The sequence below is a fragment of the Lynx rufus genome, unplaced genomic scaffold, assembly GCF_022079265.1.
Source record: "Lynx rufus isolate CCGP_SWC_20201006 ecotype Redwood Valley unplaced genomic scaffold, mLynRuf1.p SCAF_24, whole genome shotgun sequence".
Taxonomy (NCBI): Eukaryota; Metazoa; Chordata; class Mammalia; order Carnivora; family Felidae; genus Lynx; species Lynx rufus.
Genome location: NW_025814839.1, coordinates 6,207,629 through 6,277,758, shown reverse-complemented (window position 1 = coordinate 6,277,758; position 70,130 = coordinate 6,207,629). Strand labels below are relative to the sequence as shown.

General features: G+C 53.6%; 1 protein-coding gene across 1 annotated transcript; it reads left to right on the top strand.

Moving 5' to 3' along the window:
• Window positions 1–20,848: 20,848 nt before the first annotated feature.
• TBX5 (T-box transcription factor 5) lies at window positions 20,849–63,118 on the top strand. The gene is made up of 8 exons (XM_047087907.1): window positions 20,849–20,995; window positions 22,674–22,768; window positions 24,935–25,054; window positions 25,838–25,985; window positions 29,482–29,634; window positions 37,341–37,432; window positions 53,549–53,775; window positions 62,544–63,118. Exons 1-8 carry the CDS (start codon window positions 20,849–20,851, stop codon window positions 63,116–63,118), a joined length of 1,557 nt encoding a protein of 518 aa, XP_046943863.1.
• Window positions 63,119–70,130: the final 7,012 nt, after the last annotated feature.

The window sequence follows — 70,130 nt, the reverse complement described above, 5'->3', positions numbered from 1 at the left end:
TTGTGACTGTCACCTGTCCGTTTTATTAGACCATCGTGAGACCATTAATGGGGGCTGGGTCTTACCCCCTGCTGTATACCTGTTGCCCAGCATGGAGCCTGCAACAGAGTGGCCATACGATATAACGTGGCAATAATTGTCAGGACCCGTGTGATTCTCCACTCACTTCGCTTAATGGCTGGCATAAGCAAACACATTTAAAAGGGGCGTATTTCATTGGCCCATTAAACTGGGAAGTTCCAGGGCATGTCGGTTTCAGGCAGATGTGGATCAAGGACGTCAGTAATGCGTCCGTGCTCAAATAGGTTTTGGTATCTCCAACGATGGATTCGTATGTACCTCTATTTACCTCTCCATGTGGGTAGATTCCACCCTTTCCTTTGAAAAGAAGGACCTGCAGCTTCCTTTCCAGACCGGCATTTGAGAGAGAGCTAGCGATGATGTGGTTGACACTGAGTTGTGCAAGCCCCCCAGTCGTTTGTGGCAGATCGGCATGACAATGAGCTTCTTGAGGACAGAGATGCTTAGGGATTTGGGTCACTGCTGTAACATCAGCTCCAAGAATAGTGCTGGGCACACAGTAGACACTCAGCCAATATTTATTTAAATCACAAGCCCCTGGGGGGCCCTGGGGGGCTCAGTTGGTTAAGCGTCCCACTCTGGTTTTCGGTCCAGGTCATGATCTCACAGTTCGTGAGATCGAGTCCCACGTCGGGCTCCGAGCTGGCAGCGCAGAGCCTGCTTGGGATTCTCTCTCCCTCTCTCTGCCCCTGCCCCCCCCCCAAATAAATAAATAAACATTAAAAAAAATTTTACAAGCCCCTGTTGGGTGGCCTTGGAGGTTGAGTTTAGAATAATGCGGGGTTAGAACTTTAAATGAGTTCCAAGTGCAGCTCAGATGTACATCTATGAAATGTCTTTTGGTGGGTCTAGAGAAATGGATGGAAAAGAAAACTCTCAGCCTTACACCTGTGGGACAACAACTGAGTGCCAACCTTTGAGCTAAAGGTGGGGAGGTGTTATGGAAAATAAATTAACTAATTAAAAATGGGGGGGCGGGTGTTAAAGAATAGCCATGAAGTAAGGCTTGGCAAATTCAGTCCCATAGACTCCTTGGTCTCATTCGCCACTTGGGATTTCGATTGTACCCAATTTTGTAGCGATCGTGCTCATCCGAGATGCCAGGCACTCACAGCCTTACGTGTAACCCCTGCATCAGCCCTACAAGCGGGATATTCCCTGCCTCATCTCAGATAAAGCCGTGGAGGCTGAGGAACAACCTATTCAGTATCGGTTTTCTTTTCCTCTTCGAGGCCAGACCACGTTGTTGCGGGTTAAGGGAAGCAGGTTTGCTCAGTTCTACACATGGACCACAGAGAGGAAGGACGGTAATTTTGTTACATCTGGTAGCCCTCTGTCAATGGTGTGTTAAGTGTTATACATGAATATCTTATTTAATCCACTTGGCAGTCCTGGAAGGGAGGTATTGGCGTGTCTATTTTGCAGAAGAGGAAACTGAGGCACAGAGAAGTTTAGTAACTTACCCGTGGTCACTCAAGTCGGCCTGTCTATGCTTTGGACCATGGCACACGAATGCCTTTCACAGGGGATCTGACTACTGAGCCCTCTTGCAAACATGCTTTGGCATTAAGAGTCTCTTTCCCGCCCCTGCCGTCCCTCAACAAGCCCTTGGCCAGGAGGTCCTTGGGTTGTTTTCACATCAACCTCTTGCTATCCCTCTTCCTATCCCTCTTCCTTAATGTCCATGAAAGGAGACATTAGGTAGCGCGTGGAAGCGTTGCCATATTGGAGTCTAAAGCAATGTCCACTGAATCCATGAGTGGTCACGTGAATGCGCCTTCCAGGCAACTGTCCAGGGCTACTGAGATGTGGAAATCGGGCTGTGGCTGGTGTGAGCGACTGACTCCCAGCTCGACCCTCTGGCCACCCAGCCCCATTTCAGATCTCCCCACCGTGAAGCGAGCCGCTTTGGCTTTCGGGCCACACTTTGATCTGCCTTCATAATCCGGCGGGAGAAGAACCGTGAAGTCAGCTCCGAGCAAGGCTGCCCCCTTCCTGCTCCTTAACCTCCTGGGGGCCTCTTGGTCTACTGGACCCCTCTACTGTTTGCTTTCTTTTTAGGGGTGTGGAAGAGGATAGAGCGCTTTGATAGAAATAAACAGAGACATTTAATATCTGGGGAAAAGAGGATGTTGTCCTTGTGACCTATGCAGGCTGCACAAACATCTTCTTTCGTTAAAATGTAAGTTGCTCCCAGCGCATTACGGATGTCTCACGGGAGATGGGTCAGCACAGATTCACTCACTGTCTCCTCATATAAATCGAGGCACGGGAGTGGGGGGTGGGTGGGTGATGGAACAGCTCAACCGGGGCAGCATATAGCTGTGGTGTCATTAAACAGCACCTAGGTACCTCCGGGTGTTTGTTGAACCCACACCCTCGCTTTTGGGCTTTGACATTTTACACTCTCAGCTTGGGTCACCGCCCCTTTACAGACACTTCCTTTGGGAATGCTGCACGAGCTGATGTCTCGTCTGGAAGTCGCCTCCTTCCAAAGAAATGTGTCCAACTGTTCCCTCGAGACTGGAGTCGAGTGGCCTGCAACAAATTTTGGGTAATTTGCCCGGCGCAACGGGGCTCTGAGGATGAATGCCATAGTGGACGCATACATAAGCTGTTGTGCAAAACTGAGATTGGAGGAAGCCTTAAGGGGGAAAAATGGGGCGACAGGAATCACTAACGATTATTGAGCATTCAGTGGGTTGAGGGAATGTAGGTGATATGTATTACTTAGCTGTGTGCAGGTGACACATATTTTTTAAATTTTATTGTTGGGGGAGGGGCAGGAAAAGAGAGAGAGAGAGAGAGAGAATCCCAAGATGGCTCCATGCTGTCAGTGCAGAGCCCTAGGTGGGGCTTGATCTCACAAACTGTGAGATCATGACCTGAGCTGAAATCAAGAGTCAGATGCTTAACTGACCGAGGCACCCTGGTGCCCCTGTAGGTGACACATATTATTTAGATAGTCATTTAACTATCTCCTTAATATGATAAGGTGAATCCTGAAATTACTTTTTTTCTAAAACTTTTTAAATGTTTATTTATTTTTGAGAGAGAGAGAGAGAGAAAGAGAGAGCGAGCGTGAGCGGGGGAGGGGCAGAGAGAGAGGGAGACACAGAATCCGAAGCAGGCTCCGGGTTCTGAGCTTGTCAGCACAGAGCCCGACGCGGGAGGGCGGGGGGGGGGGGGGGCCCAAACCCACAAACCCTGAGATTGTGACCTTGGTTCCCCAACCCCCATTCGGATGCTTAACTGACAGCCACCCAGGAGGCCCTGGAGGGAAGTCTTTATGGTGGTAATTAAGTTAAAAGAGGTCGTTAGGGCGGGCCCTAATGCAATATGACTGATATCCATACAAAAAGGGGAAATTTGGACACAGAAACACCACAGAAGGCAAACACCATTGCTGGCACCTTGATTTCGGAGGAGCCTCCAGAACTGGGAAATGATAAATTTCGGTTGTTTGAGCCACTCAGTCCGTGGTGCTTCGTTACAGGAGCCGTAGGAAACTAATCCAGCCTTGGAGAAGGGTCGAGGGCAGTGACTCCTTCAGGGACCACATGTGTGCCTTTGGTGGCCAGGGAGAGTTCAGGGTGACTCATTTCAAACTCCCGTCCCGAGAGCCAGCCAAAGAACACGCCTGATGAGGGTCGGGGTTCTCTTGGCTTGGAAAGACCGCCTTGCGTTTTTACTGGCGCTTCTGGGAGGAAATGCTGTACAAGACGGTTACCGGCATCCACGTGCGCATGGAAAGCATCACAGAGACACGTCTAGGTATCTGCTCATTTTTCGTTACTGGTTAAATATCAGACACTGATCGGGCCCAGTGACTGCACCAAAGTAATCACAACAGCTAACGTTTCCAGATCCCTCGCCTGGTGCTTTTCATCGAGGATCTCCCTAACCCCTCGCAACAATTCCATGAGGGGACGCAATAATTACCGCTTTTCACACGCGAGAAAACGGAGTCCCGGAGATGTCAGGGCAGTTGCCCCTCTGGGCAGGCTCTTGTCTGGTGGCGATCGCGGGGAGTAGGGTTCCACCCTCGCACCTGCCGGTGGGTAGAAATAGGCCTCTTCCCTGCCTTTCCGGCAAAAGCCCTCTGATTGGATAGAATTTGGACACGTGCCTGTTGCTGAACCAATCATTGTGGTTGACGGCTGGACGATGCTGATTGGCCGCCTCTGGGGTAAGAGGCGTGAAGAAGGGGGTTATTTCCCAGAGAAAACCAGGGGCCTGGAGCCAGAGGAGGGGGTTGCCGCTCTCTGTGGCCCAGCAAGCTGTGCTAGGGAGCACCTGCCGTTGTTTTCCTCCGACGCAGCTCACGGCTGCTGCCTCACTCAGCCCAGGTCTGTGTGTTTATTTATTTATTTTAAACGTTTATTTATTTTTGAGACAGAGAGAGACAGAGCAAGAACGGGGGAGGGGCAGAGAGAGAGGAGACACAGACTCCGAAACAGGCTCCAGGCTCTGAGCTGTCGGCACAGAGCCCGACGCGGGGCTCGAACTCACGGACTGTGAGATCATGACCTGAGCCGAAGTCGGACGCTTAACCGACCAAGCCACCCAGGCGCCCCCAGGTCTGTGTATTTTTGATGAACCAGGAAGTTGGTTCAATCTCCACCTGGCCTTAAGCAATTCTCCCTCACTCTTTGGCCACACCAGTCTCCCTGGTTTGAAGCCAGAAGCGCCAACCTATTTCTGATGCTTTAAATAACCACCCCTGGGCGTTGAACCCGGGACCTGAAACCGTGCAGCCGGAACCTTAAAACTCCTTTCCTGGGCAAAAACGGGAAGGTGGGGATAGTCGGGGCTGGATTCAGATCGGGGCTGTGTATCAGGTACCTACTGCCACGATAATGCCACGTAACAAGGGAGCACCACGCCGGAGGCTTCTGTGACTCTGGGTTAGCTAGATGGGTGGTCTGCCGGGTGGGGCTCGTGCAGGTGTTTGTGGTCAGTGGCCGCCGACGAGGTGGCTTTCCTGGTCTGGGCTGGGTTGTCTTACTCATGTAGGGCCCCGGCTGGGACAGCTGGCTAACTTAGCGGTGCGTCTCATCCTCCATCAGGCGATCCCTGCCTTTGCACGGAGATGGCAGGGGGACAAGAGAGCAGAAACCCACAAGGTGTCCGTTGTGTTGCTGTGCCATTGGCCTCAGCAGGTTGCAGAGGCCACGTCCGGAGCCGGTGCGGGAGGCAGCCATGCAAAGGTGTGAATACAGGACGGTGCGCTAAATTGGGTCATTAGGGGTGCCTGGGTGGCTCAGTGGGTTGGGCGTCTGACTGCAGCTCGGGTCATGATCTCATGGGTTCGCGGGTTCGAGCCCCACGTCGGGCTCTGGGCTGACAGCTCGGAGCCTGGAGCCTGCTTTGGATTCTGTGTCTCCCTCTCTCTCTGCCCCTCCCTCCCTCGTGCTCTCTGCAAAATAAACATTAAAAAAAAATAAAATTACGTTGGGTCATTAAATGCAATCAAGCTTCCATAAGCTCCCAATCTCTTCTAGTTTCCTGATGAGGGGGCCCCCAGGAAGCAAGCATTGTACCCCAGCTATCTGAGAAATGGGACACCCTCAATCCCAGCCCCAGGGCCCTGGTCTTCATCGACACCCAAACTAGGACCACAAAGCCAGAGGGTCCGGCTGCATCCAGTCTCTCGGCCGTTCACAGCGGACGTTTCTTCCTGTTCTGGGAGCTGGGGGATGAACAGAAGGGCTCTCTCCCAGGGGAACCGGGCCTGGAAGTCAATGGTTACGACGGGGGTCCTTAGCGGAGTTACAGGGGGTGCTGGAGTAGCACAGGGAGGGCCCCCGCCTCACTAATACTCAAGTCACCAAAGAACGACCGCTGTCTTTCCCCTCCCCTCCCCCGGGGACCGAGGCCAGGGCTCTCTGGGCCCTTCAGACCAGGCCCTGAGCCGTCCTTACCTCGTTCCCCTGCCCTGGCCCTGCGTCCTGTGCCCCAGAAACCTCGGTGTCCTCCAGACGTTTCTCTATATCATTTCTTTTTCCCTCATAACAACCACCGAGGCTGGTATTCTTATGAGACCCATTGCACAGTCGGAGACACTGAGGCTGGGGGAGGCGAAGAGGCTTGCTCAGTTCACACGACTCCAAAGAGGCAGGTTCGGGACCTCTGGAGGCCTTTTCCACCCCAGATCTTTGCTGTCTCCTCAACTCCAGTCCCTGTTCCTCCTTGTTCTATAACACGAGAAAGTCCTTCTCCAGGAGCCCAAGAGAGAAGTGGAGAGATGGGTCTGGAAACACGGGTCTGAGAGAAGCCCGGCATATGTTTATTTTAAGTGGACATTTCCCTCGGCTTCCTCACTCTGTCCCACGAGGACCCCACCTCTCCTCCTCCCTGCCCCTGGGAGCCTCCCCACCCCCGTCACCGCCCTGCCCTGAAAAACAGGAGGTCAGAGGGTGGGCGACCGGCCAGCAAGGTCAGCTAGAAACGGTTCTTTCTTTTCTGTCGGTGACGGCCCCGCACCCTGGCTACATAAATCCTTTCTTTTATTTTTATTATTATTATAGCCCAGGGTCTAGCATGGGCCGTAAACGGATTTAAGAGGCTGCTAGAGTATAGGATTTAATATATTTGGCATCATTAAATAGTGGCATAGCAAACCCACTTGGAGAAGTCCGGACCCCTCCCCCGACAGCATCCCTGGTCCCCATCTCCTCTCGCCCACCCCCTGATCCCACAAAAGTCCTCCTGACAGAGGTCTCCTGTGAGGCATCGCTCACTGAAGGGAAGGGCAGTGGGGAGCGGGGCAGAGGCCAGAAGGCAGGGAGGGTGTCTGCAGCCCCAGTGGGGAGGGCATTGGGGACCAATTAGGGACACTTGGGGAGACAGGACAAAGCTTTCTAGAAAAGACCACTTTCACTCTACTGGATCCTTCTCCAGGCTCCTGGGAACAGATAGAAGGGTGGACAAAAGGAAGGCCCAGAGGACAAGGGAGGGATGGGTCGGTGTGGGGGGCACTTGGAGCAGGGGGGAGAAGAAGCATTTCGGGGCTTCAAGCCTCAGAAAAAGCCAAGAATATGTTGCAGGCTTTATTCCACCTGTAAACTTACCACCCTTCAGACATCTATCCTTATTTGAAAATTTTTTTTAACATTTATTCATTTTTTTGATAGAGACAGAGCGCGAGTGGGGGAGGGGCAGAGAGAGCGGGAGACACAGAATCCCAAGCAGGTTCCAGGCTCCCGAGCCGTCAGCCCAGAGCCCGACGCGGGGCTCGAACTCACAGATCGCGAGATCGTGACCTGAGCCGAAGTCGGACGCTCAACCGACTGAGCCCCCCAGGCGCCCCATCCTTATTTTATGGCACGGAGCAGACAGTCCTGTGCCCTTCACTGATACCTTGTATATTTTCCGTCTATGCCTCCACATCTTTGACTCTGGGTCTGCTTAATACCTTCATATACTTTACTCAGCAAGTATTTATGTAGCATCGACTATGTGAATGGGATGGGCACCGTGATCTCTGTCCTCAGCAGCTTAGAGTCTAAGGCGAAGACAGATAATGAACAGGCACATAACAAAAATGATAGGAGGCATAACCTTGAGCCAGCTGGGGGCAGAGGGAATAGTATGTGCAAAGGCCCTGAGGGAACAGTATGTGCAAAGGCCCTGCGGTGGAAACAAAGGTTGGTACAAATGAAGAACAAAGAAGAAGGGGGATGGAATGTGGAGGAAGAAAGGGGGCCAGGAGGTGAGGTGAGAGGGGCAGGCAGGGGTAGGCTCGTGCAAGGCCTTAAATATATGAGGAGTTGGTGTTTTATCCTCAGACTTTCTTTTAATGTTTATTTGTTTTTGAGAGAGAGAGCGAGAGTGTGCGTGTGCAAGTGGAGAGAGGCAGAGAGAAAGGGGGGGGGCGCGGACAGAGGATCTGAAGTGGGCTCCCTGCTGCCTGCTTCAAGACCTGCCCGTCCTTCCTCCTCCGGAACTGGTGACCGCAGCTTGGGTGGGGCTGTTGGATCAAGGGCTCCCTCCAGTGGAGCCTCCCCAGGCCTCGGAGAATGATCCATGGTGGTGCCCACCCAAGTATGTCTTCCGGCGGGGGGTGGGGGGCGGGGGTGGGGGGCGGCCTCTGAGTGCTCCCGTTTTCGAGACCGAGAACCACCGCAGTAGAGGAGACGCGAGGGTCCAGGCTGCCGGGGGGTGGGGGAGTGGAAGCGGGGTGGGCTGTGGACGTGGGGACCGGGTGCGAATCCTGGGCGAGCGGAGGTAAAATGTGTCTGTGGGTGAGAGTGGGCGCGCCCCAGCCCCGCGGGCTGGTGTGTGTGACTCAGGGGGGAAGGACTGCCATCGCGCGTGTGGCTTTCTGAGCGCGACCGTGGGCCCCGTTTGCCGTCGTACGTGCGGCTGAGTTCACGTCCGCGCAGGGGCAGACGTGCGCTCGCGGGGGGGGGGGGGTGGGTGACCAACCACTAGCGTGTGTGTGTGCGTGGCAACGAGCGGGAGACTGGGCCCGTGTGACGGAACAGGCGTGTGTGTGTGTGTGTGTGTGTGTGTGCGCGCGTGTGAGATGGAACCGGTGAGGATGTGCACGTGAATGTGTGATGGCAGATATGACGAGGGCCATGTGTGCGACCGTCGCTGGCCCCAGGTGCGAGGCGGATGGCTCTGCCCGCCGTGATCGTGTGGGTGTGTGTGCTCGGGAGAGAACGGCCTTACCGGTACCCGCAGTAACTGGCCGTGCAAGGCCGTGTGTGTGTGTGTGTGTGCGCGCGTGTGTGTTGTGAGTGACTCCCAAGTGGCCGGGCCTGGGACACCTTACGCGTGACCTCTTGAAGACTGCATACCCTGCCAGTGAGTGGCATCACTGAGGGGCCAGGCCACTGGGCTCGGGGGGGGGGGGGGAAGCTGAATCCCCCCCCGGGGAACCATGGAGCAGAAGTGGCTTTTAAGGCCAGAAAACCACGTTTAGGGCCGGAGGGGGATGGGGCCGTTAGAAGGCCTGGCTCAGCAGCCCAGGTGAGCGCTGTGCTCCTGGCCCAGGCCCCCAGGCCCCCAGGCCCCCAGGCCCCCAGGCCCCCAGGCCCGGGAGGGTTTGGGCAAGCCACCCTGCCACCCTTCCAGTCCGCCCCGGTGTCCCCCCGGTGTCCGCAGGGCTATGCCCGGTTCCCAGGAAACGCCTGTGGGATTTGCTTCCAAATATAGACTCTGGTGGCCCAGCCACCTTGTGGCCGGGCCCCTCTGGCCTCCTGGCTGAATGGCGGAACTTCAGCTGCCTTCCAGGGGGCCCAGGCCCGCGGGCCTCCACTTGGAGCTGTTGGTAAAAATAATGATCATAAAAGTGGTCAATAAAAATGGAGGGGAGCTGAACGTCGCCTGGGTTATGGGCCCAGGACACCACTTGACCCGTCGGGATGTTTGACACAACAGCAGAGAGGTGCACACGCTTTCCCCTCAAGTGACACACGGTCGTGCAGAGGGACTGGAGGGTGACGTCCTATTCAGTCACACGGAGGGAGACACGCAGCCTGTGCCCCCAGGTGGACCCCCGAAACCTCCGGCTTTGCTCCAGGAGGTGGAGCTTGGGAAGGGGGTCGGGAATTCAGGAGGATCCGTCCTGGGTCCTGGCCGTCCTGGCTGGTGCTCAGATTCAGGTGCTCTGGGCTCAGGCTCTCACTCCTGGGTCCTGGGCACTCACCAAGATGCACCAGGAGCAAGCTGTTGGTGGCGAGCACCTGGCCTCTGAGTGGTCTGGGACGAACGACCCAGTCTGTCTGCCGGCATCCTGGGGTGGGGGAGACAGGGGGGTCTGGAGAGGTGGCAATCTCCCAGACAGCCAATTGTGCAGGGGGGCGGGAAGACTCAGTCCCTGGACGGCCAAGGGGCTGGCAGGTGCCAGGTGGAGGAAACTGAAGAGTGACAGCTGGAGAGTGGGGACCCCTTGAGCCTCCCTCTGGGGCGCTCCTCTCAGGCTTTGGCTCTCCGAGTCCCCACCTTCTAGAGAAGTCCTTCCCTTCCTAACTTGGGGCAGCCGGTGCTGCACCAGGGGCTTGCCTGGGAGGAGTGGGCACAGGGGCAAGCAGGTGGCAAGAAGAAGAAGGAAAAGCGAAAGGCCACCTCTGGGGAGGCCTCAGGACTGACATCAGGTCTCGGGGTCTGGGATCTGGAGCCCCTGAAAGGGCTTGGGACCTTCCTGAGACCCGCCGGTGGGACCCCGGAGGTGCGGGACTGTGGACGCCCAGAGGTGCAGCGGGGAAGACGCATAGAGGGAAGGGAGGGCTGAGCGCCTGGGAGGGGAACCCAGGCACCTGCAGTCCCCGCGCCCTTGCCTTCGAGGGGCGCCCTTGGCCGCCCCACACTCGCGGGCGCCGCTTCGTGTGCACTGGGGAAGCGACTGGGGTTCCCCTTCGGGCTCCAGCTGAAAGCACAGAGCCTAGACACTGGGGAGGAGCTGAGTGCATTTCGGCAAAGGCTGTGTGACCCGAGCAAGCCTTCACCCTCTCTGAACCTAATTCTTCGGTTTCGGTTTTTTTTTTTTTTTTAAACGGAGTCGTGCTCATCTCTTCCCCTCCCCACTCCCCCATATCCCGCGCACCCCTGTTTCCCTCCAGTGGGTCCTGGCTTGAGGCTACGGGGCCACGGTCTGGGGACAGAACAGGACGGAGAACAGAACGCTGAGGTTTAAGGAGGAGACTGTCCGCACCTCTACGTGCTCTCTCTTCCACCCTGCTCAGTTCCGGGGAATCTGGGTCTGATGCCCACACAGACCCTCTTCTGCTCCCTCCGAGGGAGGGAGGACAGAGGGCGGGGACGTGCCGGAGATCAGAGCCATTACCCCAAAGGCTAAGCCTTCCGCAGCCGCCTTAGTTTGACTGAATGTGTTTTCAGATGCGTCAAAATGCTCCCACAACGTAACGGGCCTCCTCCCTTCCCCCGTCTCGTAAGAGAGTTGCTCCCGGCTTCTGGAGTCACACTGCCTGGGTTCAAATCCCACCAAAGGGACGCTGTGGCCAGACCCCCAGGAGTCACCTCCTCACTGAGCTTTTTAGAGATAATGTGTGAGTGAAACCACCTTACGACAGCTCCTGGCCTGCTGTAAATGTTAGCTACTGTCAACACCTCAAATGCTAGATTTTTGAGCCTCAAATACCCACATTTTTCTCATCGTGGCTACGGGACAGGGGCGGGGGGTGGGGGACTCGAGCAGGACTTTTCTGAAAATATTAACACAAGATGCTGGAGAGGAAAGAGAGGCAGCCGCCTGGGGCTCAGCCTGGAAAGGGGCGGATGGGGGCACTGACGAGCCAGCCAGGAACTTTGGGGGACATTAGATGCCCCCCCCCCGTGGAAGCTGAGAGACAGGAGTTAAGTTTTGTCTTTCCTGACCAGCCTGGAGACGGGTGGCGTCCCCTGCAGAGAGCGAACCAAGAAGGGAGGACCCCAGAGGAGGAGTCACCGAGACCCAAACCCACGGCCCTAGGTCGCAGCCCCCCCCCCCCCACAGGCCTGCAGTGCTTCTCCTTGAGGCCTTCTCTCTCCCTCTAGCTCCCTCCATGGCCTCCAAGCCAGTCAGTGCCCTGGATCTTTCTCGGAGCTTGCTGCCTGAAAAAATGGAGCCGGAAAAGTCGCCTGTATCGTGCACTGCCCACCCCCAGAAGAAAGATGGGTATTTCCCGCTGCAGGTTCAAGCAGAAAGCAATGCAGGCCAACGTGCTATTTTAATGTTGTTTATATTACACCCACAATGGAAAATGTTCCCTCTAAAAGGAGTATAATGTATTCTTTCTCTCAGTAAGGCCTTGCCCACACGAAAGCCACAAATTTCTAGTTCCTGACTTTCCTCCTTCCACTGAGACGTTAATCCAGGCAGGCGAAAGGGTGGCGTGCATGTATGCGGGGAGCCTCGAAAGCAGAGATCGGGGTGAATAGTATATGTGAAGAGACAGAGACTCAGCACTCCTGGTCGCTGACCCGGTCCCAGGCCGCTGGCTGAAAATCCGGGGTTGCGGGCTTGGGCGAAAGCATCCCTGTACGCACCCCTCGGAGGTCACGGTCGTCAACTCCAAGTGGGGGCTTTTGCTCCAGACCTGGGCCCACCCGCAGAGACGGCACTAAATCTCGATTTTCTCCTCCGTTTCCAAAAGGGGGTGGTTTTTCAATCCCTGCCGTGTTGAATCTGTGGAGGAGGCTCCGGAAAGCCAAGAGCCCCAGAGTGATGGGTGGGAGAAGAACCTCGAAGACCTCGGAACGTCCAGATGGTCCTGCGGGTGCCCCATTGTTGAGAGTGTTGGACGGGACTCCTGGGTCGCCATGGCGACCAGGAAGACAAGCCCACCCCCCCCCAAACGGTCACCAGGAAGTTTTCTTTGCCACCAACCTCTCTCTGTTGCACCCCACGACAAGCCGTGGTCAGTTTCACCCCAGGGTTTTCCAGGTGTGATGGCAGGGCAGCAGCTAGGCGTCTGGAGGCCCCTGCTTCCGGATCCTTCTGTCGAGGCTGCCCCCAAAGACCAGAAACCCAGCACCAGGAGGCCAGGGGGGACCCGCTGCGGCGCTCAAGGCCCGGGGCTGAAAGGGAAGAAAAATTAGAGGTCTTGACCAAGCAATCGTTTTGGTGACGGATCCTTCCAGTTTGGGGTCTGGCCCCCCCTTGTCACCCCGCACCCCCACACGCGTCCCTTCACCTCCTCAAGGTCATTACTAGAGTTTTCACTCGCAGCTCCCCGGCGGCGTGGCCGCTCTGTCCTTCACCCCCACCTCCCCTGCACCGGGTGCCGAGCTCCTCCCGGGGCTGGGGCCTGTGGCCGCTGCCCTGGCAAGTTTCTCGGCCAAAGAGAGAGAAGCAAGGCATGTGAGGTGTCGCCATGCAGATGATCAAACTGGCTGTTCCAGGGTCAGTAAAACAACGGTTTAGGTTCTCTTGACCCAGGTAGGTCCAAGTCTGAAAGCCGGGTCAGACCCCAGGGATTTCCAAAATCACTGGCCTGGCCCATTTTGGCTCTAAAGTCAATGTTGCCTGAATCATTGGCTTGACTAGGAGGTATCTAGCTGAACTTTCTTAAAGGGGTGTGTGTGTGGGGGGGGGTGTTAGGGTCCCAACTACTATCTCCTTTGTTTGCTTTGCGGCTCCGAGTTCTGCCTCTGCAGCCTAGACAGGAACCATGCCCCTTCCCCCTTAAAGAAAGCGCTTTATGAAACATCAGACTGAGTCCTCTCTGGCGTGGACGTCTTGCTCTGTGAGGCCCGGGCTGGCTGGAAGGAGGCCCACGGGCAGCCTGCACTGGAGTCGTGGTTTCGTCTCTGGTTTTGAATCCGGCCCTTTGAGCAAGCTTAACACGTGTGGATTTAATTTCCCTTTCTTTCTCGCTTTCTTTTCTCCCCCCCCCCCTTGTGAGGGAACAAGAAAAATAGTCTGCCTTGTCGACAGCACGACACCGTTCCCTTTGCCAAAGAAAATTTGTCTTTCCAGAGCCCTGGAGAGCAGCGGGTTCCCAAGTTTCCACAGCACCCTCCGGTTGAGGGAGGGGGGTATCCAGACAGGCTCCCCGCCAGACCTGGAGGTATTAGCCCGAGTCTCTATCTTACTGGGTCAGAGCCCTGGAATTTAGTATATATTTCCCCCATGGCTTTTAGGGCTGTGGGCACATGCTGACTGCACAGGGTGGGGTGGGGGGCTTTCTACAGGTTCTAGGCTGCAGGGACAGATGGAGTTCTCAGGCACAGTGCAGCCCATTGGGGTAAGAGGGGGTTCCAGGCCCCCCTCAGTTCGAGACTCACCCTTCTCCACTGAAGACTGCTTAAATTGGAGGGGCCAGAACAAGATGCCCCTTTTACACCCCAATCACCTTCTCTGCTCCTTGGGAGCTTGCAAATCTCTAACATCGAGATCTCACCTTCTAGATCTCATTTTATTGCCCTGATGGGGTGGGGCGGGGGGCTTCGTCCGCCAAATTTGGGGGAGCGGGGGGGGAATGTTTCCAAAGCACAGGGAAGAACAACCTGGATAAGAGCAGTGGCAGTAATAATTCTCGGTGAAAATATTGGAGGAGAATATGGGATATTAAAATAATGGCCATAGCCAGTATGCTCCCCAGATGCTTCCGGTCAGAGGGGAAGAAAGGCAGGAATGGGCTAAAACACGGGGAAGGGAGATACCGCGAGGTCCTGGAAAAAATACAGCAGAGCCAGATTTAACTAGGCGAGAGGGGAAATGACCCCCTGAGAAAACGAGGGAATTTCTCCCCTGTAGACCGACTGCCTTTTTTGCAAAATGAGTCGGCCCAACTTTGGTTTGTCGTTATCTGTCGTTGCTGGAATCCTTCCTCATTTTCCCAGCCTTTTCTGCTCTTCTCCCTCCTGTTTTGACTCCGGTAGAGACGAGACCCGAGTCAGGCAGGGACGCGTTGGAAAAAAAAGCGGAAAAGATGGTGTCTTCGTAAGCCAGGTCATTTTTTTGAGAGGAAAGAGACGGTGGTCCGTCTTTCCTTCAGAAACACTCAACTTTCCTAAAACAGAGAGGCAGGAGCGAGAAAAGAGCAACAGCGGTCTCCCCTTGTTGGTTTGGTTTCGGGCTTTTTTTTTTTTTTAAGTGGAACCCTCTCCTCCTCTACCCACGGTGATATTAAAAACAGGGCCAGAAGTTTGCAAAATTGAGGAAAATGCATTTGGCGGGGTGGGCGCGGGGGGCGGTGGAGACCGTGCTGGGAGCAGGTCGAGGAAAGCGCGGATCCTCCCGAAGAGGGAAGGGAGGCTGCTTGGGGCGGCTGCTCTTTGGAACTTAACCGCCCAACGACCGGGGGAAAGAATGGAGATGCTCAAAACTGGGGGAGGTCTTCAGTGTATGCGGTCCGCGCTCCGGGCCTCCCCAGTGTCTGGGACAGCGGGTCCCGGAAGCCGCGGCTGCGGGATCCTTTGCGAGCGCGTCCGAGGGGCTGCGGGGACCCGCGCCGGGAACGCGGGGGGAAGGGAGCCACAAGGAAAGGAACTCTCGCCCAGCTCGGAGCTTCGCCTTCTCCTTCCAGCTCCGGCGGGGCCCAGGCCTCCGTTTCCGGCCCATCTAAGCCTGGAGATCAAATGGGAACCCATCCGCAGGCCTCGGGCGAAGGGTTTCGGCTTGCACTCTGGGCAACTGGGAGCAAACGCTTCGCCCCCAAGGGCCTCGGACTGGGGAAAAGATAATAGCTAGTAATCTGGGAAACGAAAGAGAATCTGGGGGAAGTCACTGCGGCCTGGCCCAGAGGAGAGACGCGGGTCCTGCTGGCTGGATACAGCAGAGTCTGCGGCCCGGCCGGCCCCGGGCGCCCGCGTCCAGCGCTGGAAACCACTGCCCCTTCTCCCCGCGGGCCTGACCTTAGCTCCCGGGGCCGCTCGGTCAGCTGAGTTCCTGACTTTTCGCTGCCGCTGCAGCCCCAGACGGACCGGACCTGGAGACAGGCCGCGCTTCGGAAAGCCAGGGGGGCTAGGGGCCAGCGAAACGCGGGATGGAACCCCCGAAGCAGGGGGCAAGTCCAGATCCCGACATCCGCTTCCCTCTAGGCCCCTTGGCGGGGAGCTTACCCTTGCGGAAGGCCCGACGCTCGCTCGCTCGCTCCCGGGCAGGCCTAGCTCTTCCCTCGGCGCCGCCGGGGGCGTCTACGCAGTACGTTTCCCAACTGCACCCAGCGCGTTTCCAGCTGCGCGCGAAAGCTCGAGCGCATATCCTCCACGGGGCGCTTAGGAGTTATGCCCATTGAGGAGACCAAGAATAATGATAATCGTTATTCCAGAACAAGACAGAGCGCCTCACCCTTTGCAGGCCCGGTCGCTGTACTTTTTCTGTGCAGAAATCACCCCCTCTACCCCGACCCCTGCACCTACTCGCACCCCGCCCCCGCCGGGCCGCGCTGGGACGAGTTGCGTCCCCGGACCCGGCTAGAGGTGCTCCCGCAGAATGGACTTCTTTCTCAGTAAGATACATTGCGGACGACCCTCTTTCTTCCCTCCAACGCCCTGGTCTCATTTCCCCTGCGCGATAACCCGGTAATTACTTGTATGCAGGTCTGCGAGCAGGCACTGAGTTATCGCGTCCCAAACATAACCAGCTAGAGCGGCGCCTGGATATTCGTTTGCCGAGAGCTCCTCCTCGGAAAAAAATAATTTTTAAATAATAAGAGGACTCTCGTGCCTCCTCCAAGGGACTTCGTTCCACCTCGGAACAATTTGATTTCTTCCCAATCGTGGGCTGAGATTGGCTCCCACCTCCCTTCGCCAAGAGCCCCCCTCCCCCTCCCTAAGAAAATCGATCTCGGTTCTATTTGTGCCTGATGTTCGCCACCCCCATTTCCCCCAGAGAGCGCTGGGTTTGTTTATTTCTTTATTTATTCCCGCGGCCCAGGCGTCTGGGACTTGTGGCTGCTCAGACCCGGGGCTGATAGGCGAAGACGGACAGAAATTAACCTCCCGCCGCTGCCCCCCAGTCGAGCGTGACAGCGCGCGCGGGCCGGTTGCGTGACTCGTGACGTCTCCAAGTCCTATAGGTGCAGCGGCTGGTGAGATAGTCCGTATCGCCTGGTTGCCTCTTTATTTTATTGGGGTATGCCTGGTAATAAATAGTAATATTTAATTTGTCGAAGACCACAAACCAGCCTCGAGCTGGGAGGTACCTAGTACTCTTGACAGACGCTGGAAGAAGGCTTGGCCTAAAAGGGGTCTCTTTTGGGGGTCCTTTGCAAAGTCTTCACCTGAACCCCCCCACTCCCCAGCAAGGCGCCACTGCTGGCTTCTGCGCTGGAAAGAAGAGGTGGGATTTTTGGAGGTGAGTGTCCCCTTGGACAGCTATGGGGGGGGTAGGTTTCTCTCAGCACCTGACCTGCCTCCGGCCCCCTGCCTTCCCGCCCCAACTCAGCCCTGCTGAACCCCCCTCCCAGAGATGCTGTTTTTCACCGTGGAAATGAGAATGCACTCTTTGCATTTTGCCTTGGAGTGTCACCTGGCAAGAACAGATTCCCTTTGGAGGTTTCAAAATCCCAGTTTCTCTTGGTGGCCAGCACAAACTGCTCTCCACCGACTAAGTGAGTCTGGCTAGGCAGTTACTTGGGGGAGTTCAGATTTGCCCTCCCGGGAGGGGCCTCCGGATTATTTATGGGAAATTCTTTTATCCGCAAATCTCTGAGAATTTAAAGGGATTGGAGAGGTCTTCCTAGATTTCCCCTTCCTTTTGCCAGAGATGCGGAGATTTAGGCTCATCCTGAAACCACGTTTGTTTTCCATCTTTGGCCAGGGGTCCCCTCCTTAGCAAGCCCAAAGTCCTCTGAGCTGACATTTTGGAAGGGTGAGGGTGTGTTTATAAATAAATAAACCGCCTTGGTGAAAGGTTGTTTGCAAACAAACCTGGAAGGCGGAGTGAGAACCGTAGCAAATGCTGGGCTTGGTCCTTCTCTCCCCCCCCCCCACCCAACCCCTTGTAGCCCCACTTTTAGGGATGGACAGTCCACTTTGTAATCTGGCAACGATGTGTTACACCCAGATGGCCGCTGATCTCTCCAGGGCCTTTCTCCCCTCTCGGTGCCTCTCCCCAGACCTTGGCCTGCAGGCCCAAGTCTCGAACCAGAGCCCCAGAAAAGAATAAGGCGAGGGGGTACAGGAGACGAGGGTGGGAAACTAAGGGAACCCTGACATTTATTCGGAGCCTCAATGGTTGGTGCTCCAGACTGGGTCTGCTCCGGCTAAGACCTGCTCGCTGTGTTTACGCTTCTATTGACCTCTTCAACCCTCAAAATAATACATTTCAGAGACGGGGAGGGCAGGGAGAGGGGCCCAGTGGAGATGAAAACCCCAGCCAGTCTCCAATGACTGTTTGATTATTTTAATAAAACTGGGTACTGCCGCGTACATCTCCAGCCCGGGAGGTCTGGTGGCCCCGGGGGTGGGAGCCCCAGGCAATTTCTTGGCATCTTTGATCTCAGTCCCCATCCCCAATGCACCTTCACCCTGCCTTCACCCTGGAGTCGCTGAGAGCCCGGGTGGTGAGTGGGGAGGGGGAGAGATGTCAGGGCGGCCGTCGGCGGCCAGCCGGGCCAGGCGGGGTCACGCAGCTCTGTCTTGAGGTCAGCGTTGGAGGGAGAACGCGGGCCAGGCTTCAGAGGAGGCGCAAGGCGTGTGTGTGTGTGTGTGTGTGTGTGTGTGTGTGTGTGTGCAGCGTAGCGTTCAGACTCCGTTCTCTGCACAGCCGTGTCACCGAGATTACTTCCCGGGCAGAAGCCGACCGGGTTTGCGATGATTTGTGCAGGATTTTTTTGCAGCCACCGAGCCGAGCTCAGAGAAGCAGAGATGGATGGAGGTTGGGAAGGGGGTGGAGAGGAGGGGTGATCTCGAGGTCTGGGTTTGAGACTAGTGCTGTGATTTGAGTGTTCGGGAAATCTAGTGGAAAAGGTGGTTGGGGGAGGGAGTGGAAGAGAGAGGGAGGGAGGGAGGGAGAGAGAGAGAGAGGGTGGGGGGGCGGGAAAGAGGCAGAGGCAGACCGCATGCAATGGGAGCTAGTTGGATAGGCAATTTCAGTACTTTGTAAGCATCAAGGCAGCCCAACGTCACTGAGCTCAGCTGAGTCGGCTTGTATTTCTGAGAGAGAGAGAGAGAGGGAGAGAGGCCCTTTTTCTTTGGATTCCAGAACTTTAACCCTGAAAGCGGCGCTCAGAAAGGACCTTGGCCATTCCCAACTTCCCAGCTCCCTCCGGTCTCCCAACTCTCCCTCCCGAGGGGTGCAAGTGAGCAGGGGGCCCTGAGGTTCTTCCCTCGAGGGTGCTCCCGGAGGCTGCCGCTTGCGTTCCTTGGAGCCCTTCTGGCGCCGGACAACTTGGAAGTCTTTAGGGAGAGCGAGCGAGCGAGCGAGCGAGCGCAAAGCGGAGGAGGTGTGTGTTGGAGGTGGGCAGGCTCCAGCGGTGGCCGATCCTTTGTAGGCAGCGGTAGCCGCTAGTCTGGGCGAGCCGTCCCCGGCATAGACCCCCACCCCCCGCCCCCCACCCGGAGCCACCATGCCCGCGCCCCCGCCTCGCCGCCAGCTTCCCTGCTAGGAGCAAGAAGGGATGTGGTGAATGCACCGGCTTCACCGAGCGAGGTAACCGTCCCTGCAGATGGCCCGGGAGGCTCGGGAGGGAGCCCGCCGGCCGCGCGGGCTCCGGGAGGCGCGAAACGGCGGCGGGACTCCGGCCCCGCCCGGGACTGCGCCGAGCCCGGCGTTGCGGGGGGATGTGGCGCGGCCCGGAGCTCCCCGGCGCGTGGAGCCAGGCGGGGAGGCGCGCGGCCCGGCGAGCGGCGGGGAGGTTTGCAGGACGCGCGGCCTGGTTCTGTCACAGCGCATCTAGCTTGCCTCCGCCAGCCCCAAGCTGCCGCCGACCGCGACCGGGGCGCGCGAGGGGACGGTCCCGGCGGCCCCCGGCGGAAGGCAGCGCACGTGGGCGACGCCAGCCCCGCGTTCTTTTGTTGCCAGCCGGCCGCGGGGCTCCCATCACCGCCTCGCCCAAGCCCCAAGGGTGTGGTGAGGGAAACTGCTGGGGAGTCGGGCCTCGCGAGCCGTCCTCGTCGGCCCCACTCCGGGTCTCCCGGCCACCGCAGACCTGGGTGGGACCCAGCCTTTCCCTTCAGCGGCTGCGAAGCTTTGGGGGGGCGCCATCCTTGGCGCCCCCTTCCCCGTGCAGCCCGGTGTGGGGGGGAGGAGATCCCTATTTGGAAACGTGGAGGAGATTGGAAAGCGATCAGAGCGGGGAGGCAGGCTCATCCGGGCTTGAACAGTTCTGCAGCTGTTCCTTTACGTGCTTGCAACCCCGGCCCGTTCTCCCCGTTGCGTCGGACCTCCGAGTTGGATCCAGCGCCTGCCGCCCAGGATTTGTCCGGGACCCATTTTGTCCTCCTCGGCCCGAGCTTGGGCCTGCATTTCCAGCGAGCCAGGCCCGGCTGAAGCTCGGAGAAACTCCCCTCCGCCTGGCCGCTCGTCAAAATGCCCGTCCGGGGCTGGAGAGCCGAGAAAGCCTGGAGATCGCGCAGCCCCGGCGGCCTGCAGAGCGCTGGCCTGCCGCGCCCAGCAGCGCGCCTCCCTCCCCACTGCTGCGCGGCTGCTCTCCTGCCTTTTCTGTTCGGCTACTTTTAATTTTTACCGTTGCTGAAGGTGGGGGGAAAGGGGAGGACTCTTACTGTTAAGGGACTTTTCATTTTAAGGCCTGTAACTGATAAAGGATGAACGCGAATTCTCCTTGGGGCTGGGTCTCTTGATCTGCGTATCTTTCCCCCTCTAGGTTCTTGGTTTTGCAAGAGGCGGGTTACTGTAGACGTTTTGCCTGCTGCAGGAGAATATGCCTCCTGTGACTTTTAATACACAGAGCCGTGATGTCCTTCTGTAAGTCTGACGGAGAAAAACAGTTCTCCAAAGGACACTAGGTTTTTGTTTTGTTTTTGGTTCGTGCCCAATGGCTTCCAAAAATACCCAGGCCTTATCTTTATTGGCCCTTCCAGAAGTCCAGACAAATTTGACGGGCAGCTGGCTTATCGTGGGGGAGCCTGCGCAGGGGAGGTGCGAGCCTCGCCGCCTCCTCTCAGCCTGACCCGGGTCTTTTGCAAGAGGTTGTGCGTGGTCATAGAGTAATAACAACGATAATAATAACGGGACCTTCCACAGCTGAGAACGGAGGTGCTGGAAGCTGGACACTGGGGCCCAGCTGCGCCCTCCTGTCACTAGAATTGTACTTCCAACCTCTCTCTCTCTCTCTCTCTCTCTCTCTCTCTCTGTTTCCTGGCCTCAGAGCAGGACCCTGCTCGGGCACAGGGCGCCAGGCACACCATGGCCGACGCAGACGAGGGCTTTGGCCTGGCACACACTCCCCTGGAACCTGATTCGAAGGATCTACCCTGTGACTCCAAGCCCGAGAGCACGCTAGGGGCCCCCAACAAGTCTCCGTCATCCCCGCAGGCCGCCTTCACCCAGCAGGTAAGAAGACAGCTAGCCTAGAAGCCCTTTGCAAAAACCGAAGGCCCTCCTGTGGGGGAGGGGAGGAGGGTGGCTTGCCCGTTGCTCATAATTGTCCCCTTTTCCTTTTTATCTCCACTCATTCCACTTTCCTATGCCCTGCATCCCCCCCCATTCCAGTATATTCCAATCCACTTTATTGTGACGATAATCTTTATGGCCAGAGGATTTTGCAAATACATTGAAGTTGTTATAGAGAAGCCTTCATTATCCGGCTATTTGGGGCCAGCTAACAATAGCCCAGATCATTCCTTTGCTGCCACACTAGGTATAGGCTCAGCCCTGAGCACCTCATTAAGGGCTGGGTCAGCGGCTGCTTCAGGCCGGCGTGAGCGATGGCTTGACCCTTCTTCAGATCTTCCTTAGCCTTCGCCTCCGCCCGCCTTCCCCGAGCCGCCGCCCAGACCCTCGAGTTGCACTGTTTGTCTTGGGCCGGGCTCTGGAGGGCTGGCTCGCTCTGGCCGGTGGAGGGGAGCGCCGGGCCGTGCCAAGAGGTTGCAGGGAGCCGCAGGCTCCCCTGGATGGAAGCTGGGCCCCGGTTAGAGGGGGAGAGGCCTCCTAGGCCGTGTGCTCTGTGCCCCGTTCCCCCCAGCACTCTGGGTGCTCAAGGAGGCCCCTGGAGCCCTCCCATAATTTTAAATAAGGTGTCAGTTGGTGCAAAACGGGGTGACTTGGTCCGAAGAGATATTTGCACGTAGCTAAAGCCCTTCTTTGGGATTTCCATGGATGTCCTTCCTGGCTACCTCATTGACTCTCCTTTTTCCCCTTCCCGGCTCAGGAAAATGCGTGAATAGTCGTAGAGCACAGTGGGTACACGGTTTGGGGGACTTCGATTTTCTTTCCGGAAAAGCAAATCTGCTTATTGAGAGAGTTGCGGATTATTGCAAAACGAAGGTTTCGTCTAGAAATTTTTCTGCGTCGCTTCAGTAAAATAACTTTGAGCTGCAGAGCGGAGACGTTAACCGGTTTCGGCTGCTCCCGTAATCAAAAAACAGCTCGAAGCGAATGGAGTTGGGTGTGAGAACCTGGGAGGTTTGTTAATAGAGGCATCAGAGGATTAACTTTGTGGACCGTGGGAACCTCTTATACGATCTACACAGTTTTAAGTTTACATTTTCTCTTACGGCCATATTTGCACCACCGCGAGACTCAACACGCGTATATGCACTATTTGCACCCCATGGGGGTGGCTACGTGAGAATGTTCTGAGTGGGCCTTTTGAGGTGGAGTGTTTTTGTTTTTGCTTTTGTTTTTGTTTTAGCATCTTGGCTAAAAGGGTTTGCGATTGGCCCCAGTTTTTTTGTTATTTTTTGTTTTTTTTTTTTTTGTTTTGGTTTTTTTAAAGTCTGTTCTCATGGACACACTAGAGGACCCTGATGGTTGGGGACTTTTCTCTAGCCTTGTGTTGGTGGCGTTAGGAGACAACAGGGCATCGTGGGGAGGTACACGGAGCTTGTACAGGGATTCCTGGGCAGGGCTGCTGGTGCTCCAGGGCTGGCTGGGGGCAGTTCTCAGCCTCAGAGCCCAGAGGCTCCGGAGGGAAGGAGAAGTCTGTGTTTGGGGGGCAGCTGAGGGGAAGGGAAGGCCCACTGCTCCTGGGGCCGGTCCGTGTGACTTTTCTCTCCTCTCCTCTCTCTAGGGCATGGAAGGGATCAAGGTGTTTCTCCACGAAAGAGAACTGTGGCTGAAATTTCACGAAGTCGGCACAGAAATGATCATAACCAAGGCCGGAAGGTGAGCTGGCCACCTCTGCTGGGGTGGGTGGGGTGCGGGGCGCCTGGGCAACTTGTGGGGGAGACAAAGGAGGGAAGGTCTCGGAGATGCGAGAGAGAGAGAGAGAGAGAGAGAGAGAGAGAGAGAGACGGGGGCAGAGAAAAGACTAGAGCAGAGCAGAGCAGAGCAGAGAGAGAGAGAACGAATGTGTTTTGTTTGACCCGATTTTGGATAAAGATGCTTGGAGAATTCCTCCATTGACCTGCATCGCTGGTGGAGGAAACGCCTGTTGGATTCACCTCCGAAACAGGGCATTTCTCCCACCTCGTATAGGAGAAGAATCCAGAGCTTTGGGGGCCATACTAAGTGGACGGGTTGGTCGTGGGAGAAAGTGGGACGGGCAGGGAGAGAGAACGGGGAACCGGGGAGGTGCGGAGTCGGCACGGAGATGAGACCCGCTCTCAGCCTTGACTCCTGGCCCCCACCCTCCGTCCCACCCTCCCTGACCTTGGAGCGGCTCCAGAGTCCCACCCGATTGCCAAACTCCGAGTCGCTGAATGTATTCGCTACCTCTTTCATTGTTTATAGAAAGCGGGAGAAGCCTTTGAAACTGAACCGGGGCTCGGCCGGGCTCTATATATACAGACACCGATAAACACGGCAGTTTGGCCAAGACACTCACCCCAGAGTTCCTCTTAAAAGCTCGCAGGGTTGTTTTTTTTTTTTTTTTTTTTTTTTTTTTGCTAGAAACGCTAAACTTCTGGGGAAAGCTATTTGGAGGGTCATGCAACTCTGTATCCCAGGGGCGACTGTGTGTGCGTGAGCCCGGGCCTGGGGACGTCCTCACCACAGGCCTCCCGGTGCCGCAGGGGCCCTCCGTGTCCCAAGGGCAGAAAGTCCGGAGTCCGCCCCGGACAGGCTCGTGAAGCCGGCCACCGAGTGTGTGAAGGGGGGGAGGGGGGAGCCGCCTCACCAGACGCCCCCGGTTCTCCAGCCCGAGCCTCCCGCAATAAACTGACAACAGTGACATTTATTATTATTTGAAATTAAACAACGTTTGCTCCCCCGCTCGGCCTGAGTGAACCAGGAGGCGCGTTCTGTTTACACTGAAGAACTGAGTTCTTCTTCCCAATCTGCTCTGGAAGGAAAGACACGGCCGGGCCCCCTCTCCCCCTCAGCCTGAGCTGAGGGGATTTAACTATAAAAGGCCTGGGAAGCCTCCCTCGAGCTTGCCTGCAGGCTCGGAGCTCAGGCAGATAAACACCACCGGGCTTCGGCTCCAAGGCCTCCCTTCACTCACCCCTTCCTGCCATCCCTGGGTGAGCCAGGATCCAGCCTCGAACCCGCCTTCTGGCTTTCTGGGGAGCGCTCCATCCCCCTCCGCGGGAGGGCTGGGAATCTGGAGCCCGCCGTGCGCGCTGAGGGGAGCGGGGGTACAGAGCCTTGCAGACCCCAAAGCACCCGCCTGCCCCTGAGCCCATCCTGGTTGAGGCCCCGGTGTCTCCAAAACCAAACCCGGATGGGTTTTGAGTTTCTTTGCCGAGGGCCGGAGGGCTTAGACTCTCCCAGGAAGGGCACCAGGTGCCTTGGAGAAGTTGGGGGGCGGGGGAGTGGTGGGATTGAGGAACAAATGTCGGCTGGAGGCTCGTGGCAAGGTCACCAGCTGAGCTCTACGCTGGGGGTGGAGGACCGAAGCCAGGACAGAAGGTACACGGGTGCCCACGGGTGTGCACCCACCTCGGTGCCCGCATGTGGGTGCATAGCGGCCAACGCACCTGCCTGCACGGAGGAGGCCAGCTTTTGGCCTAAGAAGTCTCCTTCTGCCCCTAGATTAAAAAGTAGGTCTCTGGCTCTGAAAAGAGCATTTACAAAGGGCAGAAATGGAGGCCCTGGTTCTCTCTAGAAGCCCTCGCCTCCAGGTTTCTATTTTCCTCCTGGTTACAAATAATCACCAGCCTCCAGCTCACCTCTGGGCCTTTCTCCTCCCCAGAACTCGCAGGGAAACCCGGAGTGGATTTTGGCAGGAGCGGAGCGGGGGTCACTTCTCTCCTGAGCGCTTCTCAAACTGTAGCTTCTTCCGTTAAAATGTGGGGACGCGCTCTTTAAAACGTTGGCATTAATTCTCTCTTTCTCTCTCTCTGTGTCTCTGTCTCTGACTTTCTGAGTCTCCCTCCTTTTCTCCCCTAGGCGGATGTTTCCCAGTTACAAAGTGAAGGTGACGGGCCTTAACCCCAAAACGAAATACATCCTCCTCATGGACATCGTTCCCGCGGATGACCACAGATACAAGTTCGCAGACAATAAATGGTAGGCACCGGCGTGGGCAGTTGCGGGGGAGCAGGGAGGAAAGTGGGGGGAAAAAAAAACCTCCTCCCCTCCCCTGCACCGAACGAAGCAACATCTTCTGAACTCCTGTGCCTTAGAGGCTCTTGCTGCTATCCCCACGCATCCTCCGGACCACCCCGAGAGGAAGAAACAGCAGCCCTTAGCCCCCATTTTATAGACAAGAAAACTGAGGCTCACGGGAGGTAAAGGGCTTGTTATCTGTTGCTGCAGCCGCGGGTTGTGGATTTTTCAAAAGGGTATTGTTTCCAAGCGCTGGAGGTATTTCTGGGGGCATAAAACCATTTACAGTTATTTTTTATGAGTTACCTGCTTTGAACATGCCTTTTTATGAAATTGCAAAGTCGGGCCGTGGTATTTGAGTCAAACAGGCAAGAGAGGAGAGGTCCATTCCTTGGGTGGATTGCTCCCCGTGGCTGCCCAGCGAACGGAGGCTCCAAGAGGAAGGCCCGTTTGAAAGCCCTCAAGGATTTTTTTCTTAGACTTTTTTTTTTTTTTTTGTCCAGAGGCTTCCAGAACCCACCGATTGTTTGAGGGCCGCCAGGCTGCGGTGCCCCTGGTGCAGGGGAAGGAGCGAGGTGGAAGAAAAGAGAGACGGGTGGGGGCTCGCCTGGCTGCAGGCGTTCTGGGCGCCTGGGCTTGTAGATGCCAGGGGAGGGTCAGGACATTTCCAGATCGTTCTTAGCTGCCCTCGCCAGCACCACGGGGCGCTAAGTCTGGGTGGGTTTCCGCCCCATCTCGGTCTAGGTCTGTGACGGGCAAAGCAGAGCCCGCTATGCCGGGCCGCCTTTACGTGCACCCAGACTCGCCGGCCACTGGGGCACACTGGATGCGGCAGCTGGTCTCCTTCCAGAAACTCAAGCTCACCAACAACCACCTGGACCCATTCGGGCACGTAAGTACCAGGAGGGCTCCTCCGGTCCACCCCTGCTCCCAGTCTCTCTCTGTCTGTCTCTCTTGTCCCCGCTTCTCTCCTCCCAGGGTTTCTCTCTCTTCTTGCCTCGTCACACTTCCAGCCTCTCCTTTCCTTGTTCCACTCCACCCGCCTGAGTCTTTTCCTCCAGGCTCCGGCCTTCCCTTCTCTTCCTTTTCCTCTGATTTCTCTCACCTTCTTCCCCTCTGGCTCCACCTCTCTCCTGTGCGGTCCTCTCTGTGGTCTGCTGTCCCATGCTCTGGGGCCACCTTTCCCGGGGAACTGGAGAACCGGGCTCTTGGGGAGAGGGAAGCGCGCACCCCTGGCCTGGCCCCCAGTCCCATCTGTGATTAGGGGTGGCGGCTGCGTTTCAGATCTTCAGAAAACACGGTCCTTCTAGCCCAGTGGGTACGAAGCACCCGCTGCCCAAAGGCTGGACCGTGGTGGGAGCCATAGATACCTTCCCTACTCGCTTCCAGATCTTGCCTTATTATTGAGACATTCTGGCTGAGAGGGAGACCCCAGGCCACCTGCTCCCTCTTTTACGGATGGGGAAGCCAAGCTACCAGAGACCAACCCTGATATCCCTTTTAGCTGATACTTTAGGGTTTATGTCCCCCCCCCCCGACTTCTAGCCTTCCTCACCCCCAGTTCCCAGGATGGGCTGGGCACCAATTCCCGCAGCAGGCACACCTAGACCAGGGTCCTAGACCTGGAGTCTGGTTGGAGAGAGCAGCCTTGGTGAACCCCCTGAGTCTGCATGCAGGACATTGCATGTGCTGTCCCCCTCCCCACCTTCCAAGAGAATTGTGTAGCTTTTAGTGGATTCTCTAGCTTTGAGTAGATTTCTCTTCACCAACGAAAAGCAAATGAAGAACAAAACGCCGATTTGGGGGGAAATGTCTCTAGGTCTTTTCATTGGCAATAATTAATCACCAAGACAGAACACGGTCTCCGGATTCAGTGTTCAAAACCCTTAGCTTGCTGATTCCACCATAAAGTGGGCTGGTTGGTCTTAGGACACTTGACCCTCATGGCAGCCTAGAAACGAGGACAGAAATATGGGAGGGGAGGGGAGTTGCCCAAGGTCATGCAGCTTGTATGTGGGAGCAGAGATCTGAGGCTTGGTCTAATTCCAAGGGTGGTCTCTGTCCTGCCATGTGGTCTCTTTAGGGAAAATCAACAAACACATGGTGCCCAGTTGAAGGAGCTGGGTTTGCAAAGATTTGATCCAGAGGGGAGACGGTTTGGGAAGGTCCAAATGGGAGACTCTGGTCCCGTGGGGCCTTAGGGCTAAAACACTGAGCCCCCAGGGTCTGGGGTGGGGAGGGGACATTGAGTGCTTGGCCGTCTGGCTGCTGGCCGCTGGCCCCTGGGGAAGAGAGAAGGCAGGCCCATTCCCTTCCTGTGCGGTGGGAAGGAGCAGGGGGTGCAGAGGGGCGTCTCTAGACAAAACGCCCGGCCTCCTTTCCGTTTCAACCAGGCAGTTTGCCCGCAGCGGCCCGTAGGCCCGAGCGTGCACTGCACAGAAATGCCGTCGAGCGTGCGTGGGCGGTCAGCTGGCCAGGGTGACGCGCACCTGCGGGCACCGGACCGAGACTTAACTTAAGCGCTGGGGAGAAGCGGGACGATTTTGTAAGCGTCCCGCGTGCCACTCCCGCCTGGCTGGCGGCCTCCCGCGGGCTGGGTGCGGGGGACCCTTTTGTGGGGGGGGTCTCCGTGGAACCCTGGTGCGCGGCTGCGGGGACCGTGCTCCGGCCCCACGTGGGCGCCTAGCTTTTCCCCTGCGGTGCCTTCTGTGGGCGCGATGGGCTGGGCGCCCGGGGAAGGCTCGCAGCCCCGCAGCCAGGCTCCCGCACCCTGGAGCGTTTCTGGTCCTCCCGAGGGCACCGAAGAGGGAGGGTGCTCGGGGCTGCCCTGGACTGCCCTTCGCAGCCCTCCCCCATCCCCCAACTCAGGACTTGGGGTCCAGAGCCGCCCTAATGAAATTAGGAGTCATTAGATCGCCCTCGCGCTGATGTCTCGACACTGTCCCCGGCCGTCAAAGCAATTTGGCTAAGCCGGGACGATGGCCGCGCCGGCCGGGGGCTGCGGCGGCGCGCGGGGCCCCGCTGCGTCTCTCTGTCGCCACGCCGCCCCAGCCCGGCGTCGCTATCGGCCAGGGAGGCGGCCGGACCGCGGCGGGCCGGAGATTAGAGCCGCGCGGCCCGGGGTTCGCGCCCCTTCTCCGCTTCCCCTCCCCCTCCTCCGGGCGGGTCTCAAGGGTTGGCCCAAGGACCCTGCCCCAGGGTCATCAACGCAAATAATCCAAGACACCGGGACAGCCTCCGGCCGCTCCAGTTGGCTGTCCTGGGGAGAAAGCAGGCCCGAGTTCCATCCTGCCCGTTGAGCGCGGCGATTGGCCGGTTCGGCGGGTTTCTCTCCGAGCGTCCTGATGCGTGTTGGCTTTCACAGCCTCCCGAAATCATCAAAAACCCGGCGTCCTCAAAGCAGCCAGGCCGGTTTTCCAAGTAAAGATGCTCATCTCCTAGGAATAGCCCTGTTCCAGCAGAGCCCCCCCGCCAACCCCATACTGACTATAGTAGCTGGATTCAGGCTACCGCGGTAAGACCCTGTCTGCCCCGCCACCCCCTGGAGGCGTTCCCCAAACATGCAGAAGGCAGAAAGGAAGGAGAAAGAGCGCATTCCCCCCAAAAGGCAGATGCAGCCGTTCTGTGTCCCGCCAAATCTGGAGGTCAGGCTCGTGGATACTGAAATGTTGCTGACCTTATAGAAAGGGAACCTGGAAGGAAGCAGGCCCTCCTCTGCTGGGGGTGAGATGGGGGGGGTGACAAGGAGATGCTTCCTCCCCCCCATCTCGCCATCCGTGGAGGTCCCCCACCCCCAGTTCCATTATCCTCTTTTTTTTTTCATTGACGCTCCTTTGCACAGTCTGCAAACAAAAGGTGATTTTTATTCCAGTTCTGCGAACTCTTGGTCTCTTTTTTCCATCTCTCGAAGGTTTATGGGGGGTGGGGCAGGGCGGAGGATGTTTGTTTGTTTGTGTCTTCTCCCCTTTCGCTCCAAAATTGATGCTTAGACATCTCCCCCCACCCCCGCCCCAACTCCAGGCACAAGTTTCCTGCTCCTGACTTGCTTTCCTCCCCTTTGGGTGGGTGGGTGGGGGGGGAGTACCTTATGCAGGAGTTAATTTATTAAGCAAACTTTATTAAGAATTCTGATTTACTGCCGTGTGTGCTTTGGGTAGATTCCTGGAATATTACCCGGGCTTTTTTGGTTGGAAATTGTCATTTTTGAAATGTTTCTTTTTAATGAAATCACTGGCCCCTTTTCAAAACAGGAGGGAAAAAATCAGACATTTTTTTTTTTTTGAGAGCCCGTATAAGGATGCGAATTTTAGGGGTGGAAAGTGGGGTTTTATCTGGAAACAGAGGGGTTTTGATTGTTCTTACAATTTCATTTTCTTTATGATTTTTAGATTATTCTAAATTCCATGCACAAATACCAGCCCAGATTACACATCGTGAAAGCAGATGAAAATAATGGATTTGGCTCAAAAAATACTGCATTCTGCACCCACGTCTTTCCTGAGACCGCCTTTATTGCGGTGACTTCCTACCAGAACCACAAGGTAAGCTGAAACCTGGGAGCTAGCTCTGGGACTGTCTGTTCGTTTGCATGAAAACAATTGTGCAGGGGTCTCGTGCTGGAACCTTTAGACTTTAAGGGATTCTTCGTTCCCTCGCTGCGGGCTGAGGCGGGACAAAGCTACAGATGGAGGACTGCAGCTGTTTGTACTATGTTCACGTGTTTTGTATCACTCTCTCTGTCTCTGTCTCTGTGTGTCCCTCTCACACATAGACACACACACACACACACACACACACACACATGCACACACCATCAGACACAAGTTTATCAAACTGCAGGTGCCCATGCGTCCAAATGCAACAAGAAAGCATCTGTCTGGACTCATGAAGTGATCACCGAGGAGAAAGGTCACTTTCGTACGTGGCTCCCTGCTCTTGGGTGGGGGCCCGGTGGTACCCTTCATGGAGCCTTTTTTTTTTTGGTGGTGGGGGAGGGTTGGGGGTCTCTCCTTCAGTCTGTCTTTTGGATGCATTTCAACTTGAACTGGGACAAAGTTCCCAGAAGCCTTGGGCTTGGGTTTGCAAGATGCCTTCTCTAGTTAGACAAGACCCTGCACAACCACCGCTTGGGGAGGGGAGGGACACCTTGTTTTCAGGAAGCCGGCTGCAGCGTGGTGTAGACAGGGAAGGGTGCACACGGGTCCTGTCAACGACAGACCCCACGCTGTTCAAAATCCAGGCCCCGATTCGGGTATTTCCAAGCTGGACAATGATAGGTGAACAGGGCACCCCATAACCGCAGGTTGGGGGAGTATCTTTTATTCTCTCCCAGGGGAAAGGGCTCGTCTTGACGTGTCTTGGGTCATTTCTGTTCTTTAGACACTTGAGTGCCTCTGGATTCATTTTATTGGCCGGAGGGCAGGACTGAATGATTCTTAAACCTACTTATGAAAAGACATAGAATCTGGGGGGGGGGAGGCACCGCGGGGGTGCAGGTTGTTAGCATTAAGTAGTGGTTTAATTGGAGGACTGGCAAAGGGGAAATTAGCAGGTCCCATAGGGGATCAGTGAAGGCAGGTCACTGGGGCAACACGAGGAGATAGTAGATGGGGGCATGGTAATGTCCTCCCTCTCCACAGATTCTGTCCTCATTTGCCAGCAAGGGTGGCAGGAAGTTACAGGGACTGGGAAGAGGTGGGAGAGGACAGGGCAGGGTGAAGGGTGGGTTTAGCACCCTAAAGCCTCCGGTCACCCCGGGAAGGTCAGTCCAGTACGTGCCGGGTGTCAGAAAGTGTCCCCCCACCCGCCCCAGTGAAGCCAGGGCACTTACAAGATAGTAATCTCCAAATTCAGATGGTCAGTCACCAGGCCAAGCTGTGATGGATGGTCCCTCCTAGACCACAAGGCCTGCCTCGGGGCCCCAGGTCTTGAGAGAGCTTCCCTCCAGAAAGAAAACTCACTCTCCCCAAAGTGCAATGACTTTTTAAAGGGGAAGAAGGATTTTTTTTCTGGGATCCAAGCCCCGACTCGTCAAACCAGCAAGAGCAAAAACATTAAGGCCAAATACCCTGAAAATTGCAAAACTGTTTCAGGCTAATTTGAGTCTGGCTGTTAGAAACCTGTTTCCTCTATGGCTGCTGTCAATCTATGTTTAACTTTGCGGTGACAGTCACAGGGGAAAAAAATTGGAAAAAATAGTAGCAAGGACGTTCAGTCTCCCTCCCTCCCTCCCTCCCTCCCTCCCTCCCTCCCTCTCATACATATGCACATACAGCCATGTATTACACATACGTATCTACACACACATACACACACACACACACACACACACCTGACAGAGGGTCCAAACATGTATCAGATCTTCTTTTCTTTTCTTTCTTTCTTTTCCTCTAAGAAAGCCCAGGCTCCTCCAGAAAGGACAGGAAGTGTTAGGCTCACCCTGCTGGAGAGTAGATCCTGTGGGGGAGATCCCTAAGCTCTGCGTAGTTAGGATCTTAGGGCCCATCCAGCCTGGCTAGATCTGGGGAGCATGAGCACACTCTTGTCTCTGTCCTTCTTTCCGTCTCTTTCTTTGCTTTATTGAGGCATAACCGTCCAACAATAAACTGCAATATGTGAAGCATACAGTTTGGCCAATTTGACAGGTATGTTATACCCACAAGACTATCATCGCGACCTCTTGTGAATCAACCTGACACGCTCAGGTTTCTGTTATTTCTTTCTTTCTTTTCTTTTCTTTTTTTTTTTTTTAAGTCTGTTCATTTATATTGAGAGAGGGAGAGAGAGCATGAGGAGAGGAGGGGCAGAGAGAGAGAGGGAGAGAGAGAGAGAATCCCAAGCATGCTCTGTGCTGACGGTGCGATGCGGGGCTCAAACTCACCAACTGGGATGACGACCCAAGCCGAAACCAAGAGTTGGATGCTGAAACGACTGAGCCACCTAGGCGCCCCACCCCCCAATTTTTTTTTTCCAGATTTCTGTTTTTTTTTTTTTTTTAATTTTTTTTTTCAACGTTTATTTTTATTTTTGGGACAGAGAGAGACAGAGCATGAACGGGGGAGGGGCAGAGAGAGAGGGAGACACAGAATCGGAAACAGGCTCCAGGCTCCGAGCCATCAGCCCAGAGCCCGACGTGGGGCTCGAACTCCCGGACCGCGAGATCGTGACCTGGCTGAAGTCGGACGCTTAACCGACTGCGCCACCCAGGCGCCCCGCAAAAAAATTTTTTAAACGTTTATTAATTTTGGGAGCGGGGGGCACAGCATGAGTGGGAGAGGGGCAGAGAGAGAGGAGAGAGAATCCCAGGCAGGCCCCACCCTGTCAGCACAGAGCCCGATGTGGGGCTGGAACTCGTGAAACCGTGAGATCATGACCTGAACCGAGATGAAGAGCTGGACAGTTAACCGGTGCCCCTGGGTTTTTTTTTTTTTTCTTAATTGGTTGGGCCATAAAGGTTTTTGAGCCCACCTGACATCCAGAAGAGGGATTCCATAGGAGAGAACTTGCAGTCACTCTCTCCCATATGAGGTTTCCCCCACTTTTTAGCGGTAAAGTACCAAAGGCACTCATTTTTATCAGGAGGTAGTCTAAAGCAGTACATTTTTCCAGTCCAGTCCAGGGCCCCTCCAGACGTTCCCTGCGTGGATGTATGACGCGTGACTTGACTAAGAGGGCCAACCTGTGTGTGGTTTGTGGACTCTGTCTTGTTCCCTTATGGTCCCACCTGGGCGAGGTGTTGAGACCTCTTGGGCAGGAGCCACCTAAGCTTCTGCTCATCGTTGCATAAGGTTAAGGTGGGACTCTGGAGGCGGGCTGCCTGGGTTGAAGTCCATTCGATTGGGCATAGTTCCTGGACTCAGTTTTCCTCCTCTGTACAATGGGGATAACACAAGCATTGTTTTTATCACTGTGAGGACCAAACGAGATAATCCTCGGAAAATTCGTAGTGCTGAGCCTGGCAAAGAGTAAGCACGGTTAGTGATGAAGTCACTGACTTACCGCTCAACCGATCCGTTTGCAACAGGGCAGCTCCTTCCAGAACACACGCTCGGAAACCCTTTGCCCTGCCCTGGCTGCGTTGGGTTCCGAAAAACTGAGATTTTAAAGAAGTTCCTCTTACTGTGGTTGCACAACAGCTACAAACATTAGTCTTTGTGGTGGAGTCGGTTCGTTCCCCGAACATGCCATCCATTCAAGGGCTCTTTGCCCCACATTATGCTTTGGAAAAATGAGCAAGGACAGAAAAGCCATCCGCGTGATTAAATCGCCAGGACAGTTCGGGACACTGACGAGCCGCTGATTTTTGGTGTCAAGGGCCCGGTGCCGTCACGATGCCCTCTCTCTGCTTGGATGCGGGTACCAGGCGGAGGCAGGTGCGTGGCAGGGTTCACGCATTGGGCTGCAGTCACGCACCCGCACGCCGCCGGGCTCCTAATGACACGACGTATTTCCTCAGCCCAGCTGTGATCCCCAAGCTGGATTTGGGAGTTATTTCCCCAGATGGTTGACAGCTTGGAAAAGATATTTAAAAACTCGACTCGTCCAGAACGACGTTTGCTCTGTGAAACACGTTTTTGTAAGGTTTTCACTGAAGCTGTCAGCAGCGTCCAGAGCGATCCCTAGAAATATTTAGGTGTTAAAAAAAGGTCACGTGGGCATTTCATTTCTCTGCTCGCGCAACAATGGCTGTGTTTGCAAGCGGCCGTCCCCCCGATATTAACTTACCTCGCCATTAAGAGGCATTTTTTCTTCCTGCTTAAATCATTGTGTAAGGAGCCTGTATTTATGAGGTACGAGCTTTCTGGTTGGGACCAGGAAATGAACCCCTAATAGAGAGACATAATTAAGATTTTTGGCCCTCGCGAGGGTGTTTTTTTTTTTTTTTTTTCAAAAGCAAGAATTCCCAACAATTATTCTCATTAATTTTTACAACCTCTGTCTCACTGGTCCGAGCTGGCATTTATATTTGTTTTTTTTTTCCCCACCGCCCCCCCCTCCCCCGGATATCCGGTTTTATGCTGACTTTGGAGGGAAGTCAGTTTCAGTGGAGCCTTTTTAGTGGAACTCAGACGTCTGACTCTATCAGCCTGTGTGCCCGTGAGTGAGCGAGCGACAGCACACGGCGGTGTGTCAGGAAGGACGTATCCTAGAGGCGGTTATACGGAACAAGGCGGACTTTGCCACCTTTAGCTAAGCTTGTAGGTTAACGTTTCTCCAGGGTGATAATTCTTAATAACCTACGGGCGTCTGGACTCAGTCTACAAAGCCAGATGTGTGTAAGATCAACCTACCTAGGGGTACGTGTAGCAGATTGTGTTTGTCCTATGCGATCATACTTTTGGAAGCGCAAAAAGTAGGTAAGCAGTAAACCTTTTCGTAAGGAGTGGTGTCAGGGAAAAAGATTTTTGCTGATAAAAGACTTCCTCCCCCCTCCCCCCGCCCCTGCATAATAATTGTTTGTCCTGAGCGCTTGGAGGAACAGTGACATCATGGACCAGGCATTAATTCAGCCCCGATACCACACCCTGACTGTCTTCAATATTTCCAGAGACTGGCTTCAGTCACTTGAAGGCGGGGGGGATTGGGGGCGTGGAGTGCAGTAAGGATTCCCTCCCTCCCTTCTTAAATGATCGAATATTTACTTAGCATATCGAGAATCTCTCCCCCTCCTTTAAAAAACAAAAACAAAAACATGATTTATGGTCAGTTGGGTTGCATTTTATTGTGACAAAGCCTGAGTGGGAAAAAAAAAAGCTCCAGGAGGGGATGGGTCTTTGGACTCCAAAACAGAAGTGGCTTCGGGAGTGCACATGTTAAAGACTGTTTTCCTAAGAGATTTTATAGACTTTTCTAGTCGTTCTGAAGAGTCAAGTCAAGATCAGGAAGTTGTAGGAATGGGCATGGTTTAAAAAAAAAAGAAATGAGGGGGGAAGGAATGTGTATACACATAAATACCCACACCTACTTTAAAAGTTTTAAAATAGATTTTGTTTTTGTAAGAGAAGTTTTAGGTTTACAGCAAAGTTAAGTGGAAAGTACAGAGAGTTCCCATAGACCCCTTGCCCCCCACCCTTCCCAAAGGCTCCCTCACCATCAACATCCCCCACCAGAGTGAGACATTATTACAATCGATGAATGCACATTGACACATCGTTATCACCCGGAGTCTAATTTAGGGTTCATTTGTGGTGTCGTACATCCTGTGGGTTTGGACAAACATATGAGGACGTGTGTCCGCCGTTAAGTATCACACAGAATAGTTTCACTAAATGTCCTCTGGGCTCTGCCTTTTCATCCGTCCCTCCCCACACAACTTCTGGCCACCATTGACCTTTGCCTTTCTAAAATGTCCTACGGTTGGATTCATACACCAGATCTTAAAAACGTTAATTTTATATGTTTTTTTTTTCATCGCAAACGCACACACATGTACACATACACAATGTAGTAATTTCACGCTCATTATAGAGTCTTGGGGTGGGAAGGAAGCCTTACAAAGCCATCTCTTCTGGAAAACAGAACATACCAGAATGCCTGCCCCCCCCCCCCCCGGATGTGCCACGGATGAATTATGGGTGCATTCACTAATTACTCCTGGTCTCTCAAAGAAACGTGCTTGGTTTCTCAAAGTCTGCAGCGCTACTACGGGGGGTAGATGAGGTGTTTTTCGTGTGTACTTGGCACATGATGTGACCACAAAGAGAAAAGTGTTCTCGCTTTGATTATCTTTCCGTTCATCTATCAGGGAGAGAGTGCAGAACCAATTTGCCTAAGTTCGTCTCGAAAAGTGCCTCGTCTCCCCTCGCAACAAAGTGAGGGCGGGCCTTGGATTTAGAACTTTCTGTGGGTGCCAGCAGAGAGAATTTGATACAATAGTTTTCCTCTTATTGAATAGCTGGTGATTCTGGTTTGATGCGTAGAGAAGGTTACATGTATGAAATAAACGTAAACCAGAAGGGCTTTGACTGAGATCACGATACTAAGCAGACTGGAGTGCCGTATAGATAGGGTACAATCATGATAATGAAGGTGAAGCTAGTGTCACTGAATCTGCCCTGCTGGCTGTAACGGTGATTTGATGAGGGCGCCTGGGTGGCTCAGTCGGTTGAGCGTCCGACTTCAGCTCAGGTCATGATCTCGCAGTTCCTGAGTTCGAGCCCCGCGTCGGGCTCTGTGCTGACAGCTCAGAGCCAGGAGACTAATTCGGATTCCGTGTCTCCCTCTCTCTCTGCCCCTCCCTGCTCCTGCTCTCTCTCTCTCTCTCTCTCTCTCTCTCAAAAATAAACATAGGGGCGCATGGGTGCCTCAGTTAAGCATCTGATTTTGGCTCAGGTCATGATCTCGCGGTTCTTGGGTTCGAACCCCGCTTTGGGCTCTGCGCTGACAGCGCAGAGCCTGGAGCCTGCTTCGGATTCTGTGTCTCCCTCTCCTGCTCGCACTCTGTCTATCTCAAAAACAAATCAAAACATTTTTTAAAAAGTAAACACATACACATAAAAAAAGAATCCTTTTAAAAAAAAAGTGATTTGATGCATAAACATGCGATTCACACACAGCTTTTAGGAAATACTTCTAGCAAAGTCCATACGGTTGGACTGTTTCCCCTGTTCTGTTACTGAGTATTGTACATTACAACCGAAATTTCCAAGAACAGGGATCATGCTTCTTTGTCTAGAAGATTGAAGGGGTTTGGAGCGGTCTGACAGGTATCATGTATGTTACCATTTCTGTATTTTGGTATTGATTTAATTAGACACCGTCTTCTACCTGGGCTGGCTATCACCCTTGTCTGTGAAGCTGAATGAACCCGGCATGAGGCAGAGCAGAATTTTGGAAGCAGTCGAGTTTTTCCAAACAGCGATTGCCACGCTGCGGGGGGGGGGGGGGGGAGCGACACCGTGTCAACGCGCAGAACTTTCCAGGCTGGGGGGGGGGGGGGTCGGCGCACCGAGTGTCGGGGGCCTAGATGGTGTGTGCGGCACAACATGGCAGGATTAAACACCAAACGCAGCTGGAGTGATGCGGGGTATGACTCCACTTAATGGGCAAACCGAAACCAGGTTTTTTCCCCTTTTCCAAGCGGTCTGATCTAGGACATTTTTCAAAGCCTCCTCTCGAATGAAGTGGTGGGTTCCGTTGACGTGACTGGCTTAATTTGCTGCCTTTGGTTGCCAGAGGCTGCGTTTCCAGCCATCAAGTGAAAACCCAAGTTTCTCCCTCCCTCCCTCTCTCTCTCTCCTTCCTTCAGATCACCCAATTAAAGATTGAGAATAATCCCTTCGCCAAAGGATTCCGGGGCAGTGACGACATGGACCTACACAGAATGTCAAGAATGCAAAGGTAAGAAGCTGGAATTCTGGGCTCCTTTGTCCCCACCGAGAAAAGGGAGAAGCGGCCACCCACGGCCTAAACCTTAAAGGATGGGACAGCCTGGGGGGAGGGGCGTGTGCCCCCTTGGGGGGCAGGACGGGGAGGAGGCACGTGGGAATGTTCTCCATCTGCCCTGGGGAGGGGGGGGGACAAAAGCGAGAACTTTCTCTCCCCTCTTTCTTTGCTGTCGCCTACCTTCCCGTGAAGTCAGTCCTTTCTCTTTCTTCCCATAAGTCACAGCCGATGAATGATTTTCTTTTTGGCAACAGCTCTCCGTAAATGAAAGGGAAGTTAATGACTTGATTTCCTGGGGGTGAAATACAGACAAACCTGACACCATGTGGTGGTCCGGGGCACTGGGGGGATTGGAAGCTGGTGATAAAAATTGCTCGGTATTTTTACATATCCTGTGGTCACGGTCGCTGATATGATGAATAGAAGGGGCTATAGCAAATGTACATAGTGGGAATTTGGTCTGATTTGAAAGGGTTGTACAAGCCTTGCCAAGTTTCTCAAACGTTCTCTTACCTCATGATACGCTTCCAAAATAACTTACCATATGGCGAGAGAATTAGAAATACATCTTGATTCCTTTGACCAGGAAGGGGATTCTGTCCCCGCCCCCTCCCCCCCCCCCCCCCCCCGCCGCACCCCTTCTGGTGGGTTTAGTGTTTCAAAATAAAATGAGGTCATTTAGGAAGTTTTTCCTTATCCTCTCTGGAAGACACGAGAAGGGTGAGTCAGGCAGATGGACAGACAAACCCATTCAAAGAAACAGAAGGGATCTAAGAAAGGGAGAGGGAAAACCCGCAGCGCTGGGGTTTTAACAGGCGTTTGGAAATACGTGCCACGGAAACCGTGTTTAGCTGGTGGGGTCACCTGCTGTGATTTTGCACGCTTTTAAAAAGTGAGTAACACCGATACCTTCAGATGCGCACACGCCCGCCCCCCTGGATGTGCTTCTGCGTTTATCGTTGGGGTCCTTCACGATTGCGGGGGGTAGTGAGATTTTTTTGTGGTTGTGGCTAAGAGAACCCAGTTCTTAAATTGTTAGAAAACGTTGGCGTCGAGTGTCTGCATTTTGGAAATTGGAGTTGGGCGAAGTCCACGGTCAGCGGAAAAGTTGACAGTAAGCACCTCATAAGGCTGGGAGGGGTCAACCTGTTTGTGGCCCTGGGCTCACAGCGCCAAGCTGTCGTTTGCACGGCGACCACACTCCCTTGCCATCCTGTTGGCTTCCTTTAAGGCGTGGTAGCCTTTGATGGAGTCTCACCTCAGGCCTGCGGGTGAGGCTCTGGGCCGTGCAGGTAGGGACTGGATGCGAGCCACCCCGCTCCGGCCTGCACACCAAGGGTTCTTCCCTCACATCTTCCCTCCTTCCCGCAAAGTCAAGAGCAGATGGGATGATGGACTGAAGGTGTTGCAAATCACTCCCTCACACGCACCCAGTCACCGGGTCCCGTCGATGCAGCCTTCTTAACATGTGTCCAAATCCACCCCCCCTTTCTCCTGCCAGGCTCTCGATTCCAGCAGCCACAGCCTCCTGCGTTGTTTAGACCCTTCTAGGACATTCTCCAGGCAGCTGCCAAAGACATCTGTGTAAAACACGAATCAGACGAGGTTACTCCACAGCCTAGAACACTCCCAGGCTTCCTGATGCCCTCAGGATGAGGTCGTCCAGACTCCTCGTGGAGGGCCATGCCCTTCTTGTCCGACCTGGCCACTCCTCCCTAGCTCTGTCCCCCTCCGGTGCCCCCGCTCTGTCTCAATCGTGCGGAAGGGGATGCTTGACACCTGTATTCTTCCCATTATCTTTGGCCCCTCGAACAGCACGTCTGGTCTGCCTCGGGCTTTCTCCCTTCCTCCCCACTTGACCCTCTCCCGCCCATCACTAGGTCTCCTTGGAGCTGCCCCTTCCTCCAAGAGGTGTCCCCTGGCCACAGACCGTGTATGTCTGTCCCCAGGACCCCTCACCGCTTTCCTGTGTCGGGATTGGCTGGATGATAGACGTGGAGGAGAGACAGGTGGGGAAGCACAGATGTCTGAGAGCTTCACTGTCAGTGACCCCAGGGGACTCAGTGACCCCAGGGGACTCTCAGCCTAAGAACCGCGTGCGTCTTTGTGGCCGTGTTAGGAGCCGCACCGGGGAACCAGGCTGGGAGAGTGGACACGGTCATGGGCCCAGTACTGTGGACGCGGTCCCTGAGAAGGAGACAGAGCAGGGCAGAGCGGGTCCAACAGAAGGCTTTGGGAGTCGGACGAACCCGGGTTCGATCCCCACTCTGCATTTATCAGCACGCGCCCTCAGGCGAGTGACTTAACCTCGCAGAGCCTCAGTGTCTTCATCTGTAAAATGGGTATAAATAAATACAGCTTCCATTTTCCAGGGTTCTTGTAAGTGTTATATGAGAGGCTGTCAACAGGGTACTTCGTTCTTAGTCCACGCTCGATATAACGTATCTGATTTGGGGGAAGACTCGCCATTACTCCCAGTTTTGCCCTCGTTAAGCAGTTATTCTGGGCTGTGGTCCCAACTCCCAGTGACAAGTGGGGAAGATGGCTGTCCGGAGTCGGCTGTGATAATAGCCAGGCCGGAACGGCAGGCTCCCTGTTCGTCTTGTAATCCTGTTTCCTGTCCCCTGCACACCCGGTGACAGCTGGCTTGGGGTGGGGAGGGGGGGAAAGCAGGAGGAATGACATTTCCTCTAATTCCAGCAGTTGGAAGAAGGGAGAGGGCCGGACATTGACTCACAGTTAGCCCGCATAAATATCGTCCGCGTTCGCTTGGCAAATGTCTGGGCACTCACCCCGCTGTCTCTTCTCACCCAGCTCTCGGTGTTTTTTGAAAACGCAGATGGTCTTAGTTGTTTTGCAACGTCCGTGTACGATTTCTAACTCCAGAAAGAAGACCGCTTACTATAAACAAATGGGAGAGCTGTGGGAAAAGCACAAAGAGGACGATAAAATTATTTTAAAATCCTGTCTTTTAGCAGGCTGATTAAAATATGCCGAGGTTATTTTGCAAGGTTAATCTGCGGCTTAAACAACATCTTCCCCTAAAAACCAGTATCTCCCCAATTGCAGGACCCCTCCCCTGGTGACAGATGGATGATTTTAGAAGGTCTAGGGACGCAGGCACATCAGGCTGATTTTATAGTTGCTGTTGCTCAGAATGAGGCTGCTTCTAAAGAAGGAGGAAGGGGGGAGGGAAGGGGGACGGCGAAGGCTGATTATTTAAGGGAAAGTATTAACTAAATAGCAGTAGAGCTGGAGTAAACGTTTGTCGAACTTGTCAAGGTCGTATGCAAATGGCCGAAATTTGGGAAATACCCCTAAATGCGCATCCTAACAAGAAAGGTGTGGGAGCTTCACTGCTGTTTGAAATGATCTAGAGCCTGGTTTTCCATAGAACATGGCTTTCTTTGAACTTTGCTCCAGTCTTTAAGATGTGTTCAGGCAAGTTGTGAACTTCCTAAGAGTCAGCAGGTGCTGGGGACCAAGGCCAAGGCCGCTGGGGCAGGAGGTGGCGGCCCTGGGGGGAGGGGAGATGGGGGAAGGAGCGCGTGGGAGTCAGGCTTTGTGGGAAGAGTGGCGTTTGCCCTGTTGGGAACAAGGGTTTTCTGGGTTGGATCAGGGTAGAAGTGGGCAGTGATCTACAAGTCTTGGGGTCTAGAGTAGGGGTCACATTCTGAAGCTCTCTGAAAGCCAGCCGGGGTGGCCCAGTGACATGGTGGCATAAGGGGGCACAGCTGCTCCAAGAAGCATAGGATGCTCCAGACAGAAGGGACCACAGGAGACAGCCTGTCCCCCAGTGTTCTCCCTTTGGCAGAAGGGGAAACTGAGGACCAGAGACTCATTAATCCATGCAGTTTCTGATCTGTCGATCCGTTGTTCAGCGGACACACATTTGTGAAGGGCTCGGTCGACGCCGGGTCCTGAGGATGCAAAGGTGAATCTCCCGGGGAACGGGGTCCACTGGGGGAAAGTTCTGGAGTTGGGATCGGGGCCACCCCATGGAGTGGCTCCAGGGCTCCCCTACTCCACTGAGCTTCGGCTGCCTCATCTGTAGAATGGGGGATGACTATAGAACCCACCTCCAGGGCTGTTGCCTGGGTGAATGAGATAATGGGCGCATCCTAATTGCTGTTGCAAGGTAACAGTGACGCCCAGGCTTCGCTGGGACGGGCTGGGAGGCTATGCCTTCTGTTCCGTGTGCGTGACTAAATCCGGGACAGCTGGAGCGCTAGACCCCGCTTGTTCTGTGCCACCACGGCCCGCTGAAGGGCCAAGGAAGTGCAGGCGACCTCAGAGTGCCCATCTGCTGGCCCTCGCTCGGTGCTGCTGCTCGTCAGAAGCACTGATGCTGAAAAGACCAGGCGTGGCTGGCCGCCACGTGTGTGCCAGGTGAAGCAGGAAGTCACCCCGCTCGTCTCGTTCGTGATTTGCGGGTCGGGAACTTGGAAAGGGCTCGCCTGGGCCGTTCTCGCCTGCAGCCAGGTGTTGGCTGGGGCGGCAGGTAGCTGAAGTCACGCGTCCGGGCGTCCGGGATGGCACGCAGCTGTGATCGCCAGCTGGTGCTGCCTTTCGGCTGGGACCTCAGCCGGTGCGTGCGGCCCGCCCCGCGTGGCGGACTCCGCGGAGTCAGACTCCTCCCCGGGCTGCCGGCTGCTCCCAGGAGGACCAGGAGGGAGCCGTGAGACTCTTGCTTACTGGGTCTTGAAAACACGTAGCGTTACTCCTGCCGCATCCCGTGGCTTGCACGGGACTCACTGGGGTGGGGCCCGATCTGAGGCGCAGGGATCCCCCCTCTAGGGAGGAGAGTCGAAGAGGGTGTCCGCCTGTTTTAAGCCCACCCCGACATGCACGGAGGCATCTGGCAGGGGATGGGGCCCAGACTGGGGCTGGACTGATGTCAGGCCGACGTTGAGACGGGGTCCGTGCCCTCGTGAAGCCAGACGCCGGCTTGGCCAGCCCAGGGCCCCGCGGCGAGTCAGGCCGCAGAGGCCTGGCTGTGAGCTCGGCCCCTTGAGGATGGAGAGACTCCCCCTTGCTCCCCACCGCTTCCCCCACACTTCTTGGGTCACCTTGCACAGAGGGCCATTTATGCAGCGTCATTGGGGTTTGTCACACTCGATGGACAGTGGTGGCTTCCGAGCCTGTCTGGAGCCGGGACACCCTGAGGCTCTGCTTCGCTGGCCTGGATTTGGAGCCCCCCGCCCCCCAGCCAGCCAGCGGCTAGGAAAGCTTAGGGCCCAGGATGTCCCAGCTCCACCCCAGGAGGTTCCTGTTGTCTCTCCCAGGCCGGCTCCGCCCACCCACGCTGGAAACCGACGTTTCACCTGCCTCTGTGTTCCTTAGAGTCCCCTCCATCTTTTTCTCCAGGGCTGGGCTTCTTAATCAGGGTCCCTTTTGAAAATCCGATGAAAGCCAGGGACTCTCTGAACAACTCACAAGATACAAATAGGAAAAAAAAAAAAAAACATTTGCAAACGATTTCGAAGGATTCAGGGGTTCCCCCCCCCCCCACCGCCGCCCTAAAAGGTTAAAGCCCTTCCGTTGGCACCTTCCCTCCTTCTCCAGCCCCGGCTTCCTGATTTTAAATGAATGTTGAGCCCTTAACCTCAAACGGTCACTTTTCAAACGGCTTAGCGCTCTTGTAGCCCCATGCTTGTGGTTAAAGGTAATCGGAATGCCCGGTTAATGAGGAGTGATTTGCAAGACAACATTCCGGAGATGGCATGAACTCCCCACTCCTTGCCGTACTTTTGGCTAGCCACACGGCTTCCCCCAGAGAAGTGTGAACTTATGGAAAATAAGAGGGGGTTGTGTTTGGGAAGCCAAGCCGGCCTAAGTTGTGAAATTGAGGTTTGTCCCAAGGGGGTCCCATGTTGGCTCCTGGTTGACCGGCAGGGATATGGATGCTGAGAACACCCCCCCTCGACCTTTTCTTGATCATCTGCAGCACTGTCCCCCCCCCCCCAGCATACCTTCTCTTCAGGGACAGTGTCTGTGGGCACATCACTCATTCACGTGCGAATAGCGCTTCTCAGACTTTTGGCAGACATCAAAATTACCTGGGGGTGGGGAGCTTGTTAAGAAAAGCAGATTTCTGGGTTTCCTCCTCAGAGGTTCTGAATCGGTGGCTCTAGGGAGGGCTCAGAAACGGCCCTTTGGCACGTTTCCTGATGGAGGGGTCCCCTGCTCGCACCTGGGTAATCCCCTGGCTCTACAGAACGGGCAGGGGTGTTCAGGTAAATGTGTGAAATAGATCTGGAAATAGATCCCGTGTGCTGGGCTGTTGTGTAAAACCTAACCCTTTGCTGTAAGCGCTCAACTTTGGCTGAACGTGAGAAGTACCCGAGGTGCTTCCCCAGTATTTTGTTATGAAAACTGTAAAACATACAGAAAACGTGGAAGAAGGGTACAGTGAGCACCCACAAATCTGCTGCTTACATTCTACAGTTAATATTTTGTTACATATTTGCCCTATCAGCCATCTGACCACCCATCCATCCATCCGTCCATCCACCCACCCATCCTCCCATCAATCCATTGACCAGTCCATCTTTCCATCCATCCATCCATCGGCCAGTCCATCTATCCACCTACCCATCCACCCATCCACCCATCTACCATCCACCATCCATGAGTCCATCTATCCATCCATCCATCCACCCATCCATCCATTGACCAGTCTGTCTTTCCATCCATCCATCCATCCACCCATCCATCCATTGACCAGTCTGTCTTTCCATCCATCCATCCATCCATCCATCGGCCAGTCCATCTGTCCACCCACCCATCCACCCATCCCTTCATCTACCATCCACCAGTCCATCTATCCATCCATTCATCCACCCATCCGTCCATTGACCAGTCTGTATTTCCATCCATCCATCCATCCATCCATTGGCCAGTCCATCTGTCCACCCACCCATCCACCCATCCACCCATCCACCCATCCATTCATTGACCAGTCCGTCTTTCCATCCATCCATCCATCCATCCATCCATCCATCCACCCATCCATTGACCAGTCCGTCTTTCCATCCATCCATCCACCCATCCACCCATCCACCCATCCACCAGTCCATCTATCCATCCATCCATCCATCCATCCACCCATCCATTCATTGACCAGTCCGTCTTTCCATCCATCCATCCATCCATCCATCCATCCATCCATCCACCCATCCATTGACCAGTCCGTCTTTCCATCCATCCATCCACCCATCCACCAGTCCATCTACCCATCCATCCATCCATCCATCCACCCATCCATTCATTGACCAGTCCATCTATCCATCCATCCATCCATCCATCCATCCATCCATCTGCCCATCCACCCATCCACCAGTCCATCTATCCATCCATCCATCCATCCATCCATCCATCCATTCATTGACCAGTCCGTCTTTCCATCCATCCATCCACCCATCCATCCATCTACCATCCACCATCCACCAGTCCATCTATCTATCCATCCATCCATCCACCCATCCATCCATTGACCAGTCCGTCTTTCCATCCGTCCATCCATCCATCAGCCAGTCCATCTATCCACCCACCCATCCACCCATCCACCCATCCATCCATCCATCCATCCACCCACCAATCTATCTGTCCATCAATCCACCACCCCATCCATCCATCCATTTTATTTTTTTATGCATTTCATACTGAGTGGCAGCGGCAGACACGAGTACATTCCACCCCTCTATACTTCATGCGTATCATTAACTAAGACTCCATTTTTGCTCACAAATCTCTATTTTAGGTAAAGTTACATACAGTGAAATGCACAAACCATAAGGGCACCATTCGCTTTTTGACAAACGCACGTTCCTGTGAAATGAAACCCAAGCCCCCGTCGTAATATGGAACATTCCCCCACCCCAGAAACTTCCGTCATGCCCCATCCCAATTAATTCCTGCCCCCACGTCCCCACCAGAAGCAATTCGACTTTTATTTCCTTTTTACTGTGGTTTTTTCTGTTATAGAATTTGGTGTAAATGGATGCTTATAGTGTGCACTCTTTTTGCATAAGGCTTCTTTCTCCTGGGGAGCTTTTTAAGATCGCCAAGTCCAGGCTGCACCACGGAACAATGACATCAGACTCTTGCGGGGGTGGGGGGTGGGGTGGACTCAGGAGTCAGTATTTGTTTTCTTTGCTGAAATTTTTTCTTTTTTTAAATTGAAGCATAATTAATACATGGTGTTCTATTAGTTTCAGGTGCACAGGATAGTGATTCAACAATTCAATATATTGTTCAGTGCTCATCGAAATAAGTGCATTCATTTTTTTTTTAATGTTTATTTTTATTTTTGAGAGAGACAGAGACAGAATGCGAGTGGGTTAGGGGCAGAGGGAGAGGGAGACACAGAATCCGAAGCAGGCTCAGGGCTCTGAGCTGTCAGCACAGAGCCCGACGCGGGGCTCGAACCCACGAGCTGCGAGATCATGACCCGAGCCGAAGTCGGACGCTCAACCGACTGAGCCACCCAGGCGCCCCCACAATGAATGCATTCTTAATCTCCTTTAACTATTTCACCCGGAGTGAACATTTGTTTCCCTTTAATTCTCCCAGGTGGTTGTACTGTGCAGCCAAGCTTGAAACCCACTCCAATCTCTGGCCATCCTCACTCTAAGCCCTGTATCTCAGCTGCCCCATCCCAGTCATGTTCTCACATTAGAAGTTAGTCTCCCTGGAGACCCATTCCCTCATAGGTGTTTGTGTCTGTTTTTAGGGGGAGAGACAGATTTTTATATTAGTACACAGGCCATTTAGCATTCTTGCAGAAGTGGTTGCTTTTTTTATATAAGCTTATTTTTTTTTTAATTTTTTTTTCCACGTTTATTTATTTTTGGGACAGAGAGAGACAGAGCATGAACGGGGGAGGGGCAGAGAGAGAGGGAGACACAGAATCGGAAACAGGCTCCAGGCTCTGAGCCATCAGCCCAGAGCCTGACGCGGGGCTCAAACTCCCGGACCGCGAGATCGTGACCTGGCTGAAGTCGGATGCTTAACCGACTAGAAGTGGTTGCTTTTGGGTGGCTTTGCCAAGGTCGTTGTTCGAACTGAAGGTCACCAGCAGCTCCTTGACTTACTTCTTTCTGCATGACCGAGGGGCCCCCACGTGCGTCCCCTCGGAACAAAAGCCTCAAAACAATCCCCTCTGGTATAGGAAGCAGTTTGAGGAAGATCTGTTAGTCCGGGCCCTCCCAGTCTTCCGGCTTCCAGAAAGACCGTGGCCGGACCTCAGAAAGTCCCCTCCACCTTCCCATCCTCCGTTTAAAATCATTGAAAAAAAAAAAAGCTAGTAAAGTAAAGACATGGTTAAACTTGTTGAAACTGATAGTTTTAGGAGACTGAACCAAGGCGGATTGTACCCTTACTGTGAGCCCCATCGAAAGTTTCGTTTGCACTGACCTTTCCTGTCTGTAGCCTCACATCCTAGCTCTTACTTTGGGGGCTCACAGCTATGCTATGTGACGTGGGCCTTGGTAGTTCCGTTCTGTGAGTGGAGAAACTGAGGCAAAGATTGATGTCATCAGCGGTCCATGAAACCATTCAGCGCTTTCTCTGTGATCCCAGAGCTGTCTCTGGACCGCTTTTGAGGAGGTGATAACAAGAATGGCCCTCTCCCTGGAAACATTGACAAGTTCTAAATATCTGATGTTTGGGCAGAGTAGGGGGGTGGTTCCTAGACCAATCAGAGCCCGGGCAAGGGAGGTATCTCTGCTTCAGAATTGAGTAACGGGCGATTTGTAAGCTGGTGCTCATCGAGCTGTGTGTCCCGCCTACGGGCTCAGCCTTTCCACGCATCGTATTGTTTTACAATCCCAAGAGGCAGTGGATTTTACTGTTCCCATTTTACGGACAGAAAACTGAGGCTCAGAGAAAGGTGGGAGCTAGCCAGCTCCACCGTGGCCACGTTTGTGGCTGGTGAGGCACATCCACGAGGCCTGACTTCAGAGCCCCGACTCCACACGACCACCCTGATATTCAGTTACCCGGAGGTTCAACCGGGGAGCCCCGAGTTCTCAAACCGAAGTGCCGTAAGGTGGGGGCTCACAGCCACAGAGGGAGAGGCGCCTTTGAATTTCTTGGTGCCCCCCTCGAATCCTGCAGCCCCGGTCGTTGAACCAGCGGTGGGAGAGGGTGTCCAACTTCTTAGCGCGCCCGGTTCTCACCGCGCCTTCTGCAGCGTGCTGGTGTGGCATGAACTGAGTCATAAAAACAATGGCAAAGCCCTCTGTGCGCTGAGCTCCGTCCTGCCTGGGCTGAGCTGTCCCCGGTCCCCCCAAGCGTCCACGCACGTGAGATCAGAAGAGCGTCCCTGAGCGTACTAGAGAGTGAATAAATCGCCAAGGCCCTTGTGGGATGGTGGGAATTTTAATCACAGATTAAGGTACCAGCAGAGGAGGGATTTGCTCCGCGGGGACAGGGATTTTGCAATCCCAGTCTTGCCCCAGCAAGCTGCTTCGGTTGTTTGAGAAGGGTTCGCTGGGCTTGGCGGGGGTTGGGGGCGGGGGGGGGGGGGCGGGGAGCGACAACACCCCTCCCCCCCCCGCACCCAGCACCCCTGCCACCTGCTCCCGTGAAAAGGCCGATTCAGTTGGCTGCAATGGAAGACCTTCTCGGGGGCGTTCATTAGCTGGCGGCGGGCAGTTTGGCCGCGGATCGCAGTATTCCCTTGTAACGTTTTACAGCCCAGACCCGGCGACAATGGCGTCATTCACTGCACTCGCTCACGTGGAACAGAATGTGAGCGGGGGCCCGAGCCGGGGAGAAGCTGCTCTGCGGGGCGCCGGCACCCAGGGCGAGCGGAGGGGCTGAGGACCCCGGCTTGTGTCGGGCGAGCCCGGACTGAGCACAGCCCGTCCTTGAGGATGTGGCCGCGGCTGGCAGAGAGCAGGGGTGCGGGCGGGGGGTGACCTTCGGTAAACTCAAGGCCGCTCAAACGGTAGGATTGACAGGTTGACCAGTAGAACTTGATGTTGCCCGGTGCAGCCCATCTCCAGCTGCTGCCACCAGGATGCCTTATGCAACAGGGCGGCCGTGTTGCCCAGGCTGTTGTTGTGAAGGCAACAATTCCCTGCGATCGAGTGTAAGTGAGCTGGCAAGAGCTTTGGAATAGCACTGAGCCCGGGCGAAGCTCGGCTTTATCCTCTGCTGTGCCATCTGGGGAAAGTTGCTCGACCTCTCTGAGCCTCAGCTTCTTTACCTCTGAAGTGCATGTAATCCTACCGGTGAGGTGGGCGTATCGCCCGGATCAAATGAGGGTAAGGCTTCAGTTCATCGCCCGGAAGATGAGGGTAAGGCTGGAACAAAACAAAACAAAACAAAACCCCCAGCACTTTGTTGCTGCCCTCTTCCTAGATGCACAAGGGCTTTTCAACCTTTACTTTTACCCCCTCTGTGCCCTGGATTCTTTCTTTTTGTTTTTTTAACGTTTATTCGGTTTTTGAGAGACAGAGACAGAGCGTGAGCGGGGGTGGGGCGGGGAGAGAGGGAGACGCAGAATCCGAAGCGGGCTCCAGGCTCCGAGCTGTCGGCCCAGAGCCCGACGCGGGGCTCGAACCCACGAACGGCGAGATCGTGACCCGAGCCGCAGTCGGAGGCTAACCCAGGCGCCCCAAGCGCGCTGGATTCCTCACTGCCGCTCTCGAGCTGTAGAGGAAGACAATTTGTCTTCCCCGCTGCAAGGACGTTAGACGCCGTCTTGTTGCTACTGACCGCGTTCCTTGGGTGCATTGGGGAGCCCGGGGAAAATCCCCCCCCGCCTCGTGTTGGTGGATTGCCGGCGCTTTCCCCCCTCTGTGTCAACCCCGTACCGATGGAGGGGACGCTTCGCCGTGGCACGCTCCTGTTTTGACACCTGTCAGATGGGCTTGGGGACGTTGCACGGCAGGCACCGAGAGGGAGGTGTTCCTGATTGACGGTGGGGATGATGTCTCAAGCGCCTTGCAGAGAAACAAGCTGTGAGGGACAAGCGGCTGTTGGGATAATGTGGCTCTCCCACTTCTGGGAGTGTTAGTAATCAAAAGCAGGGTTTGGCCTTTGCAGAGAGTTGTTTTGCAAGTTGGCAGCACTGGAGGGGAGAATTCCACGGAGTCCATTGATACATTCTCTTGTAAAATCCCTCGGCCAACATTTTTTGGGAGTTGTTTTCTTTAATTAAAAAAAAATAACCTTCCCCATTAAGAACATACGACTGAAAGAGATTTCCCCCTTCCTGTCGGAGCTCTGGCAGCCCAGCTCTGGAACTAAGCAGACGCGAACAGAATTGCCAGCAAGAGTTGACAACTTTTGTAATGTTTTATTATTATTCTAATTTTTCTTCTTCTTCTTCTTCTTCTTCTTCTTTTTTTTTTTTCCATTACGTAGCTGGAACCTCAAAGAGAGGACCGTAAAGCTAATTCTATTCCTTTCAGGCCTCTGGCCCCAGGGGGGAGTTCTGAGTGTTGTGGCTGCTCAGGACGGCTCCAGCTTGGGTTCTGAGATGGCCCATAGCACGGGAAAGCTCCGCCAGGGGACCCCCGGGTGTCGTGAGGGTTCTGTGCCCTCATGGAAACTTGGCGGATGCTCTGCGTCCCCTGCCTGGCTACTCTGACGTGCTTTCGTGTGACAAACAAAGTCCGGGGCCAGGGTGGAGATCATTCCAGCCCCCGAGGGGTGGGAGAAGCGGGAGAGGAATCTTGGGCCCCGGTCCCTGCTCTCCTAAAAGTATACTGTGTTCTGAGAATGGAAAGACACGATCAAAAGCCTGTGGAGAAGTCGTTAGGGGACGCCTGGGGTAGAGTCCTGGTGGTGGGTCTTTCTAGCTCTGTGACCAGGGGCGGCAAGTTGCTTCTTCTCCCAGGGCCTTGGTTTCCTAATCTGTAAAGTGGGGACAAAACCAGTCCCTACTTCCTAAGGGTCACAGAAAGGATGGAGAGGGCCAATGCAGCGCACCCTTCAGAATGTGCTAGATGTAGTGCTCTTTGGACGTGACATGATTTCACGTGCACTCTTTTCAAACGTAGATTTATTTTTATTTTTTTTCAAGTTTTCAAAAAAAATTTAATTTGTTTTTATTTTATTAAAAATTTTTTTTTCTTAATGTTTTTATTTATTTTTGAGACAGAGAGAGACAGAGCATGAGTAGAGAAGGGGCAGAGAGAGAGGGAGACACAGAATCGGAAGCAGGCTGCAGGCTCCGAGCCATCAGCACAGAGCCTGACGCGGGGCTCGAACTCACCAACTGCGAGATCGTGACCGGAGCCGAAGTCGGACGCTCAACCGACTGAGCCACCCAGGCGCCCCTTTAATTTGTTTTTAAATGTTTGTGTATATTTCAGAGAGACAGTTGTCAGTGGGGGAGGGGGAGAGAGAGCGGGAGACGCAGAGTCGGAAGCAGGCTCCAGGCTCCGAGCTGTTGGCACAGAAGTCGGCCGAAGTTGGCCGCTTAACCGACTGAGCCACCCAGGCGCCCCTCTTTGAGTTCAATGAGTATTTATTTCAGTTGCTGTACAGTTGCCGTCGCTTTGCAGATCTCGTCGCTCAGAGTGAGGCTAAACGCACTCGGCGAAAAACGGATTGAAAAACGTGATTCGTAAAAGAAGAGTTTGGTTCATGGCAAAAATCACAGCTGAGTTTGGGATTTACTGATACGTTTTTCTTCTCGGGAGGCGGTCGCAGCCTGTTTGGTGGCATGGGCCTCTCTGGTGGCCTCGTGAAACTGACGTGTCACTTCTCAGAGTAACACGATTCGACGCATCGTAGCAATTGTGTGGATTAAAAAACAGTGATGGAAGTATTTTTATTATTTATTAATTCTTTAAGAGAGAGCGTGAGTGAGCGAGGGGCAGAGAGAGAGAGAGGGGGAGAGAGAGAGAGAATCCCGAAATGGGGCTTGAGCTCAGCTGAAGCAGGGCTCAAACTCACGGACCGCGAGATCATGACCTGAGCCGAAAGCCAAAGCCGGACGCTTAACCGACCGAGCCACCCAGGTGCCCCTCCTCATTCTTTTTCAATTCTGTGTAATATTCCATTGCTCGGCTCTGTCAGAGTTTACTTAGCCATTAATGAGGGCATTTCAGCCATTTCTAGTTTTTCCCTGGGCTGCAGGGAAAAGCCTCAGGCTTATGTCTTTGCTCACTGACCTGGTCAACTTCTTAGGGAAATTCGTCGTAATTGGATTGCTGGATCTGCATTATTATATATTAAAAAAAAAAAAAAGGGGATGCTATCCAGTCGCCTTCCAGTAAGGATGGGATGGATCACCCCTCCATCAGCCTGCACACTGATTGTGGTTTTCCTGTCCCCGATTTCCTCTCCCCACTCCAGATGTCAGCAGCCCCCTTCCTTGCATGGATGAGCACACGCTGGGGGTCAGACTATAATCTTCTTATGAGCACAGATGCTCCTCTCAGTTCTCCCTGTTTTGAAAGTAATTATCGGGGCGCCTGGGTGGCTCAGTCGCTTAAACGTCTGACTTCGGCTCGGGTCACGATCTCGCGGTTGGTGAGTTCGAGCCCCGCATCCGGCTCTGTGCTGACAGCTCGGAGCCTGGGGCCTGCTTTGGATTTTGTGTCTCCCCCTCTCTCTGCCCCTCCCCTGCTCATGCTTTGTCTCTCTCTCTCTCTCAAAAATAAATCAACATTAAAAAATTAAAATTATTTATTTATTAAAATTAAAAAAAGAGTTTTATTTATTTATTTATTTTGAGAGACAGAGAGAGCATGAGCAGGGGAGGGGCAGAGAGAGGGAGAGAGAGAATCCCAAGCAGGCTCGTTGCGGTCAGCATGGACCCCGGGGTGGGGCTCGAACTCATGAACCTTGAGATCGTGAGCTGAGCTGAAATCAAGAGTCCGACGCTTAACCGACTGAGCCGCCCAGGCGCCCCTCAATTCTCCCTTTTGTCGTAGAGCCACCCCTCCTCCCGACTCCTCTACAGACTCTTCTTCTGACACTCCTCACCTACCCGGCTTCCTGCGGGGCTCCCTCCTTCCCGGGGGGAGGTTCCTGGTGAAATTCCCAAGCTCTTATGAGGAAAGGAGTGGGAATTCCTGGTGTGAAAGCTGAAGGCAAGGGAATGTGGCGCGTGTGAGCCGGACGAGTGTGAGAAACCAGATTCTGAGCACCTGGGAGGGTGCTCTTCGTAGGATGTCACTGGATATTTTTTCTACTCAGTTTCCCCGTGTGACGCCTGAGGCTCAGAGGGGCACACAGTCTATAAGTGATGGGCGGGGGGCCTGAACCTGGGCCTGCCCAGTCCTAGATCCTGTGCTCTGTTCTCTGTTTCCTTTGGCCCTGTTCTGCCTTCCCTCCTCTCTTTCTCTCTCCTTACTCTCTCAAAACGACCACAGTAATGATGACGGCCGTCGTTTGTTGAACGCTCGCTCTGTGCCAGCTACTGTTCCGTCTTTCACACGTGTGAATTTCTTTTTTTTCCCTCAACGATCCTTTGAACTGGGGATTTTTACTATCCTTGTTTCACAGATGGGACAACCCAGGCACGGAGGAGAAGTTAAATATGATGTCAGTGGTGACCAGTAGAACAGCTCAAGAGGAAATTGTAAGGCACAGATTAGGGTAGCCGGGGATCGTTCCTGACTATTCTAGAGGGTCAACTGCCTTTTTCCTAATGTTGACCAAAGACCGGAGCGCCGTTTTAAAGATGGAAACCCAGGAGTTAAGCCTAAGTGACCCCGACTACTCAGCTCTTTTAGCTTTTGAATTAGGGAATTCAAAGACATACGCAGCAGATTGAAGTATTTCAAGATGCTGTGTGTTCGTTGATCATGAAGAGGGTTCCTCAGTGGTGGAGCTCGTTTAATTAACTTTCAGTATACATACAGAACTATACGTAAACCCACTTGCCTAACGTACAAGGCATGAAAAGTTAGTGCCTAAATATATATGTCTGTTTATTTGATGCACTCGAGTACAAGTGGATCGCTTCACTCACCAAAGACGCCTTTGTTTCTTATGCTGTGACACATTTCTGGTGGATTCTGTGATCCCGTGGCTCAGCCAACGGGGGGCATCTGTATGGGGGGCACTGATCCACAGTATTTCTCACCTTCTCTCTTTCAGTAAAGAATATCCCGTGGTTCCCAGGAGCACAGTAAGACAGAAAGTAGCCTCCAACCACAGTCCTTTCAGCAGTGAGCCTCGAGCTCTGTCCTCCTCGTCCAACTTGGGGTCCCAGTACCAGTGCGAGAATGGTGTATCCGGCCCCTCCCAGGATCTCCTGCCCCCGCCCAACCCATACCCACTGCCCCAGGAGCACAGCCAGATTTATCACTGCACCAAGAGGAAAGGTGAGTGTGATACTCCCTGCCTGCCCACCTTGCCTTTCTGTTTTTCCTTCCTTTCCTTGGGGGAAGAAAAGTACACACGACTACATTTGTTTATTTAAAAAACGTAAGCAATATAAAAACTCACGGAGGTTGTAAGACACTCAAACCATATCTGTAGAACTTGACATGTCTCCTCCAGTTCTGGCCCCTTCCTTGGGGAAAATGTATTTGAAACGTCCAGTCTTATTTGATTCGTTTACACCCGCACGCGCAAGCACTTAAAAATGGTTTTGTTTTTGCTTCTAACGGCTGATACTATGCCGTCTGAATATCGCAACCTGCATTTCTTAAACTTGAGACTATGCCGCGAGCATAGAGCTCTTTTCCCGAGCCTAGAGCTGCCTCGTGCTTTTTAGTTGCCGAAGGGGGAGCGTTGCCCCCAAAGGGTGAAGCCGCGTCTGCTTTTCCACCCCCACTGGCAGACACGGTGGTCGCTTCTAGCATTTTCGTTGTCTCCCGCGAGCCATACTGCAGGGAGCTTTCTTACAGTTGGATGTGCTCTGGTTTATGTGCTACGGTTTCTCTTGGGTGGGTGGATTCCGAGCTCGTCTTCTTGCCTTTCTAGATCAAAACCAACACCCAAAAAAGAAAGAAAGGAGAAAAATCACAACGGGTTGTTTTTCTCTCCTTTGCATTTTGTCTTTAAATCTGGTTTGAACTCTGTCTGAGACGCTGCGTAGTTTTCTTGGCCGAATGAGAAATGGGGACTTTTCCTGAGTCATCTGAGTCTAGGGCTATCATACCGAAGGGAATTTCTGGTGGCATATTTTTCGAGCCAGAATCAAAGTGGTTGACCTGGGGGGGGGGGTGGGGTGTGCGGCTGAGTTCAGCTTTACTGGAACCGTTGCTTGTGTGAGTGGCAGACAGGCATGGTGGGGACAGCGTGGGCAACGGGGCTGGAGGACCCAGGCTCGAGTCTCAGCTCTGCCGCCAGCTTCCTGTGTGGCCTTAGCCAGGTGTCCTGGCGTCTCTGTGCCTCAGTTTCTCGCTTTGTAAATGGTGCCGAGTTCCCGAGAGCACCTGATACTCGGTGAGCACCCGGCAGGTGTTGGCTCTGGTTACGGCTGTCGCTCTAGGAAGTGTGTCTGTGGAGGGGGAGGTGGTAAGGCTCCCGTCCCAGTGAAGCTTCGAGAAAGATATGGGACGGAGGGGACTACATACAATTGGGATGAATCCTACCTTTGCCAGTTGCAAATTTTTATGATTAGGGGCAAGTTACTCAACTGTTCTGAGCCTTATTTTTTCTAATCTATAGATTTGGGCTCACGATTAGACCTATAGGCTTGGTGTGAGGATGTCATGAAATTGGGCTTGTCGTATATATATATATATATATATATATTGTTTAAGTTTTATTTTATTTATTTGAGAGAGACAGAGACCGTGCAAGTGGGGGTGGGGCAGAGAGAGAGGGAGACACAGAATCCGAAGCAGGCTCCAGGCTCTGGGCTGTCAGCACAGAGCCTGACGCGGGGCTCGAACTCACGGATTTCGAGATCGTGACCCGAGCCGAAGTCGGACGTTTAACCGACTGAGCCACCCAGGCGTCCCTCGTGCTTGTCATATTTAGCACAAGGTGGACCCAATAAGCGTTACTGGTTTGCTCCGGCGGGCCCAGTGTGGCCTGATGTGTCTCCCAGTGTCTGGAACATCTTTAAAAAAAAAAATATATCAACTCACTAACAACTGATGGAAACAGATGCTTTGGCAGTGTTCTCTGAGCCGAGGTTACTTGAGGAAAGTCGCACGGTTTGACTTTTGGACGAGTACCGATCTCGCAGTTTGACGGAGAGAAAGGCCGTCGTTGGTTCAAGCCCGGGGCTGGGGTGCTGATCCGGGTGAGGCTGTTTTCCAGGCTGAACCTGAAGCCCATCCACGCTCCTTGGATCCCAAAGGGTGGAACAATGATATCACCCCAACAGACCCCCTGGCCCGGCTCCCAGCGTGTCCGCTGCTGCGTGGCCTGGAGACCAGATGCGTGCAAAAATGTCTGCCTCTCCAGGCCCCAGCAGGGGTTGAGGATGTCACCTGGGGCACAGGACCCTGCACGGAGATCCTGTTCTGTGTTCTGTGTAAGGGTGCCCCGCCCAGGCTCTCCACCACGACCTTTCAACAACGCTGCTAGGTAGGTGCGGTTATTCACCCGCTTTACAGGTGGGGAAACCGAGGCCCAGAAAGGTATACCCACGTGCCGAAGGCTCCCGGGGGGCAGAATTTGAACCCATGCCTGGTCAGCAGTATCAGCTACGATCTCAAAACGCCATCCTCCGCTAGAGACCCGTCTCGAGACCGAGACTGGGTCAGACACACGGATGAAGAGCTCACCGGGTTTGAATTAGGGAGTTCTGTCGATTAAATTAATGCCAGACCAGAAGAAGGGGAGGAAGAAGTTAAAAAGAATCAAGGCACTTTTTTAAGGCTCGATATTTACAGCAGCACCCGTGTGCATGCTTTTTCTCCTGGAGGCGGCGGGGGAGAGTCGGAAGGCTTTGAATGCCGGGGGGAATGGACCCCCTCCCGTGATGGGAGCAGGTGACCCGCACAGGGCACTCGGCGGGGCCCTCAGGTGAGCTCAGGGTCAGCTTGAGATGGCCACGGGCGAAGCCAGTGGGGTGGCGACCGGTCTGTGGCAGGAGGTCACAGCAGCTGACGCTTTCCGGCTGCGGGCAAGCCCCCCGCTTTCTCAGCCCTAACTCCCTCTTCTGCAAAACGACGAGTGTGATAACAGCACGTCCCCCGTAGGGTTGCGGTGAGATGGAACGAGATGGTCTAAGGGCGCAGTGCCCGTTAGCTGGCCGCCGCTCTGCGCTTCCGAGGCTCACGGTGGCGAGGGGGTCGGATGTCGTCCCGCGTGGTGACATAACTGATGACCACGGTGGGCTAATGCTGCAGAAATCTGCAAAGTGCTGGTGCCTGTGAAGCGGGGGTGGGGGGCGGGGGGGGGGCGGGAAACCTCTGCCCTTCTCACCCCCTGCCACCACCCCCCCCCAAAAGGGAGCTCCCAGGGACAGCATTCCAGCCAAGCTCTGTCTGTCCTGCGTGCCTCGGAGACGACAAAAAGCAATTCATCATCAGCCTCCATTGTAAGGTGATAAGGAATCAGCCAGGTTTCCTTCCAGTTTGGGAGTCCCGCGAAGTGGTGACTCCATGGGTGGCTTTCCCCGCCCCCCCCCCCCCGGCCCCCTGCCTGCCCCACTATCTGACTTCCCCTCATTGTCTGTCTCCTTTCCAACGAGCCCAGGAGGCAGGCCCAATGAAATGTCAAAGGGCCAGGCTGGCCGGAGGGCTTCTTGTGTTTGGACCCAGCTGTCTCCCAACTATCTCTCCCGATGGATGGAACCAAAAGAGCTGGGAAGGTCTTTTATCAACGCCACTCAATCAAATCCAGGACCCCGGGGCCTGGGAGAACACTTGTCTGTCTCTTGTTCCCCCTCCCACCCTGACAGCCCCCCCCCCCCCCACCGCCTTCCCACATTTAGATATCAGAGGCAACCCAAATAAAGATTTAAAGCAAAGCCATATACTGCCTTGGCCCTTCAAAGGCAAGTCAGAGGTGGGAGGAAGGGCGGGGAATATGGTTTTGCAGGGTGCATTTTGTCGGCGCTGTGTGCTTTTTCGAGGAATTTCACATCGCTTCCTTCCTTGGACCCGCGCTGTAGCCCCTGAGCGGGGAGGGGGCTCAACATTTTGCAGGGTCAACAGGGGACCAAGAGGTTGGGGTCGCTTCCCAAGGTCACGGGGCTGGTGAGTGGCAGATCGGGGACGCATTCGTCAAAGAGAAATATCGGTTGAGCTCTTACTGTGTCCGGGGCACTGTGCTGAATATGGGGGATAAGCCGGGGGTGGGGCAAGGTGGCCGGGGTCCCTGCTCTCCCGAAACCTGTACTCTCATTGGGGAGACAGATAGAGATCAAGTGGATGAATTTATGATTTTCAGGTGGTGGTTAAGTGAGGGGCAGACTGGGGTCTTTTGGTTCCCAGTTGACGATCTCCCTACAGTACCATTCCAGTCCTTTCCACGTTGGGCTAAGAGCTAACATTACAGGTACACGCACCATTCTTCATCCATCCATCTGTCCATCCATCCGTCCAACCACCCACCCATCTATACCTATCCATCCACCCACCCATCCGTCCAGGTCAAGGTTACCACCCTTTCGTATTTTCTGAACACAGCAGGTTTCGTGAAAGCCGAAAGGCTAAGCCCTCTGAAAGAGCACGGTTTTGTGACCCGGAGGGACTGAACCATAGTTCTGCTTCTGACTTGCTAAAGGTCACTCAGCCGAGTGGCTGGTGACCATGGTCTTTCATCTGAGTGAACCCAGTCAGCGAGGGAAGTGACCTGTTTGGGAATGGTGACAAATGTCCTTAACGGGAATAGCGATTTCAAAGCAGGGTTGTGGGTATTCCGGCTCGAATCCACCCAGACACCCTCCAGCATGGGACAGCCTTCCCAGGGCCATCTGTGCCATCTTCCAGAGGGAAAGGAGAGTAGACCCGTCGTCCCTGGACAGCTAAGATTTGAACACATGATGGGCAAGGAAGACAGAAACTAAAGCACACTTCTTACGTGCATTCCTACAACAAAGTTAAGTATTAGCCTCCTATATAGTCAAAAACGGAAATTGAAAGTGGTTTGCCCAAGGTCACATAGCCGAGGGAGAGTCAGAGACGTGACCGCGCCCTAAAATCTGTGGTCTGGATTTATCATCAAAGCCACGTGGTCCAGAATCAAAAGCCGCTAGAAAGACGCAAGGGGCCAGGGATTTTCACGGGGCAATGAGGTGACGGGTGCTCAGCATCCCGTAAGAGCTTTCCCGTAATTCAGGAGACACAGCGGGGTTCAGGACAGGTGGACTACGACTGAGCATTCTTGTTCTTCAACTTCCTGAACCTGAGCTGTTGGCCCCGTCTCACGGAAGACTTGATGGCTGACTACAGCGCGTTCCCGGGCCGTGGAAAGTAGGCTTGGCTGGGAAAGAGGTCTTTGCAGTTGACCGGTTGGTTATCAGGCTCCCAAGAGAGAGAAGGAAATCAAGCCGCAACCCAAAAGGACACAGGGACCACATCCAAACCATTTATCGCGACCCACTTGAAATCTGGATCCGTGCTTCGGAATTTCTTGACAGTGTGATGAGGTCCAAGAGGAATGTGAGAATGTTCAGGACCTGCTTTCATGAACAAGCCAGCGTTTTGCTTTTCCTTAGGACTCTGCATCAGATCTTTGGGTTATTAAAGACTGGAATGTGTAATTTTACGATTTTCCAAAATGCGCCTCGGCCTTTTTCATATTATTCTTCCTTTTTTTTTTTTACTTGTAACAAATCTGGAAGGGGATCAGAAACTCGGGAATGGTTAGTTTGCCTTGTTTTTTTTTCTCTTGCCAAGGGTACCCTGCAGCTGTACTTTTTATTATTGAAAACGGGAACGCCCTGGTTAAATGGAAAACCCAAAGGTTATGATTCTAGCAACAATGGAAACATTCAGATTTATGGATCCGGCGGCGGGGGTGGGGGTGGGGTTGGAAGGAAGCATGGAGGCACGATGGGACCAAGGGAGGAGGTGGGGAGGACAGAAAAGGTTGCGTGTAACAATGTCTTCAAGATGCCAGAGAGATGCCCCGTGGAAAGGTGAGAAACGTGGCCACCGGCTCATCTGGATGGCTTCGAACATTCGGATGGTTGGCATGATGTAGACGAAGCACCTGGAAGAGCGGCCGCATTTTTTCCCTTTCTTTTGGACACAGGCGTGGGCGTCCTCTGGGGCCCAGATGTGTCCCAGAAAGAGTCTAGCTAACAACGCGCTTGCTGTGAGGCGGGTACGATCCCAGCGTAGATGTGTTTTGATTGGGGAGATTTTTTTTTCTTTTTTTTTACTTACCTGTGAGGGTCAGTCCCGAGCTTGATACCAGGGCAAGTGTTTGGTGGAACCTAAACTCAGGCCATCCTATCCGAGTTGGGGAGCTGTTTTAAAATCCAGTGCAAAACCAAAGGACTCCCTGTGGGGTGAATGAGTCACTTGGAGCTTTCTAGCAAGGACCACCCCCCGTGCACAGGCTCACAGGCTGTTAGCCTCCCACCTTCGCTGTTCAGGGTGGGCTGGAGAGGGCCCCCCCACCCCCGCCATGTGCGCTGAGCAGGACCATGACTGTTTATTGACCTCTCTATCCGCCCACCGCCTGGCACTTGGTAGGGGCTCAGTACGTCTCTGTTGGATGACTGGGTGAGTGGCCTTGGATATGAGAAATCTGGAGCGCTGGAAGCAAGGTGTGGTTGGCAAAGGAAGCCAGACCTGACCTCGAGTCCAGCCTCTGCCCCTTCCCTGCTTGACCTCGGGAAGGTCACTTCACCAAGCTTCGGTTTCTGCCGCTGAGACAGGCTGGAGAGGAGCCACCCTGAAGAATTACTGGGAGATTAGGGTAAGGTCACTTGGGAGGTGCTACATAAATAATAACTCGTATCTCCTCCCATTTTGTTCTTCGCCCTCCCCGCCAGGCCGTCGGCCATCACAGTGAGGGGGAGGAATGTTCCAGTGTTTCTTTCTTCTTCACACCCCTCAACAACAGACATCTTTCTTTCTCTTTCTTTCTTTCTTTCTTTCTCTTTCTTTCTTTCTTTCTTTCTTTTCTTTCTTTTTTTAACATTTAATTTTGAGAGAGAGAGAGACAGAGCGTAAGCAGGGGAGGGGCAGAGAGAGAGAGGGAGACACAGAATCCGAAACAGGCTCCAGGCTCTGAGCTGTCAGCACAGAGCCCGACGCGGGGCTCGAACCCACGAACCGTGAGGTCACAACCTGAGCCGAAGTCGGACGCTCAGCCGACTGAGCCGCCCAGGCGCCCCACGACAGACAGATTTCTTAACATTTATTGATTTGAAAGAGATTGGAAGATGAGGACGGAAAATCTCCGGGCTGGGGGCTGAAATTCCAGCTAAGGAATGAATGAATCTGTGTTGGGGTTTACACCTTGGTAGAAGTTCTCAAATATTGCCTCCCTAAAGGAAACACCTGGAGGCGTGTTAATCTACATCAGGTCTGCCGAGGGACCAACTGGTGGTGTTACCGTTGCAACAAGAGCTGCTCTTGACGAAAGCTATCGGGAGATTTACATGCTTGATTTTATTTAATTCTTAGCTGCCTGGTGAGGTAAATAGCATTAACTCGGATTCAGAGACGCTAAAAACGAGTCTCCGAGAGGGCAGACGCCCTGCTGGTGTCACACAGGCATTAAGCAGAAGAACGAGATCGAAACTCACATACGTCTCCGCTCCTTAACTCGGGGTCTGGATTTTAGGGGATCCGTGAGCTCCGCAAACTGCACGCGAAGCTGTGCCAGGCACGTGCCGTTTTCCAAACTTTGTATTTCAGTGGATTTTTCCAGGACACAGCCCCGCACTTTTGTTCCCAAACGAGGCAGTGACCCCAGAGTCACGAAGGGAGACCCTCTTCCAGGGACAGAAGTACCTCCACTGCCCTACGCCGGGGACTAGTGTCTGGGGAAGGGAGTGGACTGACGTTACGTTGTACCAGCTCTGCAGATGTTAACTGAGCCTTGCTCACAGAGGCATCGGGAGAGGAGCTGGGGAGCATCCGAGCGCCCAGCCATGTGTGCACGACGTGTCCGTCTGTCCTTCCCATCTGTCGCACGGGTATTTTAGCGCATGGCTTTTTGGGTAGCGTAGTACCGCAGGGCAGAGACTTGCAGTAAGCTCCCTTGAATTGCAACCCTCGCTCCCCTGTTAATCAGCCACGCGCGTGAGGCCTCGGGCGAGTTTCCGAACCTCTGTGTGCTTCCTTTTTGCCATCTGCAGTATGAGGGTAATCCCAGAACCCACGTCACGGGGTACCTTCCGGAGACAGCTTGGAACAGCACCAGGCCGGGGAAACGCTGCTGGCGTTTGTTTTTACTGTTGCTGTTGACGGTGTTATTACTGTTTTGCGCACGCAGAATGTGCCGGAATCTGGGAATATCGTGATGGGTAGGACAGTGTCCCGCCTTCATGGAACATACGTGCCGGAGTGGAGGGAAGGAAAGAGTGATAGTTGTTACTTATTGGGCGTTTTATTTTTTTCTTTTTTCTTTCTTGTACCAAGCTCTGGACTAAGTTGCTTAATCTGTATTTTTCCGTCTCCTTCTCAACACCTCCCTTCACCGTGAAAAGTGGAAAAGTAGAAGCGTGTCGTTACTGTCCTTTCCATGTTATAGACGAAACTGAGCTCAGAAAGGTCAGCCTGTTTGCTCGAGGTGTCTACCCTCTTTATTTTATTTTGTTTTGTTTTGTTTTATTTTATTTTATCATTCTTATTTACTTAAAACAACTTATTTAATGTTTATTTATTTTTGAGAGGGAGAGAGAGAGAGAGAGAGACGGACTCTGAAGCAGGCTCCAGGCTCCGAGCTGTCAGCCCAGAGCCCGACGCGGGGCTTGAACTCACGGACCGTGAGATCGTGACCCGAGCCGAAGTCGGACGCTTAACCGACTGAGCCACCCAGGCGCCTCCCCTCCCTCTTTTCTTTTTTCCTTTTCTTTTCTTTCCTTTCCTTTCCTTTTCTTTCCTTGTCTTTTCTTTTCTTTCTTTTCTTTCTTTTTTTTTTTAATCAGAGAGGAGGTTGGAGCTGAGTCTCCCGGACTTGATTCTTCACTCCTTGGGCCCGAGGTCCCCCTCCGCCTTCAGAATGAGGGGTGGCTGGTCCCGGGGCCTCACTGGTCTCTCTCCTCCTGTCTTAGCAGATGAAGAATGTTCTACCACGGACCACCCGTATAAGAAGCCCTACATGGAGACGTCGCCCAGCCCCGAGGACCCTTTCTACCGCTCCGGCTACCCCCAGCAGCAGGCCCTGAGTGCCTCCTACAGGACAGAGTCGGCCCAGCGGCACGCCTGCATGTATGCCAGCTCTGTGCCCCCCAGCGAGCCGGTGCCCAGCCTGGAGGACATCAGCTGCAACACGTGGTCCGGCATGCCTTCCTACAGCAGCTGCACGGTCACCACGGTGCAGCCCATGGACCGGCTGCCCTACCAGCCCTTCTCCGCTCACTTCACCTCGGGGCCCCTGGTCCCCCGGCTGGCTGGCGTGGCCAACCACGGCTCTCCGCAGCTCGGAGAGGGAATGTTCCAGCACCAGCCCTCCGCGGCCCACCAGCCCGCGGTCAGGCAGTGCGGGCCTCAGACTGGCCTCCAGTCCCCCGGCGGCCTTCAGCCGTCCGAGTTCCTGTATCCTCACGGCGTGCCGAGGACCCTGTCCCCACATCAGTACCACCCTGTGCACGGGGTCGGCATGGTGCCAGAGTGGAGCGAGAACAGCTAAAGGGAGGGCTGCTTCGTCACAGACGTTGGCCGGGGAGAGAGAGAGAGAGAGAGAGGGAGACAGACGGAAGCAGAGAGGACCCCCGCGGGAGGCGTTTCTCCTCCGCAGTGTTCACGTCTGCCCTCGAGAGCCCTGGACGCTGATCTAATCAGTAGCTCGAAACCGCAATGCAAAAAAGGTGACTTTGTCGTTTCAACACTTAAAAAAAAAAAAAAAAGACAAAAAAAAAACCAAACAAAAAAAACCAAGATGCACCCCACCTGCCACGACCACTCCACGCGTCGGCCGGCCATGTTCACGCCTCCTCCGGGAGTCCTCCGTGATTCCTTCTTTTGGCCTCCAAAAGGCCTTTGCCTTATCGAGGGTTTTAGCCTAAAGGTGTGGCTGGAGTCTTTCCTGTCTCAGTGTTAATGTTGACGTTGTTATATAATAAATAATAATATATTTTTTCTTTCAATTTTCTTAATGGGACCCAGTCCCTTATGGGGGGGGAGGGGGGGAGGTCTGAGGCAAGTGTGTTTCCTATGTGTACCTGTGGGGGTTCCCCTCACGTACACCACGGCCGGAACCGGAGATTCGCCACCCTGCCCTTGACTAAGAAATTACCTACCTCTGCCACGTGATGTTCTCGAGAAAGTTCCCTACGTCCTGGCCTTTGTCCGACTTTTCCCACCTTGCCGGGCCTCGCGGAGCCCCGCTTGGCCCTTCTTCTTTACCAGCGGGGTCAGCATAGCGTTGCACTCCGTCTGGCCTCCTATCTTACTCAGCCCTCCCGTCGTCCCAGCTCTGTGTCTTTCCAGCCGTCTGTCGCTAAGACGTGGCCTATAGCTTCCCGACCGGAAAGCTTGCTTTGAAAAACTTAAAAAGCCTTGGGTTACACGCGGGCAGAACTGTGATAAGCCAGGAGCAAGCTCTGTGCCGACAAGCGTTGCAAAAAGTCCAAAGCAAATATTCGTCCTGATAAAACACAAAGCCAGCCCCAAGCTTCCAAATGTCCGTCACCGTCGCCGGCGACCCGGCCCGGACGCCACGCGAGGCCCGCCGTTCCTAGAGAAAGGGCGAGACGTGCTCGTCGATTGGTTTTCTCCAAAGCGATCATACCAACGCCAGATGCCGACACCAAACTGTGGTTATTGAAAGCAGAAAACAGTATTAAAAAAAAAAAAATAAGCGTGTAAGTAAAATGTTATTGCAGGGTTCTTCAGATGTAATATTTTACTGGTACTATTTATTTATAAATAGGAATTCTAATTAAGTAATAACATGAAATGAAATCCAGCATGGGAGCTGGCCAAGAGCTTTTAATTTTATGAATACTCAAAACCAAGTTTGCGTTTTTTTTTCTTTCGAATGTGCTTTGCTTTCTTGATTAAAAAAAAAAAAATTTTTTTTTTAAACTGACCCTAATAAAGAGAACAGGGTAATATGTGAGGCTAAGTATGTCCAAGTATGAGCGAGTGTGTATGTTTGTACGTGAGTGTCTTCATGCGATCACGTCTTTTGATGTTGCTACGGGGGTGGGGTGAGAATTAAGTAACCATTTCGTGTATTTGTGCGCCAATTAATGCCTAATAAATACCATGTGCTTAAAAAAGTATAAGGGACTTGGATCCCCCCTTTTATTTTCCTTGTTCTTTCTGCTGATTGAATAGAGGGGAAGTTAGGTGGAGGAAATAGGAAGAAGTTCTCTTGCAGGTGCGTTTTTCGTCCCGTTTTCTTTGTCCGAGTGTGGTGGAGCTGTGAATATATTTATCCACTGCCCTGTGTCCCTGGCATGGAGTTAATTGATTTTCACTGAATTCGTGCCGGCATCGGACAAGAAAAACCGTCAGGAATCTCAACTGATCAAAAGATGTATCGGTCGTACCGCATAGAACACCCCGTGCTGGAGTTTTCTGAAGGATCTCTTTCTTTGACCTTAACTGTTGGAAGTGAGTGTTCTGGAGGTTCCGATGCAAGCGACCTTGTGGGCCTGCCACGGATATTTATTTTCAACGCACACATTGAGGATTTGTGAGTTCTTCCTGTAGAATACCTATAAGGCAGAACAGAGCTGCAAACTCGTGAGTGAATTCATGGCGCGATGTTTAAAAACGTTTATAATTTCCGTGCCTGCGCCTTTCAGATGATCGAGAACCATCAAAGAGATCACATCCCCTTGCAACAGGAACGATTAGATTGTTGGTTACAAATTATTCATTTAATCATACTCCCCGCCCCCAACCTTTCCTAGGCAGGGAACTCCCAAGAAGCGTGAATTAATTATACAGAAATGACAATTCAGCTTCTTTTAGGTACAGTGGAGAAACTAGGTCAGTGGCATTCGTGTCCCTGCAGAGAATGAATTCGTGAAGTTTCGCCGAATAAATTCTGATTGTGCTCTAAATAGGTTTTTCTTCTGAAGAAAGAAAGAAAGAAAAAAAAGGTTGCCTTTGGAAACATTAGCTTCCCAAACTAATCCCCCAACTGTACAAGGCAGGCAGTCAGTCTTATTTCTTCCCAAGAACGTCACAAGAGTACTGAATTAACACCACCACCCCCCTCTCTGGGCACAGCACTCAGATAGTTGCTGGCGTTGGAAAAATCACTAAAAACATGTTCAGGGCAAGTTTCATAAATCAGAGAAGGGACATCTGATTCCATAACGGATGCAAGTGAACTGCTTTGGGTTCCAAACAGTGGTTACCAAGGATCTTCTCACCGAATTGGTAGGGTTAAGGTTGTCCCATCTAAATATTCGTGTAGTTTTATCATTATGTAGATGTCAGGAGACACGATGTAAATTGCTCTGTTCCTGTAATGTATTTGGTGGATACTTGCTCTGGACTGGACACGTGCAATATGTTCACAGTAGTGAACAAGATGATAGAGGTTGTATCCTTCTGGAACTTCCGGTCTAGTGAGAGAAACAGCCCTTAGGTGATCATCTGCAAAATCAGTGAATTGCAGAGGCAGGAAGACCGATGAAGGCAGCATGCGTGAGGTCACAAAAGGGTAAGATGAGGGGTCCTAACTCGGTCTGGAGGAGGTGACTTCTGAGCAGAGCCCTGAACGCCGAGTAGGAATTAACCAGGTAAAAAGTTGGGAGGAGGAGCATTTCAGGCAGAGGGGACTTCCGGCTTGTGCAAAGGTCCTGAGGCAGAAATGGCGATGAAGGAAGGAGCCGTGGGTTCATGAGTGGGTAGTGATGACCTTCTTTATATTCATTAATTCAACAAGCATTTGCTAAGGTCCCACCCTATGTGGTAGACACCCTTCCTCGTTGAGCGCCTACTCATGGTGTTAGGCTCTTTTCCAGCTAGTTCCCAGAGGACAGTCTCGATCTGTGAGCTGGTGGGGCTTCCTTGTACTTGAGAGAGGAGGGGGACAGCGTCCTCCTGGCTTTCTGGTCCAACACGGGGTATGTGAGCGTGGGACTCAAAGTTCTGGGATCACCGGAAGGATCGCCAGGACTTGCAGAGATTCAGGTCGTTAGTATTCTTGAGCTCAGAGAGGTTGGGAACACCCCCCAGCCTCACTGCTGGTGTGTGGCCGAGCTCAGCAGGGACCCTCAGTTTACCCGAGCCTCAGCTTCCTCGTTCACTGAAAGGGGATAAGGGCACCTGCCTCAAAGGTCTGTTGTGAACTTTAAGAGGGTGGTATCTATAGAAATGTCCAGTAAAGTACTTACTGTAGTAGATGCTAAATAAATGCCTGGAAAGACAGACTTCCCTCAATGAAATGCAAGTGAGACGTAACTTTTATTCATTGAGTTAGCAAATGTATATTTAGCGAATAATGATGCCGATTTTCTAATGAGAAGATAAGAAATCCCAGAAATTGTTGGCTGGAATGAACATGGATAAATCTCTTTTTTTAAGTTAATTAATTTATTTATTTAGAGAGAGAGAGACAGAACCAGTGGGGAAGGGGCAGAGGGACCGAGGAGCTGAAGCAGGCTCAGAGCTGACAGCACAGAGCCGGACGCGGGGCTCGAACTCACAAACCATGAGATCATGACCTGAGCCGAAGTCGGATGCTTAACTGAGCCACCCAGGCACCCCCCCCCCAAAATAGATACACCTTTTAAGAGGGGAACTTGGCAAACTATATCAGAAGCCCTAAAATTGTGCCAATCAGTTAATCTGATGATTCCACTTTGAGGAATTTGGTCCTAAGGAAATAATCGGGAATGTGCATCGTACTTATTTTCTGGGACGTTCATCATGATTTTTTAAAATTCTGCAAAACTGGAGGGGCGCCTGGATGGCTCAGTAGGTTGAGGTCTGACTTCGGTTCAGGTCATGATCTCACGGTTGGCGAATTCAAGCCCTATATGGGGCTCTCTGCTGTCAGCACAGAGCCCGCTTCGGATCCTCTGTCCCCTTCTCTGCCCCTCCTCCGCTGGGTCTCTCTCTCTCTCTCTCTCTCTCTCTCTCTCTCAAAAGGAAATAAATAAATAAATAAAAAATAAATCCTGCAAAACTGGAGAACAGCCGTATTATCCACTAATATAGTCAGTGTGGGTTAAATAAATTAGTGTACGTCTACACAATGGAATACCACATGGCTTATTTAAAAAAAAAACACATTTGTCGGGGCGCCTGGGTGGCTCAGTCGGTTGAGCATCCCACTTTGGCTCAGGTCATCATCTCACGGTTCGTGGGTTCGAGCCCCGCGTCGGGCTCTGTGCTCACAGCTCGGAGCCTGGAGCCTGCTTTGGATTCTGTGTCTCCCTCTCTCTGCCCCAAGGGGTATTTAAGATACATTGTAAGTCAAAGACGCTGACGACAACTGCCATGCCCAGTGGCTTCTCGGTCGTCTTGAATGCAACGGCCTTCATTCAAGCATAGAGGGGAACGAAAACCACTGTTTGTGTGCACGACACAGGATTGTGAGTGCCTACGTTTTCTTTGTTTTCGGATACGTCTCCATTCTCCGGTGTGACGAAGACGAATTATCTTTGCAACTGGGAACAGAACTAGTGAAATAAAATCTAGTTTCTTTGGGGGCGCATTGTCCAATCGAGTTTGTGAGGAAGGCGGGGTACCTGGTGTCTGTGTGCTTCGAGGGCGAAGGGGCTGGAGATCCGTCGAGGAGTGCCCTTGGCCGGGTCGGTGACAGAGCTGGACGCCGGTCCCAGTCGGCCGACTGCTAATCATGGAACATTCTACCTCTGAAACAAGGAGACACCTGGGTGCTTCTCTGTTGCCACTTTCTGGGGTTGGCCCTTGCTGGCTTGTTCCTCTCGGTGGGGTAGGATGTCGTCCTGGTCCGAATTATCATTCGCTTGTTAACAAATACGGCACACACGCGCACACACACACGCAGACACGCACAATATACACATACACAAACACGTGCGCAACATATACATACGAACACACGCAGGCCGTCGTGAGAATCGCACCTTTGTTCCCTACCTGACCTGGCTCGTAAAAGTCACCTTGCCGCTTACTGCTTCCGTGACCTTGCGCAAGTCACTTAACCTCTTTGACCCTCCATTTAATCATCTGCGGCATGAGGATAAGGGTACGCCCCCCCCCCCCCCCGGACGCTCGAGCCAGCGTTCGGTGGGACAGTGGGTATCGAGGGTGCTGGGCACAGAGCCCCGTGTAAGGCAATGGCTGTCAGCTGATAAAAAGATGAATTAGTATTGATTATCCTCATTGCTATTAGCCCCTCTCCTCCCCGTCCTCCCCTCCCCCTCCCGCCCCCCTCCCCCTCCTTCGCTGGTTGGGAAATTCGCCCCTTGCGATGTGCTACGAGTTTTACAGCGCACCTCAGCTCGGTGAGGGTTGGGAAAACGTCACCATCCTCGCCATCGCCACTGTCGTCACTTAGGACGAGAATTCAAACACAGGTCTTCCACCCAGGCCCCACCCACCTCAACCCCGGGTCCCCTGCGGCAACCACGAGCGACCAGAAATCTCTACGCCCCAAAAGGCCGACAACCCCACGCCTTCGCTCTTCTGACCTCAGAACTGCATTCTTCTGCCTGTTAATGAAGGAGAGAGAAACCCCATCGAAAGACTGGGGTGCCCCCTCCAAAAAAGGAGTAATGGAGGCAAGGAGGTCGAAAAAAAACCGAATACCCATCCCACGAGGAATCCAGCACAAATAGGGTTTTGCCCAAGTGTTCACCCCACTACATAGCCCCGTGGCCTTGAGCAAGCCTCCTTGCCTTCCTGGTCTCGCCCACACAGACCGCTGCGCCCAAATGCTGGTGTCAGGGGCTGCTTTGAGGGAGCCCTAGAGTAAGAGAGTAAAGCTGCTCATCCAACAGCTCCCCAGCCCCTCAGACAAGGGGTAGGAGTGCTTGACCCGAGAAAGGCTCCCTGTCTCTGCCTCTGTCTCTCCCAGCGTCGGAACCTGGAGTAGAGAAACAAACGGACTGACGTTGCTCGTGCTCACTCGCTCACTCTGGTCCCTAACCAAACTCTCTTCGAGTTCCTTCCACCTAGATCCCCAAGATTGTCCCTTTCTTATAATTGTGGTTCTCCAATCTTCCCTTCACCTCTGTGAGTTCCCTTTCAGAGCCGTCACCCACACTTGTATGGGTTGAACGTGGCACAACCCTCGGAAGGCAGCTTTCACAGGGGTAGTCTACCTGAGTGGTGCCTCTTGGAGTGGTGCAGTGCACAGCCTGCCCAGCTGTCCCTGGCAGCTCTGTACCACGACTCCTGTCATTACGTTCTTTTCTTTAAGGTGGTACCCTAGCTGATAAAAATCTTGATGTGGAAATCGCGTAGAGATCTTCTGTCCCAGCCCTCTGCCTCCGGAGAAGTCAACGTCTAAAAACCATGGGCATAAGATAGTTGCCGTAGGGTTGAATCCTGCTCAAACCCAATTCAGGTATTCTGCGGGTTGAATTTTGTCCCTACGACAAAAATCCAGAGGAGAAAAGAAATCAGCCATCACAAGGGACGCTTGAGGCAGAAAAGCTGACTTGGCTTTCTCAATATCAGTTGTATGTAGGAGGTGAGTCTTCTTCTCCTGTTCTGTTTATCTGCTTGAAGTAACGTAAGCTGGA

Excerpts from the sequence above, each read along its gene's own strand:
- TBX5 (XM_047087907.1), top strand. The coding sequence starts at position 20,849 with ATGGCCGACGCAGACGAGGGCTTTGGCCTGGCACACACTCCCCTGGAA. Across the intron at positions 29,635-37,340 it reads CTTCCTACCAGAACCACAAG|ATCACCCAATTAAAGATTGA; the intron begins GTAAGCTGAAAC and ends TCCTTCCTTCAG. Across the intron at positions 37,433-53,548 it reads AGAATGTCAAGAATGCAAAG|TAAAGAATATCCCGTGGTTC; the intron begins GTAAGAAGCTGG and ends TCTCTCTTTCAG.